The sequence below is a fragment of the Trichoplusia ni genome, chromosome 12, assembly GCF_003590095.1.
Source record: "Trichoplusia ni isolate ovarian cell line Hi5 chromosome 12, tn1, whole genome shotgun sequence".
Taxonomy (NCBI): Eukaryota; Metazoa; Arthropoda; class Insecta; order Lepidoptera; family Noctuidae; genus Trichoplusia; species Trichoplusia ni.
In genome coordinates this window covers 5,802,941-5,875,029 of record NC_039489.1, presented here as the reverse complement: position 1 = coordinate 5,875,029, position 72,089 = coordinate 5,802,941, and the positions used below count along the sequence as shown (strand labels likewise).

Here is a 72,089-nt window from a genome sequence, read left to right as displayed (position 1 = left end):
TTTGACAATAGACTAGTAATATATACCAGACTGAAATTGGCTCAAGTCCAAGCCTACACCACTAGGCCACACACGTAAGAGATGAAAACTTTTTTTAAGTAGAGCAATTTGCTCGCAATATCTTGGAAGCAATTAAAGTTTCGTGCCGGCCGATAGATGGCGCTGTGACTTGACAGAAGAAGTGAGTAATTAAAATGATGTACAGTGTTGATGACGCTCATGCTCTATTTTAAGTATATGTTTTTAAATCTTCTTTTTGTTTTAAAAGGGAATTTTTAAGAGGTGATGCAGCCATCTTCGTCAAAGTTCACAAAGCTGGTGACATTTACTTCACGTAAATAAAACACCTAGCGCACTGATAGATTTACTCACCGTATTACAGAACTTTTGACAAACTCATAATAAAATAATTAACAGATACAAAAACAAACAACAACGCCCTTTGGTTGACACATTCATTTATTTATTTTAATTAGTACGGTTGACAAAACCAGTTTACGCACAAATAGATTACGCTTGCACAAAAAGCATTAATTTCACCACAGTTTGTAACAGAACAATGTTATCATATGAATAAAAATAAGCAATAACAATTGAAAATAATACAAACCAAAAATGTAAAAGAAACAATCTAAAATAATCTCATTGAACGGACTCTGTGTGATTAAGGCACAAGCTAATTATCAACGCCCAGTCGTGTGGAAATAGAGCACATTCCGTGTTGAGATGAGGGCAATGAATGTCCTCAAGACACGGGGAATGGGAGACAAACCACGGGCAACTGTTCGACAGGGAGACGTAACTAATAGCCTTAGTGTTTACTTACCAAAAATTCTTGCACTACGCGAGGGTCGAAAGTACAATAAGTTGTGCAAAGATAACATAATAAAAATTATTAATAAACGTGGTAACTGTCATGCCTATGACTGCATTGACATCAGAGTGATTAAGGTCGCCACGATAAACTCACTGAGCTCGCTGGTTCGATGCACGCAGGACAAGCATTTGTGTGATTCACGAACGCTTGTCCTGAGTCTGGGTGTGTATTTGTGACTTGAATGTTTGTGAAAACCACGATACAAGGATTATCTTTTTAAATCCTGATGTCGTATTTGTCCATCAATACGATTTAGGCTTATAAAAAGCTACAGCAAAACAACTAACTTCACTCAGCGAATGCCTAATAAAATAAATCTGAAGGGATGAAATAAGTCACGGATTCCGAAATATAAGTGGACAATACTCGGTCCATCTTTTGTACCGTAAAAAGGACGAATCAATGAATCGTATATATCAACAAATAAAATGGTTCTATCGCAAAGAGTGCTTGACTGTAAGACTCTTATCACACGTCTTATTTTCCTCGATTCAATTTTCGGTAACTAGTTGGAAACTGTGGCTTTTTGGTTATAAAATGTTTTTTTTATGAATAGGGTTATTTAATGAAATAAAATTACAGAAAGAACAAGAAAAAAATACGTGAGGTTTTCTTGAGAAATTTATTTAATTATCACACTAATCTACCATTACAGGTTATTTAACCTAATGCGGTAGCTAGGACTAAACAAAGGTCTAAGTATTTATGTGAACTATGGTTTCAAAGATTGAATTACAAATACCCAATTTTGCCAATAAAGAAGAGACCGTAAATATTTGAAAATAATAACAAAAATATATGCAAGGGTCATGATGCCTTCATAATAAATGCAAAAAGTATCACACATAAAATAAAAGCTCGATAAAAAAGAAGAATATTAAAATTCATGAAACTAATCAAGCGAAAAATAAACAAAGTAACGAGAAACAGTACTCTTTATAAAATGATTTAAAATCAAAACTCAATTATTAATATATCTTGCATTTTCGGAACACATTTTCATCAAAAATAATTATTTTAATATTTCATTAATAGGATCGTGGTTTGTGAGGAAAATGGCGGACATTTCCAGGGACAAAATGAAACCGTTTTAATACTTGTTAAATTGCAAGCTTAATCCCCTAGGCATTGAATGATATATCATTTAAAAAGGCAGACGGTTAATTTGTTCTGTGGTTTTTAACACCATGGTTCAAAAGTTTTGTCTTTTATTTATCATATTTGTTTTTTAACTACACGTGCTTAGCATATTGCTTTTTTATTATTTAATTCTTACATTTTCTTTTAAATACTAACATTAACATGTTTTATTTGATGCTTATTCATATCATCACACCTTTAGAGTACTTAAATTTGTAGCGAATTTTCTTTTCATTATGTGTAATAATAAAATAGTCGCAAATTTTGAAGGAAAACAAGTGTAAGTATGCTTTTTTACTACATCTAGTAGGATCTACATTCAATTAACAATCACCTTACACAATCATTAGTAGACTCAGTGTTAAAAGACTCTATCATTTCTCCAATTGACTCTCCACTCCACTTAGCTCCGCAAAACTCAGCATCAGTGGAAATTCCCTTTAGTTACGGGTCTTTATCCCAATAAGGCAGGGAAAGGAAACCCCATAAATCGCCTTGGCAAGTCATAACCGGACCGAGGAAATGGGAAACCAAAACTAATTGTTTATTATGAAATAAGGAAAATAGTTACTTATAACAAGAAAATATCTTCGGGGTACATATTAGGCAAGAAGATGTCCTAAAAATAGATTCACAATATAATACTGAAGGGAATTTCGTATTAAGTTTTAAGGTTTTAGATTTTATGGAGACCAGAGAAGTAGACAAAGAAATACATATATAAATTATGACACACTTATCAGCAAAAGCAGATCGAAATGAGAAATTCAATACTAATGAAGGGAGTTCGCGTGAATAATGTGTGGCGTTGAGTGATTCAAAAGTATGTGAACCGACATACCACCTAGCCCAGTATCTACAACCGAAAAGAGCTGTTCTGATGCGAAGTCCGTTATTTAGAACAGATTTTTATAGAATAAATCATAGAGATTATAGATAGATTTTACTAAAATAAGCTTATTTTTAATTTAGGAGGTCCTTACTGTGTCGCATTTAGTAACAAAGACTATTTTACACTAAATACAACTTTAAAATTCATTATATTTTCATCATAAGACCGCTAAGTCTAACATACAAAAAGAAATAAAACAGACAAACAATCAATAACAAAAAAACGTAATATCCGTTCAAAGTTAATAGTTTTATTAAAAACTAACATGTCAGAAAACTTTGGAATCAATAACAACGAAAAAAAAAACAATTTCTGTTCCTCCTTCCTTGAAACCGGTTTCAAATTCATTGGTGTACTGAAATCGTCAGTTAAACAAATACCAACATATCATGTGAAGGCTTTTCTATTTTCCCACGGAACTCTAAAGATTAAGTTCGAAACAGTGCACTTCATAGGACATTTACCCCGCACAGTGGTCGTCTGTTTATAGCGAGGGCTATTTATATGGAAAGGAATGTTGCTTGATCCCTGGCCTAGATTACTTTCTTGCTTTTTATGAAGCAACAAGATACCTAACAAGTAATAATAGCAAGCAGGATAATATTAAAGACTATACAATCAGCGTCACACGAAATATAGATAACGGAAATTAACAAAAAGTCCAACAAAAGTCCTATTTAAATCGGTACAGCCTTTTCGAAGATCGTGTCTTTTCGACCTTCAAAAAAATTTCATTGGCTTTATTTCATCTGTCCTTAGTTCTAACATACCAATGGCTGGCATAGGATTTAAGATTGTTTCTCACTTCGTCAAGTTAACACGGATATTATTTTAATTTAAATATTTTTCTATTTCTTCGATCGTCAGATCTATTATCACTAGCATGTAAACCAATATACTATCTAACTTCATATAATTTGACGACAAATTAAAATGAACGGTAAAACAATTTCATCTCATACAAATTTTGACGTCAAACTCTACGCGGAAAGGTGTATTAATCGTTTACAGTATTGACCCAAATTCAAAATGATGTTAACGCGGTAATATTCTGCTGATCCCATTACTGTTGTACCGTGGAAGCATTATATCGTTAGAGCATGATTGATTCTGCCTTCCGTATACGGGAAATAGTGTGAGAAAACATATGAGCCTATATCTTTGAGCTATATAGAGGAATAAAGGTTGTGTGGAGATAAATAATACGAATAATGGGAAATTCTAGCTAAGTTTATCTTGCAGGATAACATTTACAATGTAAAGGACAAATACCACTGAATCACTTGAGCTTGGTCAAAACGATTGATAGTCTTGGAATCCAGAAGGAAATTCAATAAATAAAGCAAAATCGAGAAGAAAATTAGTTTTCTTCTAGTAGAACTTCAAACCAAGGGTAGGGTCGACTGTAAGCGAAGGCTACGCAGTATATTCCATTTCCATACATATTCACTTTTTCGTTCACACGTAGCCGACAATTTGCTACGACGTAGCGTTCGTAGTCGTCATTTTTAGCCGCTGACGAAAATTCCGTAGTTTCATATTCACACTTGGGCTAAAAGTGAGGCCGTTAAAAATTGGCAATGCGTTACATTTAACCGCTGCCTAATGTCCTGTATAAAGGAATTCCTTACGGAGAAGAAACGGGTCTTGATTCCCACGCTTGCTATAGCCGAATGGCTATTATGTAAAAAAAAAATATTGTTTCTCAGAAATTGCCACTATAACAAAAATTTGTTTTTTTTTAATGTCGTCTCGGTACTTTTAAATTCTACGAAGTATTAAAATTGCATAATTTTATGGAATTTCCAGTAACTATAGAAGTAAAATTCGCTATACATATGCACATATTCACAACTGTGGCAATGTTACTCACAATACATTTTTTCAAGAATCAATATGTATTTACTGTCGTGTTCAATCGTATTGTAAACGAAATAGAAATTATTTATCTGAATTCTTAAATATGGATAGCACTGTCGTATTAAAACTACTTTTTTTACAATTTATTTAACATTGTTTAACGTTATTCAAATTCGTTGTCCAGCGGTTAGATGCCTGACCGCTAGACTGGAGGATGTGGTTTCGAATCCCACCTAGTACAAAATGTTTGTGTAATGATTATCCGTTCTGTGTCTGGGATTAATGTATGTTTTTTAAATATTTAATTTGTATATTCAACAGTTTTCTAGTACTCGTATTACAAGCTTGACGTAATTTAAGGCGCTGTGTGAAAGTTTTAGATAAGTGTATTTTTTAACATATATTTTTTTCGTTTTAATAATTCCACCCATTATTGTGCAGTTTGATACAAACAAACTTGAATAAGTTTCAACAAACGTGTTTAACCATCTCAAGATCACACTTTAAAATCACGACGTTTGCAGTTTCCAATTTATAATTATTAAACCTCTCAATATATTTCTCGAAGCTAAACTACCGCTATTTCCCTCGCAATTTCCAAGTATGTTTCTTGCTAATCTTCGTTTACTGGCACTTCGAAGGCGCTTCCAAGAATTCTTATGTAGGGAATACCGTCAGATCATGATCATGGAATTATCAGACCTTGGATTCCTGCAAATTCGGTTACCTGATTACACAATGTGGCTAAACAGACCACAATCGTATTTGAAATACTGTTGCGTTTAGTGGGAGACAAACTATTTCGAGAAATTCGAATAATTGTTAAAATTGGGTACAATACAAAATAGAGTAGACTAGAAACAATCTAATCAGTCCGTCGAGTAAAATAATAAAACAGTGTTGAATTTTTTATCGAATCAATAAAAAGACGAAGATATAACGCAAGTGGTGAAAAATATGGAAGTGGGGTAATACCGTCACTTGACGGTAAAAAGTGTACATAATGATAGATGATAATTAACAGTGAGATTACACCTCACTGTAGGAACTTTTTTTTGTTAACGCGACAAAATAAAACAGACTTGTCTGATACATAGATATGGGAGACTATTTCTTTGTCAAATACCCAATTGTTACCAAACGATCACAATTAGTTCAGAAAACCATTCGTCCTTGAAGAAAAAAGGTTTCTTTCTTTGAAAAAGTAGTTTTTTCATGTACAAATAAATACTATGCTTAACATACAACTAGGCTTCGCAAAACACGTAAGATAAAATAGAAACATAAGTGAAATAGTAATAACAAGAATTCTCGGCTTATTTAATACGTGGGTTGTGTCGGAGGAACTAAATTGGAACTACTTTCTGCCTTGTCTGATAGAGATACGTTGAGGGCGTTATTAAACAAAAGTCAAACTGCTTTCATTTGACGAGTCAAATGCACATGACTTGATATTATAAGCCTCCTAAAAAGACGTACCTGACAGGGTCGCTACTGTTCTCAATTGAAACCTATCACACCCTATTCGTTAACATGTATGGTGTATACTGTGAAAGAAATGAAGCGTAGTCTATTTTTTTTAACTAACGGCTGATTTATGTCTGCAGATCGGGTATAGCCAACTAGTTAATCTTATTTCGAAGGAATTTCTCAGTAACAGTTTCTTTTTTCCCACGTTTTTATACACTCACTTGCTTGTTTGTATGTTGATTTGTTTGTCGTTCCGGCTGGATTTTTTCTGATAAGCTAGGAAGCTGAAATTTTCAGGTTAACTTCAAACCCTATGACAATGCAATTTAGACATTTAGAAACGACTGGATCTATTTTGAAAAAAATTAATGGTTTGGATTGGTTTTTTAAACCTTTATCATTATACATTTGATACGTCCAAAACCGCATCAACATACAACGCCGTACTCATTGAACGTAATACAATTAATTTAATGCAGTCCCGCTTAATCAGGTGGCTTGTATCGAAATGGTTAGCCAGCAGAATTTCCGTGGGGCAAACATATCGGTCGAATTAACCGGTATCCAACCAAAAGTACGCGTTCAACGTAAAGCGACACATCAACGCCCTCTGTTGGTGATACTGCGTAATTCGATTAGCGTTTTTTCGCTACACTTTTAGGTGTGAAATTCTGTAACACTGTTTTACTAGGTATAAAAAGTTCGCTGATATTTTGGTGTGGGATATTTTTATCGTAGAGTATTTTTTCCTTTATATAGGTAAGGTTTTGCAACGCATTCCTAGCCACTTATGAATGGAGTCCAAAACAGTTGGTGTCGCGACCTCGCCCGCCGTGTCAGCTCATGATGAAAGACTCTTATTGAGTCCGAAACTAGTCAAACAACCCTGATAAATACGCAAAAATAGGCCGTTAGTAATTATGAATCCGCCTCACGAAATTTATAATATTAACGACTGTCTAAACAAACATAATTTGAGAATATTGAGAGGAGTATAAAGTTAAGTCCATTTAAAAATCAAGACTGATAATACGATATTTGTCATTGGACTTTAGTCTTCAACGAAGCAATACCGTACAAACCTCTAAGTTTGTCTGGAAGTATTCGCTTCGAGTCTAAAACAACTTAGTCTGTAGAAAAGCTATTTCACCATGTACTGATATGCGCTGCTATAAATTATAGCGATCCAATGTATTAAAATGACAAGTCACGTCACTTGTCAAAAGGAATTACATTCAAATACATTTGAAGTTCTCTATTTGAATGTGAAGTTATAGACCGGGATAACTAGTCCATTTTTTTTTGTAATTAATTATTATCAAGATTATTTTATGTGAGTGACATTATTTTAACGAGGTGCCCAATTTCTGTTTGTAACTCTAGATGGTGGTAGCAAAGAGATATAGCAAGGAAAAAAAACATTTGATTACTATGACAAAAACTTGAATCATTCAAACCGATAATTACGGAAATTTGATCTAGAACTACTACGCAAAGCCTTAACATAATTAACAAAGATGAACCATAACACAAATAGTTCCTAGTTTATATAATCATACAATATAATTAATAATTCGTGATTAAAGAGCAATGACGTGACGAAATTAAGTGAATTGCAATATTGTGCGTACAGGACAGTGACGTAAGCACATCATTGCTTGTTAAATCAAATTCGGAATGTCATGGTGACCTAGAAACGTCACTGAGAAGTTTGCGAATTATTTCTTATTAGATTTAAAGGAGTTTCGATGTGTTCGGTGTAGATTAAACGAAATACTGGCTGGATTTTAATAATAATAAGTTTATTTAAAAAAAAAAGAAGGAGTATTTATAAGTTTGATGTGTCGCTGTGTATTTTTGCCCTCGCTAAAGTTGCTCGTGAATCGATATACCAATTTTGATATTGTTTTTCATTTAAAAGGTGAATTAGTGTGTGGGAGTGTTCTTTTAGGTGTTTTACGGAGATCGGACCAAAATATTTTGTCATGACTATTAGAATAAAGAATACTGTAAAAAGGGAATTTTATTGATTTGTTATAAATAATTTCTTTCGAAAAGCAAACGTATTTTTTTATCATATCTCACTGAAGTGGCATCCAGACTATACGCAATTGACACAATTCGGAACCTTGATTGAATTTGACAGATGACAGATTAAAAAAGCGACTTATTTTAAAACTAAACCCAAGTATTTTTTTTCTTTCTGTCTATGTTTTTGCTTTCATAATAGTAAAATATCAAAAGGAAAAAGATGTTCACACTGAAGAATTATTTTTACTATCTATTTAACTTCACTGCGGATAAATCTACGAATACTAGTTTTTGTAATATGTAAGTATAGAGTCACTTCGCACTAGTCAAAAAAATTTAATTCATTGCTGAATATAAGTAATTCACTATTTGTCTTTTCTAGAAGAAATTTTGTCGCAAATAGAATTTAAGGCAATCATTACCTAAAAAACTGTTTACTCACGCATATTTATCGGAATAGACCGACATTTTTAATTCGAGTAGCAACCATTTCGCCGCGTATGCTCATGATTGTGTGAGTCCGAAACTTATCAGACTATCACGATAAATACGCATAAGTACACTGTATCAAATAATCACAAAAATAATATCAAAAAATGTTTACCACCTAAGCCTACACTGTGGAATGCAATAAAGAATTGAGTATTGAGTATCACTTCACAATAGTTTTTAATATTATGTTAATTTAAGGAGGACGTATATTGTGTTTTGCTAAAAAACGTTCCAAGTTGGGAATAGAAGCGAAATGCTAGAAACAGACTTAATTCGTAACGGGTCGTTTTTCATGGGTTGTATTACAAGATTAGGGCGTACAATTATGGAAAGTCTTCGAAATTGAAGTTAATAAATTATTTACTACTATTATAGTATTAGTTTAGATATCTGATATCGTTATCTTCTGCTTCATCAAATTATAATTGAAGGCGGTGTTTGATTGTAAACTAGAGAAGCTCTAAAGAACTAACTGTCTACGGTAATACAAATTATTGAAAATAGTTGTAATTACTTATTTTAACGGAACACATTTTAGTACTTTGAACAACAACCTGTGACCTTTTGATAATATAAAATATTTTTTTATTATTGAAATGTAAAAATTTCATTTTAGCACAAATAATACTTAGTTTATTAAGAAACTGGCTGTTCACCGCGGATTTATAAGAGTGTTATAAAAAAATTGTTATGTTATGTGTCATCGCACTTAAGTGGTAACTGTCTAATAAAATATGATTTTTCTATTGTTTTTACAGATCTATGCAGTTAGTCTTATCACAAGCTTCGCTTTCTGTGTGACTTTTAAAGTGAACATAAAGTCTCCTTTTTTCTGTTTTTCTTGACAGAAAAAAGGACCCTTATTTTCTAAATGATACTTAATAAAAATGAAATTGTAGAAGCATTGTATCACTTCCCGATAATCTTCGTTATGCGCCGCAAAGGTGGTCCAGACTTAGTGGAGATAATTAACCACTAATACACGGTTATTATATTATAAAAAACTTAGACGGTTCTGCATAAGGATACTACTATACATAGAACTTGTCTGTAATATGTTGTCACGTTTTAGAAAAAAAGGTTTTCTTAATAAATATTACGCTTACAATACATTTTTCAGTTCATTTTATACAGATGTCTTTTTATGTTTTAAAGTTATATTTTGTTAGTTACGCAAATGTTATACATTGCCAGTATTTATTATTAAGTCGTGTTGTTCTAGTTGAGTACTCGAAAAAAATACAGAGTTGAGTACGTAATTTTTTTACAGAAATTTAAGAACAAAACAATCTCGATTAAAAGGAATGGAAATATTCTATTTCCATTTAGTTTTCTAAAGCGACTTCACACGTTTCAACAAGCAGTCGTAAGAATAAAGACACGTTTTACTCTGATTAATATTTTTTGTACGGAACCCCGAGACCTCCCCCAGAGGCTTTCACTCCATTTAAATCTGATGGAATTCAAACGGTTGCATTTCTGATTCCTTGTTTTAAATTTTTGAATAGATTTGCGTTCTGATTTCGAATTAGATGTTCTTTTTTAATTTTTTCTTGTAACTGCCTGTTTTTTTTTGTGACGCGTTCGTATTTTAAATTGTTTTTTTTCTGTTTGTTTGTGATTAGTTGTAGTTTTAAATATATTTTTCGTGTATGTAGTTTGGTTATGAAGTTAAATAAAAAAATATATTTATTTATTCATTAATTTTACGAGAATTGTTTTCATAAAATTTAATTACTACACCTAAAATATCAAATTGCTATTGTATCTAATATAATATTAAGTTATTTTATGAGAACCTTACAATGTTAATATCCTATAATCCTTTTAGTTTTACCTATTTCCGACATTAAATAATCATGTAAAGGAAGCAAAGTATTCCGAAATGCTCCACTCAATTTACATAAAAGCCGTTATCTTCAAAGTAAGTGTAAACAGTACTCAGAAATTTGAAGGAAGTCAGGTACAACTGAAGTACAAAAGTAACATCAAGGAACAAATTAAGAACTTACCACTCAACACATTATCCGACACCGAAATGCCTCAAATACAAAACAAAAATCTTAACCAAACTTTTTATTCACAAAAAGCACTCAAAATTACACGAAAAAGTTTCTATACTTTTTCACATTAAACGTCAACTACTTAAAAAAAAATCACTTTAATAAACACATCTGTCACACAACACGTCACTCGATATTCGAATCACTAACGTATACGGACTGTCCTCGCTACGAAAGTGCTACGGCGCGCTACGTCGTGCCGCTACGGGCGCGTGTCTACCACTGTGCGTAGATGATGGCGCGCCCCCTATCGGGGGTTTCCGAAACTTACCACGAGCGGTTGGTAGAGCGATTTATTGAACAAGTGGAGTTTTAGTAAAAAAGTTTTTACTTCATTGGTACTGCAACCCTTCGGGGAAATGGACACCAAATTATCGTGTCAGTTAAAGGGAAGGCGGGGTTCTTCGACTATAACGTATGTGTCGTCATTTTCGTGAACATGCTTTGCTTGAGTTTTTGGGCGGATAGCATCAGTCGGGAAGACAATTATACGAGAAAGTTTTGGACAATACATACATGGAGCGTGTTGGTAGATTCACTCTAAGAGCTGATGAAAAAAATACTGGAAATAAAATTTTATAGCATTAGTAAAATTTTGAATTCTGTTTTTTCAAAACTTCAACTATTTCGCGATTCCAGTAAATGACTATAGATAAAATTAAAAACTTAATCCTCATACAGAATCGGTAATTATAACATGACTGAAAATTGTCAAAACACGTCATATAAAAACATGTACGTACCAGTTACAAAAGTACCAAAAAAATCCAACAAGAAGGTTTTATACCAATAAATAATTCAGCACTTACGAAGTGAACTCGATCGCCTGATTCGGATATTTGTATTCTGATATCAAAGGGTTGCTATGCGGACAGCTTCGGAGCATGGAATGTGAGATATGATTTTAAAGTGCCTTTTATAACAAATATTTGGCGCAAGTAAAGCGGTTTCACGCCAGAGATATATTATTACTGGAAATGGTTTTTTTTTAACATGCTAGACATTGCCCTGAACTTATCTATACTAGATGTGCGACAGAGAAATCAAAACCAGATTTAGTCAATTCTTTCGCACATACATGACGCAACGGTTTACGGGTTTATCGGGATTGTCCGACTAGTTTCGGACCCAATCGGAGTCCGCAATCATGAACCGCCGCTACAATTAAAGAAAAAGTTATAAAAAATAAATGAAATCTAAAAAAAATAGATAGAAAGGAAAAAGGTGGACATAATAATAGCTTATTTAGATAAAAAAAATAACGAGCGTTTATATATGTGAAATTAGTGTTGTCCCCTGCCGAAATCAAACCTCTTAGTGGTTACGCACCATAGACAGTAAAGGTATAATAATATACGCTCAAAGTTTAAAACGAATAGGGATGATGAAAATTTTTTTTTGCAGTGTCCATTGTAGATTTTTGTATAATAATGGATACGTATTTTTTAATTTGTCCCGCAAACGTAAATTGACCAAATTACAGTGAATGAAACTTACGCGTGACGTCACGATTGAGTATAAATTCGTAAATATCGTTACGTCACAAGTCCCCTATCCTAAACTTTAAAGCAGTTAATCTTTGTCAATTCTCGTTTTTATGAAATAGGAAAAAATACGTGTCTCATACTTTTCAATTATCTAACTGAGGGACTAATGAGATTTATTCTTTTTATAGCCAGTCATCATCCCTATTGTCATGATCTCAGAAAACTTAAAAATCCCCGATACACAGAACTAGTCCAAACACTCCTGCCTACCCCTTCAACAATACAATCATGAATATATTCAAACATATTCGATTGTAAAGTACTCCGGAAAGATATCAGAGTTATTTGACGTCAGTACATTATTCACGTTTATGGCGGACATTAATCTCACTGCAAAGTTTTGGGGAAAACATCTTGAGAGTCAACGTGCTTCCACACAGTTAGGAAGATACTCTGGATGTTATAGATAGCTGATATGTATATATATATATATATATAATATGTAGGATAAGAAATGAATAAAGAAATGATATTCATTTCGCTTGAGAACTAATTTATACCGACCAACTCTATGTACCTACATTTTACGCAAATAAAGAATTATTATTATTATATAAATAGCCGAGTGGATAGATCACTACACAAAACCCATCGTAGTTCAAGAGATATAGATTGGTGATAGACATACGGACAGACAGCGGGGATTTCGTAATAGGATTCCCTGTTTTACCTTTTGAGTACGAAACCTTAAATTTACGTCACATTTGCTAAAGTACTTAACTTAAAAACCATTTAACTAAAGGTTAACAGTCTTGTTGGGTAATTGTTGAAATGCGACTGAAAACCAGTGTAAAAGTGCAATAACGGTCTCCTTCGTTTTTCCTTCTTTCTATTTATTTTGTTTTATATTTTTTCGTCAAAAAAGTCACGTCGAGATACTTTTAAGTAACTAACCAAACGAAACAATAGGTGTTTTAGTCTACTTAATACCTATTTGTTATAAAATAAACCTAATTCTATCAAAACCTATCGAGTTATGTTGAGAAGAAACACATAAAAACATCCAAGATTTCTTGTTAATTTTCACACACGTGTGGTTTGTAACTAAACTGGTCAAGTATCCAAGAATAACGAGGTGTCGTGTACGAGAACTAATTTGTTACTGCCATAATAGTTCCACTTTCAGAGAGAGATAGAGCCATACTAGCATATAGCGCCATCTCTTTCTCGCCACGTGACTAATTCAACAGAAACACTACGGTATACGCCACATTTTCCGTACCGTTTATTCAATCAGCATGTAACACTAACCTATTTCGATTGTTAACAGGAAAAAAATAAACGAAACGTCAACTCGATTACAATTTAATCGAGAACATTCTTAAACCGCTTCTTTACACAATACATTTCCGCGTAACTCTATTACGGAGAAGTAAAAGAACATCATTTATTATAGGGCATTGTGTGAAGAATCGATTTGAATCGAATCGAATCGGAGAATTGAGAGATAATCGTTATTTTGTTGTGTCCCTGTAGGTTCCGCTGTCTGTTGTAGTATACTGCAGTGTTACTGTGACTAGCAATGCGTGGATTTGCAATAAACGGCCGGTTGATTGATTTCTTGTACGTGTTCTGGGCTTTTCTTACTGTCCTTTAAACAGCTTTTATTTATTTATTTACACGTTTTTATGCGAGAACAGTGTTTGTCAGATAATTGTAGGTTAATACAGACATAGTAAGAAGTGCATTGGCAAATTGTGACTGAATTTGGTGGGATTACAATCATAGCAAATTTAATGATTATGAAAATAATGATATTATATACTCATATCCGTTTTTATCAAGATTGCCCGACTTGATTCAGACGAAGTCCTTTACTAGGCGTAGATATATAACTCAGTTACGTTTACGCTTATTAAATGTATAAACGAAATTTCCTTAGAAACAAATCTCTTGTTATTTCTCTAAAAAAATTATTAGTTCCTTAACACACGATTTTTTTTTAACAGAAGAATTTTAGCAGTAAGGAATTTAATCCTTGTGTCGCGGGGGGTTTCACAACCATTTAAATCAAACGAAACACTCAGACTAAGAACATAAATCATGATATCACACAATTGATTTATTAAGTAATACTAATTTCACGAATAATTAACACAAACGCAATTGAGCTAACAAATTGATTAACGAAATAACCTCGTTTTAGTCTACACATGATTCAGCTATTAAGTTAATTTCTATTAAAGACTAGCTGTTGCCCGCGACTTCGTCCACGTGGTTAGAATTTTCCCCGTGTTTTCCACATTTTCCATTATATCTTCGCTCCTATTAGTCGCAGCGTGATGTTAAATAGCCTATAGCTTTCCTTGATAAATGGTCTATTCAACAAAAAAGAATTTTTCAAATCGAACCAGTAGTTCCCGAGATGCGCGTTCAAACAAGCAATCAAACAAACAAACTCTTCAGCTTTATATATTAGTATAGATTATCAGATCAACTATTCTTATTGCTTGGATTTCGTAAGTATTCTTAATACATTAATAAAAGAATAAAAACATATTAGGCAATGGGTGTCGCTGGATTCGAAAACAAAAACACCTAAGTTAATCGTAGTAGATCCAAAAAACTAGCGTGATAATACTTATCAGGAAAGTATCAATTACGTAACACTTACAATTATTAACGAGGTGTTGCAGTTAAACACCGTTTTTCGTTATTTATAATGAGGGTTTCACATGCATTGTGTTTCGTTGGCACTCGTGCTAAGGACTAAGTTGTTTTTAGTTTGAGTCAATTAAAAAAAAACTATAGTGTTTCACCGCGAAAAGTGGGGAGGAAAGTTAAGTAATATTATAGTTCTTAGTTAAAAATTTACTTTAGTAATAAGACAAGTAGATAAGAGTGCCTCTGCTGAACAAAGGTATAGAGAGATTGAGCATTGATCTCTACTTAAAAGCGTTTAAGCGGTTAAAAAACGTGACTGGCTTGTTGGTCGAGTCGAGTTCGATTCCCACTCTAGCTGGAAAAATGTTTAAGTGGTGAGCATAATGAATTGTTTTGTGTGAGGAAGTATTTTTTTATTATACGTATGTTTTAAGAAATAAATATATATGATAATCAGATGTCTAGTACCCATGGGTAATACAAGTTTCGCTTAGTTTGCGACAAGATGGCGTTGTATGAAAGTTGTGTAATGGTGTTATTAAATAAATAATTATCTTAATTAATTCAAAAAGTCTCCAAATAAATACTTTGTTAAACAATTTTACAACCAGGTAAACTGCACATGAAAATACTTTTATTGTGAATACATTATTTTATTATTAAAATGATAAAGGACGGCAATTGCGGTGTTAAGCTGTGTTCACACGAACTCGGATTGGAATAATGTCATTTTGAGGTTATTTCGATTTTTTTCTTTTGAACTACGTATAATAAAGGAAGCCATAATACTGTTGTTATTTATATAATAGATATAATCATTTTGACATCAAAATTCATTATAATATTTAACAAAATATTAACGTTTAACATTCGATATTTTAGTGTAAATTTTATCGGACAGCTATTTTTATAATAGCATATTTAATGACGACCATTCATTAGCCTAGCCTTTTCCCAACATGTTGGGGTCGGCTACCAGTCTAACCAGTTTCAGCTAAGTACCAGTGTTTTACAAGGAGTGACTGCCTATCTGACCTTCTCAACCCAGTTACCTGGGCGACACGATACCCCTTGGTTAGACTGGTTGTCAGACTTTTCAAGCTTCTGACTACCTGTAACGACTGTCAAAGACGAAGAATAACAGCCGGGGCCCACAATTTAACGTTTCTTCCGAAACACGGAGGAACTCCTTATGACAAAGATGGTCACCCAACCGCGTTAAGCATAGCTTAACCTGTGATCGTTTCACTTCTGCGGTTATAGCTTAGCTTAGCTTATAATATATATATCCTTACTTTTTGTAGGAGTCAAAGATTTTCTTGTGCCAGTCAGATTCTTCCTATTAACTTAGATCAACTTGTGCAGTTATAACTTATAAATAAATAAATAAATAAATGCGGACAACATCACATACATTGTTCTGAACCCAAAGTAAGTTGCTAAAGCACTTGTGTTATGGAATTCAGATACAACGAAGGTACCACAAACACCCAGACCCGAGGCAATGTAGAAATGTGAATTTTTACATTGACCCAACCGGGGATCGAACCCGGGACCTCAGAGCTAGCGACACCTTGAGACCGGTGCGTACGCCACTCGACCACGGAGGTCGTCAAGACTTAGAGAAGGTCTTCAAAAACTTATTTGTACCGTGACGCTCTTGAGATTTGACCATTTTCTAAGACACCCCCCACCAACCCAGCCCCAAAAATATTTTCCAATTGTAATAATACAAACCTAAATAGTAAAATGTTATTAGAAAAACATATTGTTTTATTGAACATTCAATTCATGCTTTCAAATAACATCGTTTGGAGCAACAGAAATAGTTCGAAATACTAATACTAATACTAATGGTCAACAATATAATTCTGCATTCAAAATCAGAGGCCAAGTTTATCATAAAATGGGCTCATTGCTACCCATGCCAAACGAACCACATATTTTTTTATGCACAATGAATTGTTTAAAATATTCAAATCACACATGCACAAATTACAAAGCAATAATCACGCTTTTATAATTGCCATTAATCCTGATAAAACACCAGCTGGAGGACATATTGATGCACCTGTTGTTAAAGACGTTGCTGGAATCATGGTTGGCGATCATACAGGTACGTACACGAGAAATTGTGATTCGTAGAAGAAAAACATATTGTTTTATTGAAAATAAGTACAAAATCAAAATAGAAGGACAAAAAGAGATGTTTGACTAATGTGAAGGATGTACTTGCTTTTCTGAGCACAGCTGTTTTTACTTAGAGTATAAAAGTACTGAAAATCAAATTTTCCCATTTCTAGTTCTGACACACAGATAGTTTACGAATTCTGACCGTAATATTTACTACGTATATAGTCGGTGACCGAGAACTGAACTCCGATCAATGAAGTCCCAGGCCGGTGTCTGGCCGCTCATACAAATGTCATTCATTACAACTGATGGCTAGACGGTCGACGTCTGAATACTAGAACAAAGCTTATGACCAAGTATTTATGTATTTCTAACCTAGAAATATTGGAAGTTTAGGAAATATGATGTTTTGTAAGATAAGATATAGACTTTGTTTTTTTTTTGGTTGTAAGGGTAAAGTTTTCAAACTATACTATCTATATACTAATATATAAAGCTGAAGAGTTTGTTTGTTTGTTAGTTTGAACGCGCTAATCTCAAAAAGTACTGGTTCAAATTGAAAAAATCTTTTTGTGTTGAATACACCATTCATCAAGGAAGGTTATAGGCTATATACCATCATGCTGCAACTAATAGGAGCGAAGATATAATGGAAAATGTGAAAGAAATAGGGCAGATATAGATCATAACTTATATCTTCTAACCACGTGGACGAAGTCGCGGGCAACAGCTAGTAAATAATAAAATTCGAACAGTATTCGATCAGCATACATTTTAATTCTAAAATCGCTAACATATAGTGGTGCTATCCATGTGGAAACTTTACAACATTATCGTCTTTATTTATATTCAGTAAATTGAAACTTTGAAAGAGCCATATTCCTTGAAAGTATCAAATATCGTGTTAAAGATATCAAATTGACCAAGACATTCTGTATACAGTCCCACTACAGATAAATTCCAAATTTTTTGTTGTCAATCGATGTTATTTACAGACTCTTAATAGTTTAAATGACGGTGTATTTTATTTGTTCCTTTTTATCTGTTTTAAGGTTAGTATAAGACCTCAGCAGCGTTTTTTCTGGCACTTTTTTTGTTGCCCATTAACATTTCAGTTATTACAAAGTAACTGTAAATTGAATGGACAATTAATTGTTGTTAAATTAAAATATTAAGCGTTACTGATAAGACATTTAACATTCCAAAGAATAAGCTCAGTTTTTCAGCCTTCTAGACTTATGTTTGTAAAACCCTCCACATCATCATCTCAGCCTATCGCCGTCCACTGCTGAACGAAGGCGTCCCCCAAAGAGCGCCAACCACCCCGGTCCTGAGCAGCCCGCATCCATATACAAGGATTAAATTACTGAGTATGGTAGACGTTTTTAAACAAAACAAAATTAATATTCTTGTTCATCCAATTACATATCCCCCAAAAAAATATATCCCGCAAATATGAAACCGCCTTTATACGTCGAAACTCCCAAAACGGAAATCTATAGAAAACATTGATTTACAATTGTAAATTATTAAGCAAAAATGTTCGGTGATAATATAAATATGAATATACCGCATTTAAAACTAACGAGTGTTATGATAATTTCATTGTCAGTACCCCGTTGAAAGCAATCATGAAATGCATTTGTGAATTGATTATTAAACACGGAGATGTATACTGTAAAATTGGAATTATTACTCAGAGAACGGTGTCTATTTGTCCGTCCCTCTGTCACTCGTATGTATCTCATGAACCGTGATGGATAAATAGTTTTCGCAGATTGTTTGCTGTTATAACAACATAGAGTTAAAAGACAAGGTTACGGTAAAGTTAAGTTAAGCAACGTTTTTTATTAGTAAGTAGTATTTTTTGGATAACAGTTAAGGTTGCCCACTCGCTCTCGTTCTATTATTGTTCCATTACCTTCTTACTCATAGTATGAACCCCTGAGTTTGTTTCGACATTTCTTCTCAGGGTAGTCAGATAGGAAATGTCGGCTCCAGCGTTCTTATAAAAAGACATGTAAAAGTGATGAAATATCCTATTTGCAGAATAAATGATTTCATTTCATTTCATATTTCATACGGTCTCACGGTCTATCTGTATGTAAGTTCTTACCAATACTTTATTTCTTTAGATTTTTATCTGCATAGATACAGGCCATAAAGTTATAAGAGAAAGCATATAAAAAGCTCTCGAGCTAAAATTGATGTAGTTGTGAGGTTAAAAAACATTAAAAAGAAAACTGGCGAATTGAGAACTCCCTCCTTTTTGTAGCCGTAGAAAACCGATTTAAAATAAACACATCATATCGCAATAATATGTAAACATTTAAACTATATATTTAACCACTAGCTGTTGCCCGCGACTTCGTCCCCGTGGGTAGAAGATATAAGTTATGATTTATACCTGCCCTGTTTTTTTCACATTTTCCATTGTATCTTCGCTCCTATTGGTCGCAGCGTGATGGTTTATAGCCTAAAACCTTCCTCGATGAATGGTCTATTCAACACAAAAATATTTTTTCAATTTGGACCAGTAGTTCCTGAGATTAGCGCGTTCAAACAAACAAACTCTTCAGCTTTATATATTAGTATATAGATTTTATATTTTGTATATCTTCCGCTAGTAATAGCCAATTTTCTTCAATCATCATTATAACATTCGATTCAAATTAAAGTACCAAATAAACAAATGTCTTAGATAATGTTTCCATACGGAACTCATGAAATGTATCTCACGAATTAAATATAACTATTAATCATTACGTTATTACTGATAACTATAGGTTACGTCAAATAAACGTTGTTTTCATAGTTGCACTTCATTTAACGTGAATAGCAAAATAGAACCTCCATAATTCAAAATCGATTTATTTAATACCGAGCTGCGAACTAACGCCCACAACTAGTGTTTCTTGTTTGTTTGTTTGTCGTTCCGGTTGGATTATTGCAAATCAATTTTGAGGCTCTTCCCGATAAGCTAGCAGGCAGAAATTTTCAAGGTAGCTTCAAATCTCCGATTCCAATGCAATTTACAACTATAAAAAAGGCTGGCCCGAATATGATACAACTTGAATGGAGTGACACTTTAAAACATTTTTTAAATCTATTAATATTTTTGAATTCAAATTTAGGCTGCGTTGACACCAGAGAAGTGCGATGGAAACGTGTCGAGCAAAGATATCCGCTGAGCATTTCCAAATGCTGAGCTGTGCTGACCGAGGCGAGGTATATGAAGCTATTCTATTGGTTCTTTACAAACACTTCCCTCACTAGGCATCTTCACACATCTCTAGTGGAAACGCAATCTGTATCGGTTCTCAAATCCCTCCTGAAACGGGACCATCGAAGCAAACCAAGATCGTGTCAGGTTCCATAGGTCCAACTCGATCTCAATGCGATTGATTGTCAACTGTTTATATACCTTATTGTTCCATTGATGAGGGTCACTATCGTGCAGGAGTACACAGAAGAAGGTGATTACTAGGTTTTCCTTTAAAAAAATATCATTACTCCTCTCACTGCATTCTAAGACTGTGTCCGCTGATGAGTCTAGACGAACCTGAGAAACAACAAAATGGGAAGGCGGTAAGGAATCAATCCTTGTGTTGCGGGTCTTTTCACGACTATACAAATCACGTGCACACAGACACCCAGACTCAGAACAAGCAATCGTGGAGCACACAAATGTTTGTCCTACGCGGGGATCGAACGCGAGATCAAACGTCCAGCCATCTGCATACCAATCCGGCAATTAACCCTCCGAACCAATTAATTAAACGCCCAATTTAATATTATCAAATACGGACACTAGTATCTACTGATTGCTCAAACGAATTAAAACGGCAATAGTTCATTAAATTCAGTATCGTTTACATAAATATAAAAATGATTTTCAATTCCCTAATTTAAAATTCATTGGAATATTTGGATGAGTACCTTTATATTTTTATTTGTATTCGTTTAGCTATAACTGCACAAGTGAGTCGATCAAAGGTTAAACTACGCTTGACGCGGTTGATCCATAGATGGGTGACCATCTTTGTCATAACGCTGGCACGTTTCATTGTGGGTCCCGGCCGTTATTCATACATCTTTCAGTCGTTTCAAAGAAGCTGGAAAGTCTGACAGCCAGTCTAATTAAGGGGTATCGTGTTGCCCAGGTAACTGGGTTGAGGAGGTCAGATTGGCAGTCGCTCCTTGTAAAACACTGGTACTTAGCTGAATCCGGTTACACTGGTAGCCGACCCCAACATAGTTGGGAAAAGGTTAGGCCGATGATGATTAGTTTTCTCAATTTTGTTCAATTCCATTAACTATTTGCCCATAATTTTAAACATTTTTTTTTTCAGATATTTTGCCTTTACTTCCAAAGCATTTCCTCTTAAACCTCAATATGTTACAAAGTTTAACTTAATCTAACACCGGAAAGTGTTCTAGTGAAACTAATTATAAGTTTGTAAAATATTATAATGAGGCAGCATTAAGATAAGTTAGATATCTAATTATGGTTTGAAGTAGAAATCTAATCTTTACAACATCAGGGAGCTTGCCATCATCTCTTTATAGCTTAACGTAATTTTGATGCAGTTCTAGAAGAGTGACAGCGTGACTTTTCGGCGTAAAACGTAGTGTCACTACGCCAACTGCTTTGAATGCACTGATAGCCGACTGGTCGACGTCACCATACCAAATACGCTGTGCTAAACTTTTCGCGGGCTCGGTCCCCGGGTAGGGCAAGCATTTGAGTTGAAAATCATCGGCTTCCAGACACACCGGATTTAACCAGAAGTACCCTTGTTTTACAAGGAGCGACTGCTTTGACCTCCTCCTTTTTTTTGTTAAGTCGAGGGAATCCTCATGGACACCCACTCCCTCGGGGAAGGATATGGGTATTGTCAGACTCTTGCTGACTTAAAATGAACCGCCCCGCTACGTCATCCGCGATTTGTGTCGGTGAATGGCAATACGTTGCAATCCTTACTAGAAAGTTTTATTTTAATAATCTTATGGGGATTACAAGACATTCTTTAATTTTTATTTGTAGACCTAAGTGCCTATTTTTATTTGATGCTTTTATAATAAATCCAGGAACAATGATGATGGCTCTGACGTAACGTGGTTTTCCTATCAAAAAAACAGTAACATTTAATCACAAATACCTAAATCACCGCAACATATCACATGAAGCGACAAATCGATTCCATTTTAGTATTAATCGATTACGTTTAGTCGATTTCCTGGATACCGAGTGCTACCAACATTACCACGAAGCAATTAAGCTATGAAACTGTTGATCACTGCAGACCATAAATTATTACACATCATAAACCCTTTCGCTGTGGTTCATTCAATTAATGAACATTGAATGTACTTATGTACCTATACGAGGTACAATCGGTAACAACAGTCGTTTAATACAATTCGATTGAAAAAGGGGTTATTTTCAATGACGTGGGAAATTGTGTTTTGTTTATTTAATCTATACTTCATTTATTATAGCATTAGACAGAAGTTAAAAAGGGTTCTTTTTAAGGCACACTTTGAACAAAAATACAACAAACATATTAAAGTTGTGACTTACGCCGAATTTATTACACATCTATATATATATCCGTTCGTACAAAATCATTGTAATTATTTCAATACTTAACCTTATGAAATTAAGTGACTTTCATTTAAATATATTAATTCAGCCATATTAAAATTCCAGTGTCAATGCTAAAAACTTAAAAGAATCAGCGATGCACAATACCCGGAACGTTTTTCCCTTCAGTATAATCCTACCAAATCTAAGAGGTTACCTAATCCTTTCATAAGTTGTGACAGAAGGGATTTTCTCATTTTGTCGGTTTCTGTCATTTGAAGTTATATGTCACAAAAGTATCTATCTGTGTCATTCACTTGTGAATACTCCATCCTGTTCGTTGTTATTGCCAAGTTTTTGTGATTTTGTTGTTATTTTTTACTGTTAAGTTATTGTTTTCTTATCGTTACTAGTGTTGTTATTGGGTTGTTGTTTTGTTTTATAATTTAACATAGAAATAAAATGTTTCGCTCTCCTGCTTCTACGAGCCATTTTTTTCTAATCTTATAATAAATGAAGTATAGGTATATTGTTAAGCTTACTTTGATACCTATTTAGCACAAAGTTTTTTGTGTTGTTTTTTAAGATGGAAGCCATTTGATTAGGTACTTTAAAAAGGTAAACAATCTTGGTCTTTTGATCAAACTCTTAAAAAATAAATAAAAAACTTATGTACTTCACGGGTACATTTCATTTAAAAACCTCAACGACTGAAGTATACGTAGACAATATGCTATGAAATTAGAAAACTTGACATGTTACTACTAGAATGACATTCCACCCCGACAAGTGACGTCACTTGGCTTGTCAGTTCCATACATTTCATAGGAAATGTATCTTGTCTATAATGGCATACTATGGTAACTGACTTATGTCACCGACTGTACGAAATGCGTGTTGCAATTGTCTGATTCCGAATATTTTTGGGTGTTAATGACATTTACGAGCAACCAAATTTCGGTATTGTTTTAATATTCCGCTGCCGAATTTCGGTTGTAAATCAACTTTTAATGTGGACAGTTTATTGATGCATATTTTTTTGTTATTTTTGAGGTGTCCTACATGTTTTTGAGGTTTATTTTGTGGGTTTTAAATATGTTACTTGATAATACGGTGTTCCTTCAAAAAAAAAGCATGTAACAGAAAATGCATTTTTAACGACTCTTGCTCCAAATAATTTTTAATAATTTAATTTTGTGTGATTCACGAATGCTTGTTCTGAGTCTGGGTGTCTTTGTGCATTTGAATTGTTAACATTCAAGTCACATGCACAAATACAATTAGTTTGACGTCATGACACATATTGTGCATGTTATTTGTTATAAGTGAATTGTTTTCGTTGTGCTCTGCATTATAAATCTATTATTAAATTAATTCTAATAGATGTCCACTATGTCCAGTCAGGACGCAAGACATAAACAACCGTATTGATATTTTTGACAAAAAAAAACTAAAGATTAAAATATATAGTTAGCACCTAAAAAACATCTTCTAAAAAGGTCAGCCTATGAACTTGTATTGAATATTATGAGGTTCTCTATAAATACTTGCCAGAACAAATAATAAAATATGTGTTTTAGGGTTACCCGAAACCTTCACAAGAGGGTGCAAAAAGGGTTACGGGTTTGTTACACAAAAGGGGATGTTATTATAAGGTCGTATATTTTTCGCCATATGTAAGTTTCGTGCAGCAATTTTGTTTATACTTAAATCTAGTCGAACAAGAAAGACCAGATGCCTAGTAACCACCAGGGCTAATGAAAATTGAGAAAAAGAGTCTTTTTAATTTGTAGAATAACTTTCGTGAGGTGGTGATATAATTTAATTTAAATACGGCTAGATCATGTCGCGAAATCGCCGCCGTGTTAACTCATTCTTAAGATTAATGATTCTGGCTGGGTCCCGATAAATACGCGTGAATAAACCAATATTTTTTTTATTTTTTTTTAAATCTTATTTTATTTAGGGGCCTTTAGTTACAATTATGACCATGCCAGCCCCATCGTAACCTAAACATTTACTTATTCTAGCTTATCTTATTAATCATCTTATAAACTAAATTATTAAATACATAGTTAGGACAACCACGATTTCTGATATTTTTTCATCTAGCCATCTGTGTCCTTTCTAAGCCGCGCATGGCGACGCCGCGGCGCCGGGACCGTCCACCCACTGGCTCCCATTGCGTGGTAAGTTTCACCCAGATGTCACTGTCCATGCTGGTGACGTACAAATGCCTGCTGCCTCTCGAGTCTCGATGGTAGTAAGACTATTGCAATATTGGAACAGAGACATTGCTGTTCACCGTGCATTATAAGTAAAATTAAATTCAGATGTGCTTGTTGGACTACCGCCACGTCTTAAAGTAATATTGCTACGGTTATGGACTTCGCCAAGCACAAGGGGCACACGACCACAGCTATCATTTAAAAAATCTATAAAAGATAAATATAATGAATAATATACAAAGGTATATTGTTCTTGTTTTATAATTTTCAGTACGCTATTTTATCGTCCTTGGATTTTAGTTCTTTTTTTAACATACACTTTATATGTACAATAATACAGACAAAAGAGGTCACGCTATTATTCAATAAATAAACGACTGATTTATTTCAGTATTTCAATATTGTATTTCATTTATAAATTAACTTTTGAAACAAAAGACACTGAAATTGCAACCTACTTAACTACCTAAACAAATAGAATATAAATACAAAATAATCCTCAACAAAACCTGTATATTTTCTTTGTTCTAACTAAGTACATGAATAACAAAACCGCTTAATAAAATAATAAACATAAAACCCCATCGAAGCTACCTAAGGGAAGGGCCCAATAAATTCCCCGTAAGCCAAAAAAGGTTAGCGATAGGTATATAGAACCTTCGCAATTCGTATGCTCTTATCCTGCGAGATAACGGTGATATAAGGTAAAGGGAACCACTTTGGGTTGCCAACAACCCTTACCAGTATTTATAAGTTTATTCTACGTTTTTTGTGGGAAATAAGTCATTAAAGTTTTTTAAAGGTTATGGCTTAAGCATTGATTTTTTAAACGTTAATTTATTATGCACAATATCCGCTATATTGTATTTATAGCGATTATCACTACATAGTATTAAACTAAGTTGTTATTTCTGTCGCTCCATCCCTTTGAATGCTTCAATCTTTAAAACTACTAATTGATGCGTTTTCTTTAATAGATAACGTGATGCAAGAGTTTGGTTGATAATAAAACCTTAACCTTTTTGAAAACTTGCTCCATAGTTTATAGGAAATCGACCAGTCTATGCTTTTACATTCTTCTTCGATGGCGGATCGCTTAGCACAAGCATTTATGTGTGTCTTTGAGCCTATGACTTTTTTGTGAAAACCCCGCGATGCAAAGATTATACCTATTCTTTAGTGAGTGAGTTCGTCGTTACTCTATTACATTGTACATTCAGAAAGATACATAAATTACAATAAGATTATACATCACCCTAATTAAGCTCTTAACACCACCTTCAAAATTTACGATTCATTATACAAGTATTTTAATTATGTACTCACAACCCTAAAAACAAGGGGGCCAATATTCAGATATGAAAAACATGTCTCAAGTTATTTCAAAATATCAACGACGATAAACAAACAAATATTTATCAGAAGGTTGGCAGCCCTATTTCAGCTGGAATACAAGTAACAACTGAAGGACGAACTAGCCCTTTCAGATTCTTTCGAGTGGAAAAAAAACAATTTACTCGCTTGTATACCTCTTCTTGATAGAATTTGCATAGGAAACCTACATACCTACGTCTTGAAAACTATTTTAAAACGTAGATATCTATTGTTTTTATTTGGTTTGGTACAGCGTGCATTATTAGAACTCGCTTATGTATGAAATACTACTTTTGTTCGTAAAAAGAAACAACTTTCTGAAAGCGTTCAACATCTATTACAAAATAGTGGTCAGGTGCGATCTAGACTCACGACAATAAGGGTTCCGTATCTAATAGTCGGTTGGGTGACATCCTACTACTATTATAAAGGCGATAGTTTGTAAGTATGGATGTATGGATGTTTGTTACTCTTTCACGTAAAAACTACTGAATGGATTTGAATGAAACTTTACCACAATATAGCTTATACATCAGAATGTGAGATGTCAGATGTGGACGAAGTCGCAGGCAACAGCTAGTAGGTAAATATGTGTATTTGACGTCGGTTACCCACTAATTTATTTATCTCCCGATTAAAGTAATGACCTTAACAATAGTTACTTAAACTAGGTCAGCGTAGGTTGTTATTGCGGCAACAGAAAATCATCGTCTATGAAAAAGTGAACCTTCATTTTGTACCATTTGGGTATGTAGCAGAAAAAAAAACTAGTTGACAATAATTGACTGGCGGTTTTCAAAAAATGTTGATAGACTACCACAGAATTGGCTTTTCAAAAGTGACCGGGTCTGTGAATACTCTTTATAGAAAAACACCGTTCCAAACAAAAAAGAAAGAATCAGAACACAAACCGATTGTTATTACGAAAATTCTTAAAAAACTCAACAAATAAAAGTCTCGGTCCCCATCAATATTAAAGTTCAACACAATTTATTAAATCGACCGAATACAGTTACTGTTTATCTTAATGATTTGTTGCGCAATGCTTCTGCGATTAAAGTCGGCTGAAAAATAAATCGATTGAGCAATTAAATTGAGACGCGCTGAATTTTGCTACACTATTTTTTTCAGGCACCGTTTTTTTGTGACCGTTGTTATTATGCTAGATTATAATGATAGAGTTCTTATTTCTGTTATACTTGTAGTAAATTGTGGTTACTTTAATAGTAAATTCATTACCTAATGCCATTAAAATTACCTGCAGTACATACAAAATACGTAACTATTTCATTTTTTTAACTATCAAACTGGTCGGCAAAAGCCTCTATATGTAGTGTAAAATAAAAATTGATTACTAATATTTCCATCTATAAATATTGTGAAACACTATTATCATTCACACTCACCAAACCCCTTTTTACTGAATTTCCATGAATTCTCCTATTGTTCCGATCAACATATCTGTGAAAAAATGAACATAGTTATAACTCTAAATTACTAATGGTTTTTAACAAAAGCTAAACGCACAAATACTCGTACACTTCAGCATTAGTTATCACATCATCGGAAAATTGTTGCAATATTTCAGTATCGAGTTGTTGTAACAAGTTGCTAACCTGTCAACGGCAGGCGCTGAACAAACTATATTTTATACATTTAATAATTACTTACAAAGGTTTACTGAAGTATATCTAATATCAACTAAACATTGACAATTATGATAAGTAAGTAGGTAAAATCGCTATCTGAAATAATGTAGTTTTATTTTTGTTAGATTTACCACCACGGAATATTTAAATTTCAATTTTATGCTCTACTAACTGTTCTCATAAAGCTTAATCCAATGCAACTACTATTCGATAGCCATTCTTTCCTCTTAGTTTGCACCTTAGTGCAACATCAAATTCAAAATCGGCAGGCGTTAAACGTTAAATTACAGAAAAATTCACTCTACTAGCACGATTCCAAAACGTCATTCTTTAAAAATTATACGTTATGTTAGAAATAAAAATTGCGTCTGTAATATGAATATTTTCACTCTACGACGCTACTGTGAACACTGCACCCTAATCCGAACATTATTAATTGCATTAGCTCAGCTTTTACGCCGAGCCACCGTTTTCAGTTTAAGTAGTAATAGTTCGGAAAAGCGTCTGCAGTTTATATACGAAGAACGGATGTGGAACTCATGTGTTTGGCTAATGTATTCCATATGTGTAAGTTTATATTCGGAAATTTAGTTGTGGAGATTAGGTATTATATTTGTGTTCAAATTCGTACACTTAGGTCGTCTTAGGTACATTTCGACAGAAGTAATGTTAGGGACTCATACTCATACCTAACATTAAATCGACTTTGTACAATTCTTGTTCTTTCGAAATTATAGTAAAATGGGTTAAATAGGACTGTGTTACCTTCAGTCTTTTTGCTTTTGAAAAAAGCCTTTTTATAATTATGTAACCCCTGACGCAAAAAGAGTGGTTTTATATGTTTGTCTTTCTCTCTCTGGAATAATGACTCACGAACGGATTGACCGATTCTAATTTTTTCCTTTTTTTTATATTTGCAAGTGTCCTGATTCTTAAAAATTGTGGGGAATGGTAACCAAATGTCTGAAAATATTAATATTGATGACTTTATGACTCTTTTTATCACCATGTGGAAAATCGTTTTTTTTTTATGTTTCACCATTTCAAAGCCAATTCTTATATCCATTATCTGCTATTCAGTTCTAAATATTCATCAAGAAACAGACACGTTTAAAATAATTAATTCCTGTTCACACAAATATTTTCCCCACAGACCTACCATCTCTTAAAGTAAGCCAGCTGCAGTTGTGTAAGCAAGACAACACACATCGTTGTAGAGCGGCGTTTCGCTTACACGCCGACAAAACTTTCCCTAAAGATTGGTTGTTGGACAATTCAACACGTTTTCATAGCACAAACGTTTCTGAGAAGACAGTAGTTGATCAAATGTGGCATTAAAGGATATATATAACCTCCTTAGTATTTGGGTACTTGTAGTACAGATACACACTGACTTGAATTTAGAGAAAAGGTAAATACCGGGAAATAGGTACCTATAGGTATTATTTTGCGTGGATTATTGAACTTAGTGAAATAAATAGAGAGATAAAATAAGTAGTTTTAAAGACATTCAAAATAAAACGTTCCCCTTAAATGATTTAACTCATTTACGCATCAATATGCGTTATTTTTTGTCTCAAACCTAGTTTTATCAACGACATTGACTCAATTCAACGTGTTTACAAAAGTATTATCAGAATCATGAGATATAATTACATCAGTGCATTTTTACAAATAACTTTATTTTGTGTAATAATTTCGTGCAGCGATTTATACCTCGGCCATAATTTCAAAGCTAGGATGACTTATAAAGAAGTAAAAAAACATGGATTGTTTTTTTTTAAACGCAAGGAGGTTGTGAATCTTGTTTATCCAGAAGGGACCAATATAACGGGTATTGCGTGCATTGACCTTGATCCCGATAAACGAGGAATAGTGTCTATCACTGAAGGAGGTTTATACTCTAGTTATGTTAGAATCAATTTGGAAAGCGAGAGAAGTGTCGGACTCAGATACGTTATTGAAGTGTATCAGTAAAACTGTCCAAACCTAGTGAACATTTGATTTCCTTCTTATCTTATAAGTCTTAGTAAGCTACGCATGCAGTTAGTTCCAGATGATAATTCGCATAGTGACTAATGGTACGTTACGATATTAGATCTTCTAAATTGATTAATCTCCCTATCTACTAGAAGATAAGGAGGTACCTTGAACTGATTTTACTTTTTCTTGGCAGGTACACAGAATTTCTTATCAATAAAATAAAAATATTTCATTTTTGATTCCTATTTGTATTGCTCAAATGCTCATGTTGCCTTAATTAACTACATAGTTTAGCTTGTGTAATGAGCTTACACTTGCTATACTTTTACGTTCATTTATTACTTAAGTTTTATCAAACGCATATGGATTAAGTAAGGCACAACCAAGGAACTTATAAACAAATGTCTATTATTATGTAAGGATCGGCGATTTTTTTATCCTTATGACGGAACGCAAGATTCTATAAGAGATTCGATTGGTTCGAGCTTAGAGAAATCAACCAATCACAGTACAACAGCCATTTTCCTTTATCTGTCAAAAGCAAATGTCAAACAATTCCGAAACAAATCTCAGGATATTCGCGACGATTCCAACAAAAGTGTAAAAAAATATAAATTAATTTCACTTTAAAATGTCGGAAAATGGGCACGATGCGTAAGAAAACTCAAGTGTCTTTCGTGATTAGGGACGAGGAGGAAAGGCGGCATAAAAATGGTGTTAGTTCGTTGCAACTGGATCCAATACAGGGCCGATTGTATTCGGCCGGTAGGGATGGGATTATACGAGTGTGGAGTACCGCGACCGGTGTGCAGGACCGGTACATCCAGAGCATGGAGCACCACACCGACTGGGTGAACGATATCGTGTTGTGTTGCGGCGGCAAGAACTTAATTAGCGCGTCATCCGACACTACTGTGAAAGTGTGGAACGCGCCGAAAGGGTTCTGTATGTCTACTCTACGGACTCATAAGGACTATGTACGTACTCTAGCGTACGCTAAGGATAAGGAACAGGTTGCAAGTGCAGGCTTGGATAGAGCTATCTTTCTCTGGGATGTCAATACTTTGACTGCTTTGACTGCCAGTAACAACACTGTTACTACATCGAGTTTAGTTGGTAACAAGGAGTCTATATACAGTCTGGCTATGAATCCACCTGGCACTATCCTTGTTAGCGGTTCAACAGAAAAAGTCTTGCGAGTTTGGGATCCGAGAAACTGTTCACGGCTCATGAAATTAAAAGGACATGCAGATAATGTTAAGGCATTAGTTGTAAGCAGAGACGGCACTCAGTGTGTGTCAGGCAGCTCAGATGGAACTATCAAACTATGGTCACTATCACAGCAGAGGTGTGTCTCAACTATAAGGGTCCATTCTGAAGCAGTTTGGGCTTTGTTAGCTACCGAAAACTTTAGTCACATTATTTCTGGAGGACGAGATAGGCTAGTCATTATCACGGAACTACGTAACCCTGATAACTTTATAGTGGTATGTGAAGAAACAGCACCAATACTTAAACTTTGCTTCACCGCAGACCAAACAGGAGTTTGGGTGTCCACATCAGAGTCCGATATACGTTGCTGGAAACTGCCTCCACTAAACTCCTTAGAAATGTATAACCAAAACAATTATAATACGAATAATGTGTACCAAACACAACCCCTGCACAACATTCCTGGAGGCCCCGCTATCAAACACTACACAGTATTGAATGACAAAAGACATGTGGTAACAAAAGATACCGCAAACAACGTAGCTTTATACGACGTCTTAAAAGCTTCTAAATTAGAAGATTTAGGTGAAGTTGATTATGAAGAAGAAGTAAAGAAACGATTTAAGATGGTCTACGTACCTAATTGGTTCAATGTAGATTTAAAGACTGGAATGTTGACAATACATTTGGGGCAAGACGAAACTGACTGTTTAAGCGCTTGGGTAAGCGCAAAAGAAGCTGGTTTGACTACAGAGAATGATCAGAAGGTTAACTTTGGTGCGTTGTTGCTGCAAGCGCTGTTGGATCATTGGAATCATCCGAATAGGGTGAATGAAGCAGGGCAAAGAGTGATTGGGAACAGTTACTTCAGTGTGCCGTTGCATACGCCTCTTATTTTCAGCGAAGTCGGTGGAAGAACACTCTATAGATTACAGGTAGGATGAAACTTATAATTTAAAAACCCAAACAGTAAAAAGTTATCCTACAACTTTTCAATGGCTCTACTAATTTTTATAAAACTCTCTAAGAATACTAATATTTTTACCTTAAATACAAAACCAACTTTAATCCTTAAAATCACTCAATTCGTTTGCGAGCTATGATGCCACAAACAGATAGACAGACACATCAATCATAACTTATAACACTTCTCTTTTTGCTTTCTGGTTCAAAAAACAGTAATTCACATTTAAACAAGCATGCACACACCTTCGTTACATATTAGCCATTTTAATAATTCATATATTCAGTTTCCTTGGTTAGAACATTCCTTGGTTATAATGCTAATTTTCTAATTGGATAATACACGATACTAGTCTTATATCGGGTTGTGTTTGACACAAATGCTGTGTATTTTGGAATATATTTATATTCTGTTAATAAACCGAGCCGATAATGCGTAACTAAGGTTCTAGTTTTAAGCCCTGTTAAAAGGATATTCATCTTAACTCACTACGCACATAATTGTGTACAACGTGTCGCAGGTTCGATCCCCGTGTGATCCAGAAATGCTTGTCGAAATCTAAGTAGGTAGATTTAGATTTAAAGTGTTTAAAAAATATATTAGTAAACCACGAACAAACACGAGGATTTAAATGCCTAGCGAATAGTGCGGAAGTATTTATTCAAAATGGTGTGTTTCGGATCTCTCGAACAAATCTAAATAAAACTTAATTACATTTTTTGTAAAATAGAAATTAATAACTAATAAAAAATAATTTTGTAAATACGTATAAAAATGTCTGGGAAGAGTATTTATTAATAAAATCTTTTTACCCACGCGTTCCTTTGCGAAATGGTTTACCCGCCCATAAAAAGTTATCACTTCAAAAAAAAATTGACTACTATTCAAATGCCAACTATACGTTTGCTTCTTATACGTCTTCCAACCTGATCATTACCAACACAATCATGCTAACTGTTCCAGGTTGGTGATGCTGGCGGTGAGACGGAAGGCAACCTCCTCGTGGAGACCGTACCGTCGTGGGTGGTAGACGTTGCTATCGAGATGGCAGCACCGAAGCTTAATAAACTGCCCTTCTATTTACTGCCCCACTCCAGCTGCCAAAGTAAACAGGATCGACAGAAAAAGGTATACATATGATTGTAAAGTTTTTCAAGTAAGCGTTAATAATAGATCTTGATACACGGCTACCACAGAATCACATAATGTAGTGAGGAATCATAGGTGAGAAGAAGTCAGTCGTAACAAAGTGCTGAACGTGTTTCGGAGGGTATCACACTATGTTGCTATTTTTTTTAAATGAAAGGCAGCATACTAGTCTGAAGTTTGTTTGAAAGATTCTTTTACAGAGCCAATGCTATTGTGTATGTACTTTACTGGATAATTTAAGAGCCTACCACCACGATTTGAATATAATTATGGTTGTGGAAGCCTGAAAGCGCAACTCACGGCAAGAGCGACATCTTTTTTCCACACCCTCAAACATATTAATTTAAGAAGATAGGCTCTCGAGATGACTTACCCACGAACTAATGACTCAGCATCACCAATCCTTCAATCATTTTAATCTATACTAAAAAAATCAACAGGACCGCCTCGTAGCCAACGACTTCATCCAATGCCGTAAAGTAGCCGAGCACGTTGTTGAGAAGATAGTCGGCGGCGGCGATGTGAACGGAGCCAGTGCAGGCAGCGGCCGCGCCAGCGCCAACGAGGACAGCGGGAACGACGCGCCCGAGGAGAGGGTCGAGTTGCTGTGCTGTGATCAGGTGATTGAGTCAACTAGACTAGTCGAAATGCTTGGATGAATGGTTTTCTTTCTAAATTGGTGCGTAATAGTATCAAAAAGGCTTAGACAAAAAGAGTATATAATAAGGAAGAGTGATGTATAAGTTAAGACTGCAGTAAATTTATAAAAATGCTTTTGGTATTATGCTGATGGCTTTATAAATGTAAAATTTTAACTAAATTGATCCAAGTTTTTAAAGACTAAGAAATAACAGACAATAATATTCTCCAGATGATTCATAATTATTTATTTAATAATGGTTTACTTATGTGTTTTTATCGGGATTGCCTGATTAGCTTCGGACTCGACCGGAATCATGAGCCAAAGCGGTCTCGCCGCCCCGCCATTTTTTTTGTGAAATATGAAAACGCCATATTGTTATAGTTTATTTATTGAAAACGATTTTGAGTTCCCCGCAAAACTTAAAAACAATAAGGCGCGGTAGCAATTTCTGGAAAGAGTAGTAAATAATGTAAAAGTAAGTATATGTTTTACCTCTAATAAATCAACATTAATTTTCCCAGGTGCTTGACCCCAACATGGACCTACGGACGGTCCGCCACTTCATCTGGAAGTCCAACGTCGAGTTCACACTACACTATAGGGTCCTAAAACAATGAAACAAACCTAACCTCTACCGGACACAGTTCAGGAAGTACTGTACTTTCCATTGCTTGTATAGATTGTGAAAAAAAAAACAGTGTTCAGTGTTCAAAATTTGACAGTTGAAGTGTCAGTTGTTAAGAAGAAAGAAATTGGATTTATCGGGTAAATAATATATGGCTTCGCTTTAATGTTCAATCTAATTGATAAGACCCTTTTTGGTTGGTTAAAATTGTTATAAGTAATGCAAATATGATAAAGCGACATTTTTTATTATACTTGATACTTATTGGACTACTAACGTGACTTCAGTCACGTCATAAAAATAGTATTTTTAATTAAAAGAAAATATAATTTAACTGTTCACTGTAATTATCTTGTATTATGATTGAAATAGATTGGAACATAAGGAAATCATAGTTGATGTGTAATAAAAACCTTTTTCGTACACAAATAGATTCGAAACCGAGATACTCAGACTAGGATTAAAAGCCTTCAAAACTATATTTATCATAGCTACAGTATTTATATCAACAAAAGCACCTGCACAACGTTTAAACCAGACATTAAAAGGGATTACGAATGGGTATTAAAAGTAAAAAACCCTATTTATTCTTTCAATAAAAAATAATCGACACGTATTTTTGCCTTCTGAGCAATAAAAATTTCAACTTCTACATTTTCTATATATTTGTGTAGTTACCGACACGGATCTTGAGCGCTCGGCGGAAAAAGGGCCAATCAATTGTGCGTACTCGTCGTGCATGCAATTGCAGCAAAGAACAAATTTCAACTTTGACGGGCCTGTGGGTCTAGTGGTTAGTGACCCTGACTGCTATACCGGAGGTCGTGGGTTCGATTTCCACCCGGGACAAATGTTTATGTGATGAGCACGATCATTTGTTCTGTGTCTGGGTGTAATTTATCTATATTATGTATGTATTTAGAAATATATAAGTATGTTTATCAGTTGTCTAGTACTCATAATACAAGCTCTGCTTAGTTTGAGACTAGATGGCGTTTAAAAAAGAAACTCATCCCTCATGTCGGCTATGACGCGATGCGCTGCGGGACACTCACTGCACTTGAGTCCGCGCCGCGCCTCTTCATACCGCTAAAGGGACACAAATAATCAGTTCTGCGTTCTGCAAGGTCAGCGCTCAAGAACCGTGCCGGTAACTATAGATTTGAACAGATTTAAACATTTATAATAGAAATGATACTTAATTAACTAATATTAAAAATTCGCCACTAAATAAACTAATTTAGTCAACATCCCTATTGTTTTGATTCAATTAGAATCAAAACAATAGGGATGTTGACTAAATTATAGACTTGTATGGAGTTTTACTTCTATTCTTGTACTGTATACTTCGTTGTGCGAGCGAGATGGCGCTATGCACAGTGCATAGCGCTGTCCCGCTTCCACGATGGTAATACTGCCTTAAGATATGGTAAGTTAATTGTTTCTGTTTGGTGTTCATGTGTGCACTCAATAATGTATCTATCTGTGATTTCTATACAAAATGAGTTTTATTTTTCATTTTGATAATATACAGTATGTATTTAAAATCTGTCCTATGAATTAAAGGGTTGAAGTATAGCGAAAAATTATAAGTACATACTTGTAACTGTCGCGTATTTGTCCTTCAAGGATGGGACAGTGTTTTAATACATAGTATATATTGTTCTTTTTCTGTCGAGTTATCTAATGTATCTAGCCCGTTTTATATTTAGTGCCCAGAAATTACTTCCCCTAAATCTGCCCAAATAATTAACTATTCAAATTGTATTTATAAATAAAATTGTATGTCTATACATGTATAATAATAATTGAATTCGAAATACTGTCAAAACAAAACAATATTTAGGCATTGGAATAAGGCTCTAGCCTAAGAATAATTCTTTAAAATGAATAGCACTTAACAATACTTAATACTGCCATAAAATTGTATCAATTATTTTAAGGGTGCTTGTGAGCTGTTTTTAATATATTAGGGCTTTTGGTTACAGAGTAATAAATATATGGAGTTGTTTCAATCAGTAGTATATATTTTTTACTTCATATCTAAATTACTTATGGGAATATATCAGTGAGAAATTAGTTTTATTGTCTGATTAACATCATAAGATTGTTCTAGTGTATTAAATATAAATAATTGTATGATGCAAATTACATAATACCTTTATTACAACTGAAAAACTAATATTGACTGCTCCATTCGTTTATTATTCTGTTACTAAAAGACTGCTTAAAATTGACTGTTAATAAAGAATAATGGACATCGAATTAATACGAAAAGCGAAATACTTGAACATAAGTTTTAATTGAAAATAATCTTTGAATTGAATTTGACTATCGCTAGGTTCGACAGATGAACTCTTAATGTAACGCTGTTGTAGTTGCAGAACGAGGCGACGTAGAGGGTCGTATAGCTACGCAGAAAGACGTAGAGCTACGCAAAAATTCGTAGAGCTACGTTCATCGGCGTCTCGCTTTCACAATTGGGTAATTGGCTGAACAAATCCAAGAAGTCAGATAGATTTCCTAGAAATATCAGATACGTATTTTTGAAACGTGTAAACACAACTAGCCTTTGACGTCACTTGTCAGTACACTTTTTACCGACAAGTGACGTTAGTTTAGTAGCCCCCACTTCCAAAAGTTTCGCCATCTTAAATGCGTCCCATATTCGTTTTCTTAATATTCATTTAATAAATAATGCGTATCCAATATTTTTAAGAAGTCTACCTGACGGGCTAATTTGTTTTTTAATCGAATTCCCAATTGCAACAGTCTTACATACTTTATGAAGATGTGGAAGGCATTGGGTCACTTGATAAATTCAGAATCAATATCCATTTAATTTGTAGATAAGTTTCACAATTGACTGTTTTGATATACATCTTCACTAAGCTGTCATCAAGAACGACGCTTAGTAAAGTGTCGCATGTAGGTCTCATGCTGTCTTTGTATCTCTCAAATTGAATGCAAAGACTAATAAACATTTAAAACATCACTTAGCTAAGAGTTATTCTTGTGTAAAGCTGATTGACGATATGCCGTTTTATTCTACAACTTCTCTATATATTCTATTTTAAAGTAATCGAAACAGGTAAAAAAGAATGTATGTATTTTATAAAATACCAACTCATATAAAATGAATAAACGACATATTTCAGTATTGTATTAGATTTTCGAATCTTTATTGTTGTTTGAAATTGCTTTTTACTAGAAGAGACAAAAGGTTGACCAAGACTGAACTATCTTGGTAAATCTTTTTGCCTTTTACAAATAAAAGTTTTTTCCTAGTTTTGATTCCTTCTTAGATAGCGTAAACATTATGAGAGTAATAGTTTAACAAGATATCACGCCAGAGTTTTTTTATGTTACTTGTGTATATCTATCATTTCATAATCAAATGGTTTGGCTTGTAAGATGTTTGTGTTGGTGTAAAAAAAATATTTATTTTCAAAACATTTTCTTCTGTGACCAATGTATCTATTCCTCTTCTTGTTTCCATTCTGGCATTATTTAATCAACACGAACCAATATAAGTTACACCAATGTCTTAAAATAAAACTCTGTATGTAGTTCTAGGTCACAAAACGATAGATAGTCGAAAATTAAGTTTATTCTGTAGTTTTGTTCCAGTCATTTAGTGAATTAGTTTATGTGGGTATAATCACTGAACCAGGGTCCTCAAAAAGTTTGCAAGGAAAAAGTATTGATATGAGCTTCTGAGGTGTGTATGAAGGCTGATCGGCGTTGGTCACGTTGTAGGCGCGAATTCTGTGAATGCGTATATCTTCTTTAACGAAAAATAGGTTGTGGAGATGAAAGTATTTTTGTTTTCACGTTTCGAATTGCCCTTGGATTTGCTCTGAATCTGCGCTAGCATACATTTACCCTAAAGGTAAATGAAAATCGGTTGTGTAACAATCTTAGGCCAAGCTTATATTCAGGGCCCTGGTTTAATGTATTTTAATATCCTTTAAAGATTGAAAACATTTATTCTGTGTTATAATTTTCTCCTATCCTGCAATGGTTTACGTGGACACTCCAGTTAGTATTAAGTCACTTGAACGAACATTTAAAATGGGAAAGTTTGTAGATCCTGAAGTCTACTGTAATGTGACATGCTTGTAATTATATTATTTGAAATAAAGTTGTTAATTTGATTAGCATGTTTAATTGTTTGAATTTTATTTATTTGACTACATAATTAATTCAAATGTTCAAAGCACATTTGTTTAGTCTCAAGTTTTTATCGCGGTAAGTTTAACGCGTCTGGGAAATCGTAGTGTAGGACGTCCTCAGGCACGGTGGAGTCATGATGTGCGCTAGATGGCTTTCGAGTTGGATGCGAACAGCCGATGAAAGATCTCGATGGCGTGCAATGAGCCGAATATAGGCTGATAATGATGAAGAGTTGTTGTTTTTAATGCCTATCATACAGTAAGATAACTTTCATAAATCCTATGATGTCCTATTAATGAGGTCTACTTAACACCATATTTTACCAAATAGACTAAAACAGTAATTAATGAGTATGGCACTTCATAAATGAGCAATATTTTAATCAAGAATAGTCCATACCCTGTGCTTACAATAAAAAGCTACGCTAAGCTTTACCGGAACTTTAGAAACGCTAGTTTTACAATATTTCCGAACGAAATCCAACATTTCATTCTGCTCAACAGCTGTCTTGACCCAACTTGTCAAATAATCAAAATAACCTACAAACTCGATGAAAACCTAAAAATATTTACAAGAAAGAAAAATGATGAGTGGGAGACTTATATTGCGGTCTTTATACTGCAATTTGACAACCAAAACTCCTTTCAAATGTGGCTTGCAGCGTTCAAATAGGTTAAGTTTCAGTGTTATACAAGTTTTTCATAACAACTTTAGTACGAAGGCCGATGTTGAAAATGTTGAGAAGAAGCACTGTAATATCGGGACTATAGGTCACGTAGACCATGGGAAGACGACCTTGACGGCTGCTATCACGAAGGTGTTGTCTAAAGACGGGTTAGCCTCGTATGTGTCTTACGATGAGATTGACCGAGCGCCCGAGGAAAAATCAAGAGGTATCGTTATGTCATGTTTGTTTTGGTCGGAGCTAATATTATTATTTGTATACCTGTAGAATTCTATAACGATCCCCACTGACCGGTTTATGATAACTTGTCTGTTCTGGTCGAGGTTATGAGACTTATCAGTTATGAAGGATTTAAGTAGAGTAAACAAATAAATATATAACTGCATTGTCAAAAACATTTTTCGGAACTTCATTTAACTTTCGAAAAGCCTAATATACAATATGCTCAAAATACATGGTTTTATTATTAGCAGTATCTGTGTTCTTACATTAAATATGCTTTGAGTTATTAACAAAAACATTTTCAGTGTTTTGATTGTTTATGTTTTTATGAGAAATATATGTAAATGGTACTACATTCATTTATCAACTACCATTAGATATAAGTCAATTATATTGCTTATTAATACTAATCAAATATACAACATTTTCCAGGTATAACAATAAACGCAGCGCACATTGGCTACAGTACAAAGCTCCGTCATTATGCACACACAGACTGCCCTGGCCACGCAGACTACGTCCGGAACATGATATCAGGAGCTTCACAAATGGATGCCGCAGTTCTGGTAGTAGCGGCTAACGATGGACCGATGCCACAAACAAGGGAACACTTGCTATTAGCTAAGCAAGTTGGCATACAGTATATATTGGTGTTCATTAATAAGGCTGATTTAGTTGACAATGAGGTTGGTAATAATAAATTGGTTGAAACTGATGATTTTCTTTCAAATATTTTAAGATTTGTGATGACAATATTATTAATTAACACTGTACAAACTATTTAGCTTAGATAAGTTTACACAGACTTTGTGTTTTTTTTATATTTTTGCTTGCTTAATTTAAATTTGATTGCATGTTGAAGTTAGTGAAACTACCCCTACACAAGGATTGATTCCTTAGTGTGGTTGTGTTTAAAAGATCATTGCATATGGTATTACAAACAGTTAGCAGTAACACAGACACAAAAACGCTTATTAATTTTGAGGCTTGTACCATGTCTTTACAAAGTATCTTTCCACATACAACATCCTATTAATTTCCTCAATATTTTTTATTCATTTCAGTTACTGGAACTAGTTGAGATTGAGATGAGAGAACTGTTATCAGACTTTGGCTTTGATGGTAATACAGTGCCTGTGATCTGTGGATCAGCATTGAAGGCGCTGAATGGTGACCAATCTGAATTTGGTAAGATTTACTTACTTCCATTTAGTAGACTTTTAATCACATTTGATTTTCAAAATATGATTATGGTAAAACTGGATGAATAGAGGCTGTTTTGGGGTGGATAGAACCAGTGTTTTTACTAAAATTTGGACGTTTAACAAGACAAAATATAAAGATTATACGAAAATTCTCAAGCATTTCATTAAATAATTGTTTAAGCATTTTTGTGTAAGAAAATATTCATGAAACCCCCAAAAAAATAATAACTTCTATTTACCCCTTGAAACTCTATTCACCCGGGTTTACGGTACATCATTCTGGTACATGCATACCAATAATAACCTCTTAAAACAGAACTTGCAACTTATTATTATATTTTTAAATCCTTCATGTACATTATGGAATGCAATAAATCATGGAGTATTATAAACACGAAAGATTGTTAGTTACGTCGACGTTTGTTAATCTTTCGCGCAAAACTATAGAACTGATGAAATTTGGTAGACAGATAGGTTATAAGCTGGATTAACGCAGGATAGCTGCTATCCCGATTCTATTTCCTCGTGGGGTCATTTTCGATTAGTATCATGCTGGCAACAGTTCAGCTAGTATGTCATAATTGAAACAAAATACTTTCGTTCCAGGTGTCCCATCAATACACAAGCTCCTATCCACAATGGATGAATACGTGCCCCCTATAGTCCGCGACTTAAAGTCGCCATTTTTGATGCCCATAGACAATGCGTTCACTGTCCCTGGAAGGGGAACTGTAGTGGTTGGTACAATTAAAAGGGGGATCATGAAGAAAAATGACGATGCCGAGCTATTGGGATTCGGGAATAATGTTAAGACAACTATTTCTGATGTGCAGATATTCAAAGAGAGTGTGCCCGAGGTATGTTATTCATTCAGTAGATACATATACATGTAAAGTACTTTGAAAATCAGTTTGATTTAAATTCCACTCTTAGCTGAGATATTCTTTTTATAATACAATATTCTAAAATCAGTCATAGTTTAAACAGCTCTTATATGTATGGTTGTAAATTAATAAGTTGTTTAAGAAGCCAATGACGACCTCCGTGGTCGAGTGGCGTACGCACCGGTTTCAAGGTGTCGCTAGCTCTGAGGTCCCGGGTTCGATCCCCGGTCGGGTCAATGTAAAAATTTATATTTGAACATTGTCTCGGGTCTGGGTGTTTGTGGTACCTTCGTTGTATCTGAATTCCATAACACAAGTGCTTTAGCAACTTATTTTGGGTTCAGAACAATGTGATGTTGTCCGCATTTATTATTTTTATTTTATTTTTTAATGGACTAAAAGCGTTGGTCCACCAGTACAATTTTGATGTTTACAAAAAAAAAAACAGAGTTTGTATCACCTATTTTTATAAAACGAAAACTTTAGAGGCGTTATTAAAAGTATGAACAAGATTTGTTTAAATACATTGTATAATGCAAATTATTTCATTAAAATGTTTGTAACTAAAAGCTCTTTCATAATATTTTAGGCCTTAGCCGGTGACAATGTAGGCGTCTTGCTGCGCGGTATGAAGATGAAATCAGTTGAAACCGGCATGTTGTTGACGGCAGCTAAAAGTTGCTGCCTCAGTAATCATTATAAAGCTAAGATTTATTTCTTGACGAGGAACGAAGGTGGGAGGCGAAAACCTGTGTTCTCGAAGTATTCACAGCAAATGTTTAGTGGGACGTGGAATATTGCGTGTAGGATCGATTTGGGTAAGTAGAGAAAGAAGAAGTTGTAAAAAATATATAGCTAGCTGAAAATGTTGTTGAAATACTAACTCTTTGGTTTTATTTTAAAAAAACGGGATAATTCTTAAAAAGTTAAAGAATTTAATGTGACCGATATTAAAAGCTTATCAAAACCGTAGACGTCTACGTAAAAAATATTAACAATGCAATGTGCCCCACAAATAGAAGTTGGTGCTCTTTTTTATTTATTTCTATGCGGAAACACCAATTGGACATTATTGCCAGCCCATTTGATATTTTGGTAAGGCTACCTTAGCTAGAATATTAAAAAACCATAAGCTTTTCATAAGACATTATTTACTTAGCTTGTATATACTCCTTAAGACCTAAGACCTCTTAGCATTATGTTTTGAACTGAATTAAACTAAATCCTTTTTTCTTTGCCAGACCCATCAATGCACATGATGATGCCTGGAGATCACGGCGAGGTCTACCTCACGCTACTCGAAGATATGGTAATGACACATGGACAGCCTTTCACAATAAGAGAGAACAACGTTACCGTGGCAACCGGAATCATAACAGATATACTTACTTCTATAACTGTACCTAAAGGGAAGTTGGGAAAAGTTGACTTGAAGTTAGACGATTAGGTTATTGTGGATAAATCTTAATAAATTGTATTATAGTGTTACATTGTTTTTTATTTATTTGTTTATGTTCAATTGCTACATTTACAAGTCGATGTTGGCACAGTAACGTAAAATAAAGTCAGCTAGACTTTATTTTACGCAGTTTAAAAAATATGTTATGTACACTATTGAATTTAAATAATAATATTGGCCATCCATGTTCTATAAAGCAGGGGTGAATGGCCCCTGGTATATAGTCCCATTTCATATTAAAAAGGCCTCTGCATATTGGATGTGTCCCCTTTCACGCCTTATAAAGGACCAGATCTAGTCCCATGAAGGAATCCCGTTAGTTAGGTCACAGACTGGCCTTAGTCTCCAACTGAAAATTACTAAATAAGGATTAAAAAATAAAACTGCACAAAACATTTTATTCATTATATATTTTTTGTCAGAAGGTAATTAATACAGTGCCAAAACAGTAACAAAACATTAGTAAGAAAAAATCAAGAATGCATCTAGCATCAACTACTCAATATTCAGATACGGATAAACAATATCCCTTACGGCTCATAGGAGGACAACATTTAACACTTATATTTTCACAACATTTGAACAAGACAGTTGGCATAGTAAGACTATTATTTATTTTTAATAATATATAAATTGTGAACTAGATTAATAACACCGATACGCCTAATGGATATTTTATTTTCTCTACATTATTATTAAGTGGGTAGTCGTGTGTTTATTATCACTATTTCACTAATTAAGGCTAAACAATTATAAGTTAAGGAGTTTTCAATAGTTATATTCAATAAAATTCGATTAATCAATTCATAAGTGCAGTTACATTTCAACATGGAATATTTGCCGCCTAACGTGGGGCCAAGTTATTTTCATCTAGCATAACTTGTGCATTTTATTTCTGCAAACATTCCTTACAATACATAAATCAGCTGTAACGAATTAAAAAACTCTGTCAAATTCATTCATTCAATCAAAACTCGGATATTCTATGTAAAGATATGCTTTGGTTAATAATACGAAAATTCTTTTCACTCATTTTCCTTTCATTTGTCTCTTTCCCTCTCACAGTAAACTCGTAGGTCTATCTCACTCCGATCGTTAACGTACGTGTACACACGACTACCCACATTACAATACTGCACAAGAGCAGATCTTGCGACAAACGCCGCGCCTTAAAAACCTGCCCTAAAATCAGTCTGTCGCTTGATCAACATGCCGCGTTTATCTAACATTTAATCACAAAATTACTGTATACACGGTTCTAACATGAAGAAAGACAAGAGGACATCTTCAAAATATTTATTTAAACCATCTATGTAAAATGTTAATACCGTCAGCAAGTGATGTGAGCTACACTTATTATATCCTTGGTCCAATGCGAGCTAAACTTGGCATCTTATGTAATACAATAGCTTCGTTTACAAACTTTTTTTTTGAAAAATTAGTATTACCCGCCTTTCGATAATGCGCGTCTCTAATACACTAGTAATAAGAAGCCGCCATTTTATAAAAAATAAAATTATATTTTTAAAACATTCGTTAATTCAAGTGAATTCGAATGGTTTTCACAAGCGAGTTTATTATAAAAATTAGCCAATCATAAAATAGTTTACAATTTCTCAGGACATTTATTTTAAGATTACAATAATTGGACATCAAATATATTAATTACGTGGATACAAAATTTACCATGGGAAAAAAATATGCAATACTTAAAGAGTCATACTCGATCATTCCTGTTACTTCCTCAGCTTTTTTCCATGATAAATTCTTACAAAATTCAACGTTTAGTGCATTCTTCTATAAGTCAAAGCTAACATTTGGATAAACATACATTGATTTTTCGTTCCCTTAAAAGCTATTTGAGTAACATTCAAAATGTGCTTACAAATACTACTGACGATTACCTTGAGAGACGGTGGAAGATTCACGATATATATATATTTAAAATTGGACTGTGTCATGTGTTCGGTTGTATTCCACGGTAACTCGGGCACATTGAGGTGACGCCGCGAAGGGAGACGTGCATTATCAAAGTATACATTATTAGCACACCACATAACGACTTTCATCGCATTACCAATACCACGGAATTAAGTTTTAATAAGCTCATAAAATTCGATATTCACCACAGACAGTAATATTTTGTAATCATTTATATATATATTAAGTATCTTAAAAAACACCTAGTTTTTCATACGGACAGATCCAAAGTTATACATGAGATAAGGACTAGCGACCATCAATCTATTTTTTTTTTATAATAATAATAGTGTTTGCGCCTACAAAGCTTTGCTAAAAACAACAAAAAATATAACAAGAAACAATGATAATAAAAACAGAATGCAGTTAATAATGGGCACGTTCAACTCTGGCAGTGTTTGGAGAAATGCTTATTAAAAATAGTTGCATTGAATCGGCGAGCTCCCGTTGAAGGGTGGGGCTCGCCTAAGCTCCTTTTGGTATTACTAACAATTATTGTTATGGCAAATCATTTGACAATCGACATTCACTGTATTTCGGACTAAATGTAGTGAGATTTCCAACATTGAACAAATAATTACATATAAACATCCCATTACATTTGTCTTGTTTAACTGAATAAAACACTGTCACTTAAAACTTAAATTATAATAAAATATACTTATTGGTGTCGACAAGTAGTGTTTAGCACCACGATTACAAACTATACTGTTACGTATGCCCTAACAAATCCGAGTGGCGCTTCAATTCCTCAAGAATAAAAAGGAAAGAGAAAATAATAATCAACTTTTCCCCCGTGCTCAAAAACCTGCGTTTAATACTTGTGTACGCACACCAGTTACCTAAAATATGTAAAAAATTAATTCACCAACACTTATCAACTAGAAAAATATTTTAGAAATTCTCACTTACATTTAAGAGGAACTGGCAAAATAAATCCTGTATTTTCCCGTTTAATATTTTTTTTTTATATTATCTTTTTATCATTATTCAAATCACAATTGAATACAAAAAAACCAGATTTGGTCCTCAAGTATAAAATTCATGATGCCATTCCTATAAATTGGACAGAACTATTCACGGTACGCGTATTGACGAGTAGCAAAAATATTAGTAGACTATGCACACTAAACAATGGCTCAAAATATCAAATCCACTAAATACCCAATAGAAAAAAAAAACAATCTGCCTACGTGTTACGGCAAAACCTCGTATAAGCAATGTTAAAACTTAAGAACCTAGTAGAGTAAGATTAAAATGGTGGTTGACCGCACGCGTCGCTCGCGACTGGCTCAAACATATCACAATAAACTACCTTATAGGACTAACCACCGTTATTGTCCACACTCATTCAACTATCAAATACTATCATTTGCAACTAATATTAAAAAAAAAACTAAACATCCCATATAGCTTCACAAACCACGGAACTACGGATCCACAGTATCAAAAAGTGATTAAAACTCCATTAATAAGAAATGTTTAACGTTATAATTAGAGTATTTTGTGCACACGATGCGTTGCCCTCGGGAGCGGGCTTGGCGACTATAACGTCCGTACAAACTATCCGTCACCTACGAAGGACCGACACGTCGATTATTATGCTAAATAGTTACACTTTCTTCTAACGAGGACACTTTATACGGTTATATTAAAAACATGTAACTATTAGATTCGTACTATAAGCTTAGGACCGTATCCTCCTATATCTATCTTCACCTAAAGGCAAAGGCTCATATCAATTTCGTTCACTACACATCTAGCATCATTTAAAATAGATAAAAAACCAACTACAATACACAATTTTTGCAGGAATAACTATCTAAACAGTGAGTTATGTTTTTACTATCAACTTTTTTCTTGTTCAGTATTTTTTTTTATAAATATTCATCCGTAAATTATTATCAAATTCGATAAAGCTCTAAGATTGATCCACATTCACATAAAACTCGGAGACACCGAGAGACACTGAAGCATTAGAACGCCAAACCTTTAAGTCTGACTACAACCAAATATCCTCAACCAAATAAATATGTATGAAACCCGTCCGCTCATAAATGCGACAAACATTAACCATCGCATGAATGTGACGCGGCCTAATTCGAGGAACATTATGTTAAAAACTAAATATAAAACATGGGAATTATAAAGGTAACGACAGAGTCGAAACGTAACCGCGAAGCTAAAGAATTAAATAATAAGAGAACCATTATCCAGTCTTGCTAATGGTGCGTTACCATGACTACACATTCCTAACAAAATAAAAAAAATATCTAGCTGAATTCACTAGCGTGATGTGTCACGTTTTTGTACATTCAGGATTTTAGGAGCAAACCTTTTTGTGTGAGGGATATCTTTGAGTACCTTAAACTAGAAACACTTAGACTGAGACACAGCTGTAAACACCGACAGCTTTAAAAATCTACCTTCAATTTGATAACAGCGAGTTGTTTCACATACATAGGTCATTGTAAATGTAACAAATTCTTTCAGTACAAATACAATGCTCAATGTACGACGGATACTCATCAAATCACCACCTACCTGTCAATTTCTAACTTATACAATAGGAATCAAGGATATGTTTAGGCCATATAAAATGCAGGAAATGTCATAAATGCTAAAAACAATTTCCCCAACATTAAAAGGACTTGAGCAAGTTAAAAATCGATCAACAAACAATCCAAGTGTTTCTATGTACACCGTCTTGCGTATCACATTGTCTTTCCCTAACAAAATGCAATCTAACATCGTATAAACTTCACATATCACTTCTCAATAAAGGCAATATGTACGCAACGTGTGTCAGGTGTAATACAACATCGATATAGTACGAAAATATTTGCGAACATGTCTATCCACTAAAATCTCAATTCATCTAAACATTGACTAATAATAAACAAAACAAAATAAAAAATAACAATCGCTATTATGATTATTCATGCATTAACTACCTACAAAATCTAGCGTTTGTAAGGTATCTTAGGTTTAATAGTGCGTTTGCTAGGCCGTTCTGGGGACAGATGTTTAAACAGCAAATGTCTTAAAACAGGGTTTAAGTGCAATGTTTAAATCTGTTACCGTTAATACTTTTCTTTTGCTTACAAGTTTTTGAATGTTGGAATTTATTTTCAATGAAAAAAGATTTCCTTTTGATAATAGAAATGAGGTGTAAGCATTTAAGGAGAATTCACATGGCAACAGACATCAATTACACGTTGCAAGTCTTAAAATACTATCATGATTTCAGATCATACTAAAAAAATTGGGAATTTTCGTCCAAATTTCGTCACAACTCTACAATTTGAGCATGACTTAAAAGCTATTACAGCGAAAATTCATTTGATTTTGACTATCCCCAAACAGCCTAACAGAATGCTCAAAATTTACGTATACTTAATTAAAATTATTTGAAGCGACAGTTCTGACAGCGTATGTGCAACCCGCTATTTATATTCAGGCATTTTATCATTCGTCGAGCTTGCATTAGCACCTTTTTGTATACTCCACAGCCAAACACAACTAGCGGGCCACAATTGGCATTTGCAGGACGAATTGTTGATAAAATTTAGGATTTCCACATCACGGAACCATTTTTCTTATCATAATTCCATAAGCGTTCTTTCTTGGCTTTAAATTAAGTACTGAAGAGATTTGGTATTTTTTTTTCAAATTTTCACTTTAAGGACTAAGTAAGGACATTATTATTTTTTAATTATAATTAGGTTATATCACACAATATTCTTAAAGATATGCTGTTATAAGCGTTGGTCATTGAAATTCAAAAATCATATTTTATATGTTATCATTTTTTTTTATAATTAATAGCGTACAACATTTACCCTTAGAGGAGGATTAAAATAGGAAGAGTAGAAACGAAAATAAAAATGACGTAAGGCATGTAGGTATGGGTTGTGGTTTAAAAATGCATTAGGGAAGCTTATGCTATGAAAATTCCAATATAATATGGACGGAAGGAAACGTTATTGAGCTAAAACAAATTCGGGCTTCGTTGGCAAGCCGGTCGCGTCTTTGGGGCATTGTGATGTCACAGCCATCAAACGTTAAAGCTGATACACAAACCGCTTATCAATGTTTGCTAATAGGCCAATATCAAAGCATTCGTTTCCTATAATAATTTGAGGTATCCGAGTTGAAATGCAAATTGGCGAGGAAATGACCTTAAAAATTCCTTAATACAAAAAATATTCGCTGAAAATCCAATCTAGCCTTTTTTAATTCATATATTTAGAAATGCAATTCTATTCATTTTTTTCATATCCAATGAACATGCAACCAAGTTTTAGAATATGAATTAATTACGTATACAAGTCAATATTTGGTTGTACTTATTTTTATTCTATGTTACAATACCCCAATGGCAACAACGAAATTTTAAGAGAAGCTAGTTGTGGTACTTAAAGGTTCCCCATTCTTAAGAATTTTCTAGAAGTATCTAGAAAGCAAGCAACTCATAGCCTTGTCGTGGACTATATAAATAATAATATGTAAATAAATTCATCTGAGTCCAATGAAACTTAAACAAATAAAGTGTCGGCTACAGTGAATATGCGAAGCGAAGCGATAGATTCACGACAATAATTCGTATTTTAGAATATTTGTAAGGCGATATTGCACTTAATAACTTTAATAAATTATATCTTTATATTTGTATCTTCTACAAATGATAAGCTATCGTTCAGTCTATAGGAATATTAAAATCGAAGCAAACACTTCATTCGTTTTTTATTATTAGGCATCTACTTTATAATGCTGCCTCTAAAAATATTTATATATCTATTAATAAATTATAAATTTCTCAACAACAAAGCCCATTTCATTCAATAATATAATTTACTATATATTTTTATAGCGTCGCGTATTAAAAGCATCGCATTTCAGTGTAGCCAAGACCTAACGAATTCGTCTAACAAATAATAAACTTTTTAAACAGCAATGACACTTAGTACCTTTACTTTGCGCACGAAAATAGAATAAGTATATAAAATTTTTCTACATTGCAAGACAGTGATTGAGGTAAATAGTTACTATATGGCAACATCGGAAAACAGTGAAGTAAAAAATCTTTTTCTCAGTATTAAATATAGTCAGCTTTCATTAGGAAATAATTTTCTACCTACTAATTCACTATAAAACTAAACATTTTTTTTAATATATTGTGCTAAATATTTTTCTTTAAGAACAAGAATATCTTTGACTACATGCTATACGCTAGGTGCGAATTGATTGTACTAATATCTGTTTTAATATATCAATATTGGAAGCATATACGTGGGGTTGGTAAGACTAACACTTTATCTAAATCACTTGGGTAAAGCATCATGAGGTTGACCGCAACCATTATTCGGGGTAGTCACGACTACGTTATATAATCACAAGGATATGTTAAACAGAGCTCGAATAACCTGAAAACACCTTGTCTCTGTTTAATTAATTTATTATTCACTTTTATAAATATTTTTCTATATAATTTCCTAACACCGATCCAACCCCATCGCTTTACGAACAGCACTACGAGTGCATTTAAAAATAAATAAAGCTTATTGCACACGGAAATGCATCACGAGTAAGGTATAACTAAAAAAAAAACTATGAAAAAATCAACGGTCATTCGAGTAACTTTTCGAATGCTTGTACAAAACTGCATAGGGCTTAAAATGCATGCACATTTTATATAGAAAGGCACTACAATCAACGAATACTAATAAAAAATCTATAGCCATTTGTAATTGATTAAATAAATCTTTCGTGTAACTACCGGTTTCTGATAAAATAGACACGAAGATAGAGATGCTTAACAAAACTATTACTGATTGAATAACCATCTTATCTTTCTAATACTTATATTACAAGTATTTAAGACACCGAATCTCCCTACAAGAACATTAAACGCACAGAAACCGGTATTACTAAACTTTAAACATATAATGTGAAAAATATTTTTTTTAAATAACTAATATTTGTTCTTACATACTAACGAACTAAAGATGGAAGATTTATATTACCCTATCGTTTTGGTTACGACCAGTTTGTGCACTGTACGATATACTGGAAAACCCTTTACTGGGACATACGTAGCTATTGATTCTCATGCAAAAAAAAATACTAATGAAAATATATACTAACATATAGTCCAATTCAATTTTGGCCGAACATTTACTACACACAAGTGAATTCCTAACAACGTTATGGACCGTAGCAGTAATAGGTTGACAATGCTACAGTACAAATTAAAGTTTGTAAAGAATTGACGAAAACCTAGCCGATCCGACTTTGAAGCATCCAACCTTACATAATAGGGCGAGGTCATCAATTTATAAAAAATAATACATATCATTTACATTGTTAAGCAATCATTTAAATACCAAGCAGTGATCGATACATATTATTTTTCAATCGATTCTTCTCAACCCTTAATCGATTCAGTACGTTCCATCATTCGAATAAGCACTAACTATCAACTATACAAATTCATTCGAATTTAAATTCATTGTTTTTCTTTTTTTTCTCTCAATTAAATAAATAAAAAGTGGTACTCTTATACTCTAATAGTTCATAACTTCATTTCATATACTTTTTTGTTATACGAACGTGATATATTAAAATAGTGTCAACTAGTAATAACGTAGAAACATCACATTTTTAAAGGGTTCTTACGAAGTCGGTGTGAGCGAACAGCTTTCAATCCATTCATAAAAATACTTTGTTTAATGTGTGACTAGAAACTGGTTTAAGTGTAATAAAGTACCTAGAGTTGGCATGGAAACCCTTTTGCATTTTAATATTGCATTCTTCCAATCAAAATTTGAATAAATACGTAACATTGGACATGAATTAGTTAGTCATCTCTCACACACGATAAAACATCTATACTATGCATCTAACACTGAATTCAAAAAGCGATCTACCCTCATTTCCTAGCTGACTTCACTTTTCAAACTCCACATTATCATACGTTCTGCTCACACCGAATATTTTGGCAAGTAACACCGCAGCGGCCGATAACTCCCCTTTTATAATACTTTAAACATTCAGCTAAGCACGATGAATAAATAACACAAATCTTGATACTGGCAATTATCTAACCTACACACAGATTTATATGTATTTTTTTTTTATTATAATCATATAATAATCGTGGTCTCTGTTATACCTGTGTTAAGTCTTAGTTTGAGTGCACTTTTTAAAATTGCGTACGCTTCGAACCATCAAATGGGACAATCAGAGATATAGTTAAACGTTTAAAGCGTGGTATGAAAAAGAGGTTTTATATAAAGGAATTATCAAGTTCTATGAAAGTACAAAAGCTTTTAAATCTGTATTCTAAAGGTTACATTAAACATACCATTTTAAATTCATCAGCGTACATAAATGCATAACTTGAATTCAATATTAAAAAGTGTCACTCGTTCCCTACAATATTCGTTTGTTGATATGATATTTTTATGATTGCAACGATCTTTCGCAAAGTATCGCTCACTTGATAATTAAAGTATGAAATATTATAGTGAGTAGATAAAAATTTCTTCTAAACAGATCCATTGACCTTAATTTGGTGTCTGGTCAAACATTTAAAACGCAGTATAACATGTATCTTATATTATTGTACTTTAACTATAAAACATTAAATGCTATTTGTTTATTAGCAAGCTTATATTAGACAAATTTTACCATTTAAAGCCACCTTTCATTCCCTGAATCTATAAAGAGAGCTAAATCCACGACTATGTCACCTAACACCGAACTATTAAAAACACCGAGTAAATATATATTTAAGTAGGTATATTTTTTATATTTCATACTTTAATTATGCAAGTTTAAAATCATTATTTCGTCTCATGATAAAATGCTTTATGCTGAGGCTTCGTTGGCTAAAGAGTTGCGTTAAAATAGTATTAAAACCTCAATACAAACGACGTAGAAAACTTCTTGGAACTCTTTGCCTAAAATCCTACCACCAGCTCTTAATGTAAGACATTCTATTGTGGGAATGAGACGATATACTAAAGGCTGTCTCTTTTCAACTTTAATTCAGTCATACTTTAAGAGATGGTGTTAGACCCTCTGAACAAGAGTTAACCAATACATGTTATACACTGAGTAATCAAGAAAATAGCATACGTGTTTATCCACAGAATATTTAAATAGAAAATAGTTATATAAACCAGTATTTCATTATAAAGATTTGTATTAATTCGAGCTAAGCGTGTTTACATCATACCCAACTGAACATGTATTGATCAACTTTTGACAAACATTAAAAAAACGTGAACTCATAGATGTAATTAAGGGCTCTTCATGTACTACACTGTACACACTATTAAACATTATCATTTTTCAATTTGACTGAAAACCATAACCGAGAATCCAATTAGGTGCAATTTAATTTTAAGAACGAATCTTTATGACTTGCTCAAATTGAGAATACCAAACGTTTTTCCTTATAATAAATTAAGTATTATTTATTATGGCAATTTAACAAGGAGTTTAATCCAAGTAGTTTGAATACTTATTCTTATTAAAAAGATTATTGCACCTGCTTATTATTGAGATAATTATTACATCTATAGAGGTTCACGTTTTTATACGTTGAGGCGGTAATTCAAATTATATTGTCTTTATCACACCTTGGGCGAATATTTTTTCAGACATTTTGAACCTTATTTGTAGAAGTAACAATTTTCTGTAATACTTAATTTTCTCGGGTCAAAATTTATGCAACATTCTCATTCATAATTCATCAGGACTTTTATGGCAAACAATAAGTGTATTAATCCGTTATTAATCATTGTTATTTTACTAATAATCACAATTAAAAATAATCAAAATCAATGGTCATATTTGTATTTCGTATACATAAAGTCAAAATCTATACATTCAGGTCATCATTATAGGAAAAATTCATTCGAATCAACAATAAAGTAACAAAAAGCTTAAGAACTTTTTTTCAACAAACTTTTTCTATCGTAGATAAATTCACGTCTAGGATCAGATTTGAAAGCTCGGTAACGAATTAGCTACCTTATAATCCTACAAATAAGGTCCAAATCACAAAACACATCTTAATTAATAGGTCCAGTAGCGAGATAATGGTATGGGTGTCGGTTATGCATGAACCTGTTATCGTACCTCTGGTTCTTCTGGTAGAAGTCGTTCCGTTGGTTCACCTTCCTGTAGTTCTGCGTGCGACGTTGATTCTTGTCTTTCTCAGTCAGTTTGTTGGCTACCGTTTTGGGAGGTTCGTTTTTGGTTTCGCTCTTTGTTTGAGGTTCGGAGGTTGTTGCGGGTGGGTTTTCCTGGTAATGAAAGTTGGGATATGTTATACGTAGTCGAACTTATTTATATGAATTATCAATTCTCTGAACGGGAAAAAAGTTGCTTCGTTCACTTTGTGTGTCTTCGTCTTTTTTGTGACGTTTTCCACTACTTGCTGCATCAATTTAATACAAAATAGATATGGTATGGAAACCAATAACTAGTATCATTTATTATTTTGCGTACATCCATGCTGTGTATTAATCCTATACATATTAATTTCGGCAGAATATAGACAAATGTAACTTTTTACCTCTATTAGATCACGTGTAAGAAGCTAACTTAAACGTTATATTAAAGTAATAATAAATACCTCTTTAGTCTCAGTAGTCTCAGCTTTAACCTCGGCCGGGGGACTGGCTGAAGCATTATTTTGAGGTGACGGCGGCTTCGTGACCGGCGGAGATGGTGAGCTCTGAGAGGCCGTGTCACTCTATAAACATACAAATTGTGACGTTCAACTTGATACGGTGATATCTTTGCCATGCGTGTGCTAAAACTTGAACTTGATACTCTCTGTTCCTCTTCACTTAAAATTGAGTGTGCATTACGTTATAACTGAGGTACAATAGAGTGGCAGTAATTACTACTGAATAGTGAGTATATTAAGGCTTGGAAATCCCGATGTTCATAAGACTTTTTGTCATCAATTTTTACTTAGTTTGATATAAATTCCGCGTTTCAGGAGGCATGTTAATATGAGGGTGTTGCTATTATTTATACATCTTTGACTATCGTTAGGGGGGGATAGAAAATCTGAAAATCTGACAGACCAAGGTACCCCTTTTTACCCGTTTTCCAGATAACTGGGTTGAGGAGGTCAGGGCTTCAATTCCGCTATTTACAACTGCCTATGATTGTTTAGAAAAATGTGTCTCCAGTTGTCTCTCCTTGTAAAATACTGGTACCGTTTAGTCGTTTTTGGGAGAAAGGCTAGGATGGATTTATGGAGTTTCTTGCTAGTTCTTCTCCATAAGAGTGACACTTGGGAACCGCGCAACTAGAGCCATCACCTTAACGTTTTGAACGTGCCTGGAAAACGGCCTACTTGAAATAAAAGCTTTTGATTTTGATGATGACGATGATGTAGTAAGGTCATACATACGGCGACATCGCTGGCGGCGGGCGGCGTGTGCGCGGGCGCCAGCGCCACCGTCAGCGTCAGGTCGCACCACATGGCGCAGCGCGCGCGCCGGGCGCATATGCTCAGCTGCTTCACCGCGTCCGCCAGCTGCAGGATGGCTGCAGGGAGAGATAGCTCGTTCATACTGGGTTTATATACAGTAGATTTATAGAACGATAAGACGTGGAAATCGGTACTACGTTCAGATACTTAAAAGAGCAACTTCTGAAATCTATTGCCGGTATGGTGGACATAGAAATGTCATTTTAGAACGGTCCACCTAGAGTCGGAGTCTAGAGTCAGTTGGAAAACGGTCTATTTGGAATATAAATTAAAGTGTGACTTTTGTTTAAGACTCTCTCGCACAGTAATCGATGTTCGACTCGCCAAACCCTGTATCTAGTGTCCGCGCGTATGCTGGTCAGGTTCCGAGTAACGCATGAGGTAAGTTAAGGGGTATTACACTCAATATGGTAAATCACCGTTTGTGTTATGTTGTTGGTGTTGTTACTGCCCCGACCTGACGTCTCTCAGGAAGAAAAGTTAGAAAAAAGACTAAGGCTGCCTACACACTTGCCTTTGGACAGCGTAGGCGTTCGATGAACGTATACGCAGTGCAGACGCCGCGACAACATGGCGCGTGCGTCGTGTTGTCGTAACGTGTCCTCTGCAGTTAATTAAACGATGCACAAATGCGGAGTAAGTGTAAGTGATAATTTGTGCTTTATTGTAAACACAAAAAATGATTAAAATTACTTACATTCGAATAGCGAAACTTTTTATTTATGCATGCATATTTGATGATTCTTTACAAAATACAAAGTAATATACAAAATCAGGCTTTGTGTATCGGCTGAAGAAAGACTTGTCATGGCAGCCGAGGAGAGGTCGGATGCGAAAAAGCTTGTACATGACATCGCAGTAACGCGGCGCATACGTCGCGCACTAGCACGGCGTACTGACTGTTTCAAAAGAGAAGCGGCGACGCCGTCTGCGCTGCGCATACGTTCATCGGACGCCTACACTTGACAAATGCTAGTGTCCTAATCCTGATGGACACCCGCCCTCTCGGGGGAGGGAATAGGTAGCGTCAGACTCTTTCTGACTAAGCCTTACCGCCGCCGCGCCGAGTGACATCAGCCGCGTTGCCGACACGTGGTGCTGCTTAGCATTGCTGCACCGTGCGGGCCGCGGTGATCCGGCCGGCCGCTGAGTGGGGCCGGCGGCTCTGTGTAGGCAGCCTAACACGCAGTCTTTCGCTCAGTCCTTTTTTTTTAAGGCTGAGGAATCCTCATGGACCTACTCCCTCGGGGGAGGAAATGAGTAGTGTCAGACTTACACTGACTAAACCTAATCGCCGGGTGACGTCAGTTGGGTTTTGTTCCTCTCTCGGGGGAGGAAGCGGGTAGTGTCAGACTCTTACTGACTAAACCTGAACCGGCGTGCTACATCATCGGCGTTGTTGTGTCGTGTATCCCCAGTGCAGTACTCACGGTCGTGGCGCGCGCGCGCGTGCGGCGCGTGCCGCGCGCGGTGCGGCGGCGGGTGCGGCGCCAGCTCGCGGCGGCGCGCCGCCTGCACGCCGCCCACGGCGCTGCGCCACGACAACATCGCGCTCTCCACCTCGCTGTGCGGCGCGCTGCAACAATACCAGGTTCAACTATTAAGCGCGCTCTACACTCGCGGCGCGGCGCGAAAGGCCGCGAAAGCAGCGAATTTTTTTTTCTTGTTTTTAAATATTAACAGTTGAAACAGGCAAAACAGTTGTACATGGATTCGAGCGCACGCTTCGCACCGTTTACCGTTTGGGCGCGAATCGCGGCGTGAATTCACAGCAAGAACCGCGTCATAAACCAATCGATCTTTATATCGATTGATTTACGACACCGAGTGACGATAGTAAAATCCCTTGTGAAAACACCTCGATTATAAATATAAAGAAATATTGGAAATCAATTGAGCTACGAATGTATAACATAATTTAGTAATTTGTAAACAGGATTACGCTGCACCGTACAACAAAGCATCGTGATTTCACCATTTTTACACACTAAATAAAAATAAAGCAAACAATTCAGAAGTTAATTAACTCACATCTCAGCCAAATTCTTGACATCATCCCTCCAGCTAGCAGGGTCAAAGGTCGCGGGGTCGACGCCCTCCTTCTCCTTTTCAGCCACATCCTGACCTCGCTTGAGGACAGTGATCTTGTTCTCTTCAAGTTTATTTGGCTTCTTGTTCTGCGCTACGCAGACGCTCGCTCGTAGAGTCTCCATTTTACCCATCAGGGTTAATACCTGTTGACAAAAACGTAAAGTCTTTAACTGGACATCAATTGGCCAATACATACTTAAAGTTACCCTGAGGAAAAGAGTACATGTACCAGACATGGATCAAAAATTGGGGACCACACAAATACTTGAAGGAAAATAAATCTGTCACATGTGAGTCGTTCAACAAATAACTAAAAAGGTGCATCTGATCGCTTTATGGGACTAGCCCGCCATTGAAAGTCCAATATCTAAAATGAAACCAACGAAAGTCACCAAAACACAACTTAGTTCGGGGTGCCGAAAGGGAAACTATAATAGCTATGGCAAAAACGTCTGAAAGCACAGAAATTTAGTCTGCAACAAGGTCTTCTTAGTAAACAACACCAGATGTCGGCTGCAAACTATCTAAGAAGCTGATGTTGAGTTCGTCCTAAAATAGACCATACTCCCAAAGAATATGATGCAGTTTGCTAATATTGTTTGCTGTTTATGAACCGACAAGTTTAAATAAAACCTCACCTTAGTATGCTCTCTCAGCATATCCACAGTGAGCCTGTCAACCCTAGTAGGGCAGGGCGGCAGTCGCGGTACCGGGATGGAGTTGGACGAGGACACAGCCCTGCCCGGGTAAGCCAGGGCTAACCTGGCCTCGGTACGCTTACGTTCGCGTTCCAACTGACGCCATTGTTCGTAACAGGCGTCGAGGCGAGCGTGGAGTATGCCTGATGATGTTGCCGCACTGGAACGCAAGTGTTAGGTGAGGTACAGAGAAAAATAGGGTATGAAGTACGTGAGAGAAAACCATGTTAGTATTATGTGATAAGGGGGAAAACGAGTATTAAGTAACAGAAAGGGAAGGAACTCAACTTTTGTCGATTATTGTACAAACTCTACATTAAAAACTAAGTACTGAACTTTTTGTTAATATGATTTCATGAAACCAGAATAAGACGAAATGTTTCAACAAAAGATTTTCATATACTTAGTTTTTCTTGTTTTGGGATAGATGTATAGATATTTTTTTGACCTTACATCTCATGACTAACATGACTCTGATTAGGTCCGAAACTAGTCGGGTTCATAGTCATACTTATGAATCCGCCTCACGAAATTTATAATAATCCTTACCTCATATTCCGCATAGCGTAAAATGGCGCCAAAAGAGGTAGATCAAGCATTGGTGATGGCAACACAGGCGGTGGGACTGGCGGGCTGGGGCCAAGCAGTGCACCCAGACCTAAAAACGTTAAAAAGTTAAGGCAACTTGTATATGATGTCATAACGTTACATAGTATCAACGTACCCCCGTAATGCGAAACTGATTTTCAAAATTTATTAAAACATCTTTTATCAAGTATCTTATCATCATTTTCAGTGCAAGATCACTCAGACCCCTCTTTTTTCGAATGCGTATTTGAATTTAAATTTTTACTCACGAGTGCTTTACTTTTGAAAAAAAAATTATCAAGGTTATTCATTGAATATGCAATTTTAACAAAAATATTCAACGTGGTTTGTATATTGCGTACAGAACAAGCTAATTCGAAGGTTTTGATACATCTCCGTTTCAGATAGCAATAAAATCTCGATTATTAGCTGGCAACATTGTCCTTTTGTAGCCATTAACAAAATATTAATATTTGAGACACTTACCTAGGTTAAAAGGATTATTTTCGTGTAAGAACGACACGTCGACATTCAGCGGGTTAGGCGGTGGTCGATTTCGCATCAGTAACGTCATCTGCCGAGCCAATTCCTGGTTCTGCCTCAACAAAGCTGCCTGTTGCATGTTCTCTCTACCGATATTCTCAAAATTGGTCCTCTCATTCATATTCCCATTCCCTTGAAAGTTGTCCCTAGGCATCATTTGGTTCAAATCACGTCTTTGCATAAAATCGTTCTGGTTATACCCGTTAGGTTTGTAATTAATCGAATTTGCTCCAGAAACGGGCGTCGATTGATTCGAAAAATCAAAATTCTGGCTCATTGGGCTTCGATCGTTCATCTGTGCCATCATATCGAAGAAATTATTCTCTGCAAAGTTTTTATTCGGTGGCATTTGCTGAAAGTTTCTGTTGTAGAACACTTTGTTCCTCTCTTCCTGCATTTTGTTAAAGTCTTCGTTGGGGTAATGGCCATTTAAATCCATTGGCATCTTGAAATCTATGTTATTAATACCGTTTTCTTCACGACTCCTATCGGAAGACATGTTCAATTGATTCAAATATGACAATATTTCCGTCTCGGAATTCTCCTTCATATAATTCTCGTATTTGTTCGGGAACCTTTGTGCGTTATTGAATTGAGCGTCATAATTTGAATTGTAATTCATGTCGAGATTTAAACTGTTCGGTCTGTTGAAGTTGTTCACAGAGAACATGTTCGTTTCGGGCAACGAATTTCTTTGGTTCGGTTCGAAAAAGTTGTAGTTGAATTTTTCGTCGTATTTATTCGGTGTTGTGAATTGAGCACCGCCTATTTCCTGTGCGGCTAGTCTGAGTAGATTTAATTGTTCTGGGGACACAGTGTCTGTGGTATCTGGTACTGGGTCGATCCCAAGCAACGCACTCACATCATTCTCGTTATAATTGACGAAACCGTTGGTGTTACCAAACCCGTTTTGCATGTTATAGTTGAAACCGTTTTGGTCATTTTGGTTGAAGTTGTACAGTCCGTTGCTTTGATACGAGTTGTATGACGGTGGTATGAATGAATTAGCTGAATCATTTTTAGGATACTGGCTGTTCGTCTGTAAGCCGTTTAGAGTTTTTTCCGGTGGTTGTAAAGAGCTGAAAAAGGAAGCAGCATTTAGATAAAGACACTACATATCGATCTATAATAAATTTGGCATTCAAAACTGCTAAATTCTTTAACGAATTATAGAACTTTTCGACATGGACACTACATTAAAACCTGCTTTACTATAATGCACTTTATAACGCCACTAACACTTTGTCAGCGTATAAAATTGACGTTAATACACTTTGATGATAAGGTTGATTTTCCTAAATGGCGAGTGACGTCGTAAAATGTACAATTGCGTTGCAACAAGTTAACATGTCATGTCAACTAAAAATAACGCAAATAATCGGTGCTATCAATCAGCATAACACTTTTATTATGATAAAGCTTAAACACGAAGGCCCTATTATACTTTTAAAGTGACTTTTCGACGTAATTTGATTACACAACCTTTCCTATGTAATATATCACAGTTTAATACACGAACAGTACGTATCAATTCTACTTTTTAAGCGATTACGTCACAAATTATGTCAAGCGTAACAACAGTACAGTAGTAATTCAACTGTTTTGCCTAATTTGAAGTTTGATAATGAAAATTTAAAGGTCACGTCGCCCTTAAAACGTTCTCCGACTAAAGAGATCGTTACGTAAATATTTTGGCATTGTGTACTTTGTTGGAACACGTAAACGAGACAGATTTTATCATTTTCATTGAAATGAAGCTGTGCTGAACTAAATATTACGTGGGTACTAAACATCGTAGAAAAGTTTTCGTTAGCTTTAGTGAAGCAAGTTTTACCTAATTGTATTTATATACTAGCTGTTCCGAAGGGTTACGGCAAAATTACTCAATCGACTTGATTATAGCCACAATTTGTAGTACTTCTTCCAAAGCAAGAACAATCAACGATTCTAATTAACTTACAATCCCTCCCGATAATAGTCATAATACAAAAAGATTTTTAAATTTCAGTACCTTACTACCGCGTTTACACGTATACAGTACAATACAATTTAGACTTCAATATTAACCATTATAAATCACACTCCATTTATTTACAAGGTACTATCAATTGAATCAGTCCTCAGTGGCAATCAATATTCCACGGTTTACACACTAGAATACATCTCTATTTAAGGAGGTGAAGCCTTGAGGAATCAATGTTCAGGCTTTACTTGCATTGAGGTGAAGCGAGACAGTGTAACGTTGCGTCCCGCTGAAACTATCGATCATAGGACTCAGAATAGTTGCATCGGGTCGCCGTACAGCGCCATCTATCTGTGCTTTCATGATGTTTGAATTACGTGGTTGTTTGTTGAGGTAATATGTATAGAGGTTTTTGTTATAAAGTTATATGAATGTTCTAAGCAACAATTTGAAATTTATTTTGTTATGATACATGTGTGTATGTTTATCCGAATTTATAACGAGAGCTTTTTGTTTATATACTTCCGAAAAGCTGTTTATTACTTAATGGCATCTTAGATACGACTCAAGAGGTTTTAGGTGTTTTGTATTGGCAATCACATGGCATGGCAAGTCACAATTCTTGTAAGTTTTATTTAGTTTGTTTTTTATTTTTTATTAAAATATTTAGAAAATATAAAAAGAACTGTTATTTCAGTACGAGAAAGTTTGCCTTGAAGCCAAACGAGAGTCTGTATTTTCGAACGCCGTAGCACAGATTCGCTTACGAAACCAAACAAGGCATATCCTACACTAGCCAAATATATTTTTAGCTTTAATTAAATATAGGGTTTTTAATCAAAATTCACTCGAACTCAACTGTATATTCGGAGTGAAGTTCTGAACGTTAAGTGGACCATTTCCCGAGCTATTGTTAGGGCATCAAGTTGCATAAACGAATATATTGTATGTTCATTACTGAGCGCAGAATTTGTTCATTATAACTCTTGCTATGGCGAAGGGGTGATGAATACACTCCTAACGTATTTTGCAAGAAGTTAATTTAATTTGAAAAAGATTAAAGCGTATTGAGAAGAGAATAATGATACAACATTTAGATATACTAAGATACCCTTATCTATAACTTAACTAGTTGTTGTTAACCGGAGATATTTTTCATGTTTCTTTTTATTTTTCTAGGCTTTTCCGGAGTCAACCCATTAAATAATAACCTTTGTAACAGTATTGGCTTCAATGATATTTGTTCAGTGGTTTTGCCCTAATATATTAAACACGTAACATGTGATTTTAAAGCACTTTATATTTGAAGTCTGGTCTGTACACCAAAACCTAAGTTATTTTCGCTCTTAACGTAATAAAAAGAAAAACATTAAGCACTACTAACCTGCTCCCTTCTGAAGGTCCGGTCTCATCAAGGATTTTTGTGATGAGATCACGGACGATCGAATTTTCTTCCATAATGCGTTCCGACTGCGAACAAAAGATAACAATGTTAATATTTAAAGGTTTGGTCAGAGTTGGAGTTAAAATCGTGACATCGAACAAGATTTACAATCGTGTATCATGAAACTTTTTCACTTTTTTTATAAGTCCTTCTATTCTATTAGTAATGGACAGATAGAGGGCTCGAAGAGGAAATCCACGAAGAAGCCAAAGAACCAACTGAAGAAAAAGGTAGAAGTGCATATAAGCAAGTGGAAGGCATAGCACAGGATAGAGAAAGAAAACGCTATACCGCCAAGTGCAGAGCACATACAATTGTGATTGATTAAAGAACACGTGTCCAACGAAATCGTTGACGATTTCGTTGTCATTCCAAAAACAAACAGTAATATCTCTTTCCTCTTTTCGTACCGAAAGCAACACAATTATTCCTCTTCCGTGTTTCATTCAAGAACATTCATTCATTAACATCGACAGACGTGTTTACACAAAGTAACTTATTACAAAAACGCCTAAAGCCATCCTTCAACTCACAGCGACAAAAATGAATCGCAAAAATCGATAGACCGTTGCATTCCGTCGCTTCATACATTTAATAAAACGGGAACGACGCCACACAAACTCCTCTCATGGAATTTTCCAATATTGACGTATTGCCGCCTAAGTTATGCTAGTTCAATTTTAAAGCAAAATTTCGTTTACATAATAACCCTTTTGACAGCCCTACTATCGGAAAACAAGCTTCAGTGAATTTTAATCATAAAACTTGACACAATTTATATTCGTATTCATGATTCAACGGATTTTAAACGATTTATTTAATTTACTTGTTATTTGTGATGTTTCGAACCAAAAAGTTAATTATAATTAAGTACATAATTTACAATTATTTCATAGGCATACAAATGATGACCATTTAACTGAAACATGTTGGGATAGGACAGAAACTGTCGGGTTGTAAGGGATTTCGGAAGATGGCAATACTTTTTCTGGTACTCCGTGAAAAGTAAATAATCAAGAGCCCGATGTTATTTTTTGGGGCCAAGCCTAAGCCTAAGACCTAAACCTAAGACTCCAATATACCAGGTTCTACGATTAAGCTTACGAATACCATCGAAACAGTTTATCTCGGTATGCCCTAGGGAAAACAATTTCCTCTCTTCGAACCCGCAACGAAATAAATCAGAAATAGAAAAAAGTGTTATAATACTATGCATTTAATAGGAAATCCAGATAATGCTATTAGAAGGCAAAGAAGAAGCGCGCTGTGGTTAAAATCCGTCAAAAAAGTCCATAAAAAACCATACTTTCCCAGGGAAAAGGATGTACGTGACGTTTTTCATGTAAAAAAAGGGAATTATCTCCCTAAACCTTTTTTTGCCTCTACCTCCAAAAGCTTTTTCAGGGATAGTCCTACACTGTTGTTACATAAAACATTGTATTGTGAAACTCCAAATTCAACTGAATTCTTTGTTCCTATATTTCCTGGAAATAACAGACCCTATCGTCGAGTACTTTCTAGTAGTATCGGTGACAAAGTAACAAAGATTCACAACACAGGATGTAATACATATTCTATATCTGTACGGATCTACATTTGACAAATGGGTTAAATGTTTTCATTTGAATAACTTTATTACATTTCAAAAAGATCGATATCAATGTAAATAGGGATCATCGGGAAGGTGGAAGCTATATTTTGTTTTCTTCTAACAAAGGCCATGACATATTTTTGAATTTATTATTCAATGCCCTAATGCAAAATATATCTTTGGCAATTGGTATTCTTGATTCATTCTGTAACTTTTGTGAAGGCTAGAAGACGAGACGGTGTTACACAGCGCATAGTCTCTCTTTCACTCGATAGCTTAGCTTTCAATAGACAAGCATAATATACAAATATTTCGAGATATATACATATTATAGTAACAATACGTCGGTATAGACTCAAATCAAAAGGTCAAAAGAAAGCAGAACGAAACTATTACATTACAATACGAAAAAACACATATTGGAAGTCCTCGGGGAAATAAGATAATCTATCAACGAAACCTACCCTGCTGAGCTGATATTTCAAGCTTCAAACGTTACAAAATAAACATTCTACAGCGTGTTTCATTTGTGTGTTTTACGTAAAAACAAGCCGTGTTTTAATATCTGTCGCGTCAGTATGAGTTATTTACTATTTCCATGAAACAAAACTGTTGTAACTGCACTGGGCGCGGCATTAGGTAACGGTATTTTATCATGAAATATTAAAAGGGTGAATAACGGAACACATTTGTAAGGTGATTTTATAAAGGTTTACAATTTGATGCATGTTGTTTTCATATATATATATTACATGACAGTAATAATCATATTTTTTTTTTGTTGGTATTTCAGGAGCGCTATTTTCATTTTGAAAACGAGACCGCGCTTTACAATGTGTATAGGGCCATCTTGCTTCCAAAGTGGCGACAGTCTCTCTTAGTAAGTGGGCAAAGCATTTTAGTGCAATTTGATATCAACAATACAAAATTTACGCTCTCTATAAAGCTGTTCAATAACGGTTTAATTTAGGAATTGTTGTGTAACAAATGTAAAGTAACTACAACAAACATATAAACATTGTCGCAATGACGTCATACACAGGTAACACACAGTTAAACAGCGTGACATTGTCTACAATAAACAATTTATTAAGATTAAATAACTACATAATAATATGTAGAATGTATGTAGTTACTAAATTGACATATTATGTTAGTCATGTGAATCAAAGTCAACAGGGTACAATCACGTAAGTAAATATTTATGAATATGATATTTTTTTTTTAGTTTGAACCAAATATAAGACTTAAGTTGCTCAAAGCAAAAGTATTTCCCCCCAGACTAAATACAAGGATAGGAATAAGGCCAGGAATCAGAGTACTTGAGAAGACAATTCAAAGGAATCACAACAATTTTTTTGGCAGAGCTCCTACGGCTACCTTCTTGTCCTAGCACAGATCAGCTTAATGAGAATATTACAGGATAAAATTCTTCTAGCAAGATTTGGTTATCAACCAACAGACAGGCTTATGAAAATGGTCAAAGATTAACACACAAACATATTCCTTTCATTTATAAAATACACTCTTATAATGTAAACAAGCCCTGATTATTTGTTTATGTTCTTACATTATCAAACAATTTGACTGATAATCATAATCAGTGCCAATTACAAAACAATAACATTCCAATCACACCTATTTTTTTTTATTAAAAAATAATATTTGCTCAGCTTTATCTACCAAATGTGTATCAACAAATATAAATATTATGAATGAAAATGACTAAAACCATTTCTCATTTCTGTAATAATATCTGACCGCTACAGATCGAAAATGATTGCACAGGTACTAAAAGCAGAATGAAGACTATGCTTCGTTTATCCATTTATAAATTCTCTGTGTATTAAATTTCGTCCAAATCTTGTCATCTAAGACATCCAAATCATGTGATATGTACTAAACAAATGTTCACGTATTCAAATTGAGTAAGATTTTATTTTACCTACAGGACCTACCATGAAGGAATTTGTCTTAAACACCGTTAAGAGGGAATATTGCATAGAACTTGACAATACAAATCATATGACATCATATCAAACTAATTATAGTTCACTTACTTAAATCTTCGCAAAGCCAAATAAAATTTTAAATAGAAAATGAGTAAGATAGTAATGACATCATACAAACAAGAAAAGTTTTTATGTAAATATATATTGAAATGTAAACAAACAAGTACTTTGCTATTGCATCATATCATCAGTTATTGATGTACAAATTTAGATTATATTTTAAATACATATAACATAACTTTTTAAAAGAGTAACCTATGGAGTTACATCCTGTTTTTTCTCTAAGGGAATGTAATTTTGAAAAAGGAAAACCAAGAGCCATTTGATCTGTAACTATTATTTCTCTTAAGTGCCATTCTTAGGCCTACTAGAAATAAAAACATTTTTGATTGGAATTAAATAATTTATCACAAATACTTGTTGAATATTTGGTAGTAAGTGGTTAACAGTGCTTAACTGATTAAAAATAATGATAATAAGCTGTTGATTGAAAATTTAAACCCTTCAGAAGTTTGAGAGATGAGTTTACACCAGATCTTACATCAGATGCTTTTTTGTGCAGAAATTACTTCTGACCTCCAAAAGCTATGGTGAAATAAAAGAAGGCATGATTGCTGATGATGACATCATGAGATAAACTCTAAAAACACGACACTAACTTTAATGTAGTTCATCCTTAGTTAGATTTATAATCTACTACCTAATTTCATTCTTTTAAAGCTTTTTTTTTCTAATTGGATATTGAAGGCTTGAGATATGTTAAAGCTATTTTTAGGAAATGGAATAAGTTTCAGCCTAGCCTTTTCTCACAAAGTATTGGGGTCAGCTGTCACTCTTCACTGGACTCAGCTGAACTCTGGTATTTTAGAGTGTATCTGTCTACAACTGTTAGAATCATGTATGGGTCAAATAAAGTTTAAACTGTAGTTTTTAATGTTATAAGTAGATTGCCAATCCATGGTTGATAAAAATCTGACGGTTATTGTTGCAATTTAAATAATAAAGAATTCACTTTATACCTAGCCAAAAAGTCTGTCTGCTTTTTTTTGTTTTTGTAAGTTAATGTGACCTAGTTAGATGAAAATTAAGTGGAATATTTAACCTTTCGTATTAAGGTTTAATCACAATCCATTGCAATAATTTTTGTATTATGAGATTAAATTAAAATGATATGAATTTAATTTTGCTGTACTTTTTTCAGCTTTTTTTTTGTAAAATGAAAATATTTAAAAAAATATCTATGCTACATATAAACCAAGCTTAATACATATGAGTTTATGTCACCAACAACATTAAAAATCATCTGATGTTCAGATTGTGAAAAAAACAAAAAAAAAACATGTACATTATGGATTCAAAAGGTCAAAAGAGCATTGCATTCGTAAAAAATAAAATGTTTAAATGACAAATTAAATGTTGTGTACATTTTAATACACAATCTATGGAATTGTTTCATCAAGGACATTCTGATTGTTTTCTTATTAGAATTGATGACTTACAAATACATTATGCCTCACATTTCAATATTACAATAGGTACATAATCAATCAAGAAGTATTATGTGCAGATAGTCAACTTGTAAATATGAATAAACAAAACATATAGTCGCGTTTACATAAAATTCAAGACTAGAAAGTGGGTAGGTGTAAGCATATTGACCATATAAGTAGCACTCCATACAAAAATTCTCTCATAACATTTAGATGTCGTCATTAAAATAGTATATTTATAATATGTTACCTTGTTATTTTGTCCTCTAACGTACAAACTACATAATTCTAAAAATATTATGTGCATTCCCCGATGTCATTACCTACACTTCATGAAAAAAATATCGTAACACGACACATAAAATATCACCACTAATGTTCACGTAAACCATATTTAGCACTTAGAACAGTCCACAATGGAAAAATAATGCACTTTTAACAAATATTGCGTGTAATATCACCCGGATTTCAGATTGACAGTCCAAGACATTTACAACACCCATTGAAAAATGGCACTATACGAAAACACTCACTTACCTGATCAGTTTCATTTTCCACGGTTTTGTACGCATTACCTATGTGACATAAATCACTGAAGGCCATTTAAATTATAAAATTATTTCTTGCCACGATACACATGAGCTTACTTCGGTGCTAAGCCATTTTTTCCATTGACCTACATGTGTATAAAATTATACGTGCTTACTCGCAAGCGGTGTTGCTGTCACGAAACAGCAATTTTGTCGGAAAATAATGTTTGTTTCGTTAAATGTTAAGTTAAAAATCATGTTTGGAGTATAACTTACGTGATTAATCGTCACTTTTTAGAAAACAATTTAATTTTCTCAAGTAAGGTTTTTTTTTATTTTGTGAATTTCCCGCCCTTTCAAATAATTATGACTTTTTTATTTTTTATTCTTGTGAAATCAAACTTCACGTACATACATTGTGATGTAACATAATGAGTAGAAATAAATCTATAGTTTGCAAAATGATTAAGATTTTTTTATAACGAACTATTAAGTAAAAAAATGTGAAAATAAAGATTTCTTAAATACTTTTGAAAATTATCTTAAAAATATGAAATGGTAACACTGTAAAGATAACAACGCAATCAAGGTAAACCAAAACAGTGATTAACTTATTTTAAATGATTTTACGCGTAACGATTTATGTTTATAATTTTATTGTTTACTACTCACATAAAAAAAAACTCACAGAAAATTAATATACATTTCAGTGAATTTTACTAAGCCAACTGTCTAAAAACGCCATCTGGCAGTTATGCGCTAACCATTACACAGCCAGTAAGAGGAACTACTAATGCTGTATTACATAGATGGCGTTGTTACCTGAGCTTTACCTTAATTGCACGACAATAGATGGCATTGCACGTTAAAATGTTAACCAAGAGTTGGCTTTAAACTTTGTTTTTATCGTTTACAGTTCGAAACAAAAATAATTCAGTTATCTAACAAGGTACTCTAACAAACGGCACTGTATATCATATTCTATAGCCTAAATAACTCTGTATCAATCGAGTAATCACGTAAGTGAATTACATGCGAGTAAGCTGAATCGGAGTGTGACAAATCCCTTTGTGATCAGTATACGTGCAATTGCATTAGTTCATTTGTCTGTCTGTGAACATTGGTCAACACGATGTAATGCACTTTGTACCTATACGGTTGCTGCATCCCAATTTGGAGAATTCCAGGATAATTTTATACAGGGATAAAGATGTTTAATTGAATTGTGAATATCAAATGAAGGAATTAACTTTATTCCGATAGATTGATTTCTGGTTGTATTAATATTTTAATATGATTACGTTATCAATATAGAAAACAGATAGGTTTAAAATTAGCAAACACCAATTAGAAGAATATGCTAAGGTGGATTTATAAGGCATCTATTAAGACATCAAATATCGGGTAAGTTGTAAATACCAGTAGGTGGCCAATGAACCATATCACGTAGCCACAGGCCACTGTAAAAAAGACACTGTGTTCAAGGTTCTTTTTGTTACCTAAGGTACCTTAAGGTACCTATTGTTGTTATAGCGGCAACAGAAATATTTACATCTTGGATGATTTCAACTATCGCACTTTCACCATTATTCACTGTACTATCACTGTTCCTGAGATATAGCCTCCCAACAGTGGTGCCCATATACCCTAGTAATGGGGTGAAAAAACGTTCCTAAAACATGACACAGTTAATTCGTTTTTTATTTTGGTATTTGTATCATTTAATTTACTGTTCGGATTTTTTTTTTCAATACTAAAACTAGATTAGATTAGAATATTCTTTATTGCGCACCATGGAATTGCAGCAGTGATTCATAATATACACAGCCGAAGTTACTTCTTATAACATCAGGTCATCAGCTACCGGTTAAAATTGGTCCAGACTTAATACAGATTAACCGTAACAAACACACAGGTCAGACACAGACAAAATGCTGACTGACAGCTGTTTCAAAAACGGTTAGATACTTCAAATAGAGTAAACAGACATTCCAAATCTATACACGGTGATATTTTAGTCGTCTTACAAAAGGAGCACAGTTCATGTATCCGACGTAAAATACCCCTAGGCGCGATTATTATTTTTTTATCATCAACTAAGATAATAAGTACGAAGAAAAATTAAACAAGAGAAATCTGAAAATACTCTTAAAAATGATCAAAACGCTGCCGCCCGCGCCTCTCACTATTGTTACAAGGCTCGGACCGCGCTCGCAACAGAGCTGTGTTTCTAAAAAACTAAGAATTGCATTTTAAAATTATTCAAATCTCATAAATACCTATTTTTTTATCATGAACGTGTCCTAGTCATTGGATACACGAACTGGGCTGCTTTTGTAAGACGACTAAAAAATCACGGTGTATACTACATACCACTGTGTAGTATAAGTGTATCTAATTATATTGTGTGCGATAGGTTTACCGCTCCAATGTAATGCGGTAACTCATTCCCATATCTGTAACAAAATGACTTGAAGGCTCTATAGATCTTTTTATATGTCCAGTAAATCCTATCCCCGAAAATACCCAACACACCATGAGACAGCACGTCAAGCCAACATCTCCACAATACCCGTCAGAGTTCTGCCGTTGACATGGCCCCCGCCGTGCCGCCATCCCGCGTTCATTATCCAATTTATCCACGCTCAAAACGCGATGATTAAAATAAACACTGGAAATGACATTGATTGTCAAGGTATGGTTATTGTTGCTTATTGTTTGTTAATTTGTGTATTTGTTTTGGAGTTTTGTGTGAATTTTAATGGATATTGTTTTAGTTTTATAAAGTTTATAGATTTTGGAGAATAAATCGGGTGCGTGCTTGTTGGAGAGTAGGTTGTTTGTCATTTGTTTTGAGTTTTAGATACTTGAAGAGTTGTATACATAGTGGTTTCTTGAAGAAACTACTTTTACAGGTATCGCAAGTATCGCGAAACGTTTTTAGTGTAGTACGTGTAGTGCATCTAAAATAATAATTAAAGTAAACATTTTTATTCATCGGGATCGCCAGATAGGTTTCGGTCAACACCATCGAGTCGGCTCCTGATTGAAAATTATGAATTGAAAAAATTGATATGAAAAACACAAACAAACAATGATATGAAAAAATTAATTATGAATCCAGCTCATAAAAGTTATTCTTATTAAACTTAACAAAGGTTTGTAACTTGTTATTGCTTCACCTGCTAGAAGAAAAACAAGGCGACGAATCTTAAACGTCGATGATAAAGCAGCCCCATGTTGGGCGCCATTATAATCCTTAGTACCTACACAAGTAGCAACTGGGAGTGTAACTACAGAAGAGCGTAACAAATAAGATCTTTTGAATGATCTACATTTGATATTTTGTCAAGGTGGCCGTGACTGGCAGCATTCTACATGGCGTAGAGTGACATCTCTTTTCGAATTATTACTTTGAGAGTGGTTAGATAAATTGACTTTCCAGCGTAAAATCTGTTCTTCATTCGGCTTTATAGTTTCCGA

At 34.3% G+C, this 72,089-nt stretch overlaps 3 protein-coding genes across 4 annotated transcripts; 2 read left to right on the top strand and 1 right to left on the bottom strand.

Moving 5' to 3' along the window:
* The first annotated feature begins 30,450 nt into the window (after window positions 1-30,450).
* Window positions 30,451-35,399, top strand: LOC113499345 (WD repeat-containing protein 48 homolog). Its single transcript, XM_026879792.1, has 4 exons — window positions 30,451-32,077; window positions 33,070-33,234; window positions 33,696-33,875; window positions 34,420-35,399. Exons 1-4 carry the CDS (start codon window positions 30,572-30,574, stop codon window positions 34,513-34,515), a joined length of 1,947 nt encoding a protein of 648 aa, XP_026735593.1. The 5' UTR covers window positions 30,451-30,571; the 3' UTR covers window positions 34,516-35,399.
* Window positions 35,400-39,212: 3,813 nt separating this feature from the next.
* LOC113499162 (elongation factor Tu-like) lies at window positions 39,213-43,183 on the top strand. Its single transcript, XM_026879512.1, has 6 exons — window positions 39,213-39,592; window positions 40,039-40,292; window positions 40,671-40,794; window positions 41,418-41,668; window positions 42,285-42,513; window positions 42,937-43,183. Exons 1-6 carry the CDS (start codon window positions 39,283-39,285, stop codon window positions 43,140-43,142), a joined length of 1,374 nt encoding a protein of 457 aa, XP_026735313.1. The 5' UTR covers window positions 39,213-39,282; the 3' UTR covers window positions 43,143-43,183.
* Window positions 43,184-43,545: 362 nt separating this feature from the next.
* Window positions 43,546-68,847, bottom strand: LOC113499161 (probable cyclin-dependent serine/threonine-protein kinase DDB_G0292550). Of its 2 annotated transcripts, none has more exons than XM_026879510.1 (10): window positions 68,614-68,847; window positions 62,924-63,009; window positions 59,520-60,655; window positions 58,995-59,103; window positions 58,386-58,605; window positions 57,688-57,890; window positions 57,087-57,232; window positions 55,576-55,712; window positions 54,784-54,903; window positions 43,546-54,451 (listed from the first exon to the last, which is right to left on the bottom strand). In XM_026879510.1, the coding sequence occupies exons 1-10, from the start codon at window positions 68,677-68,679 to the stop codon at window positions 54,218-54,220; spliced, it is 2,457 nt and encodes an 818-aa protein (XP_026735311.1). In that variant the 5' UTR covers window positions 68,680-68,847; the 3' UTR covers window positions 43,546-54,217. The 2 variants fall into 2 exon arrangements, with proteins under 2 accessions (XP_026735311.1, XP_026735312.1); XM_026879511.1 differs by lacking the exon at window positions 68,614-68,847 and adding an exon at window positions 68,327-68,567.
* Window positions 68,848-72,089: the final 3,242 nt, after the last annotated feature.

Bases quoted from the DNA above. Each gene is read 5' to 3' on its own strand.
- LOC113499345 (XM_026879792.1), top strand. From the start codon at position 30,572: ATGGGCACGATGCGTAAGAAAACTCAAGTGTCTTTCGTGATTAGGGAC. The intron at 32,078-33,069 runs GTAGGATGAAAC...TAACTGTTCCAG, and splicing joins GAACACTCTATAGATTACAG to GTTGGTGATGCTGGCGGTGA. The intron at 33,876-34,419 runs GTGATTGAGTCA...TAATTTTCCCAG, and splicing joins AGTTGCTGTGCTGTGATCAG to GTGCTTGACCCCAACATGGA.
- LOC113499162 (XM_026879512.1), top strand. From the start codon at position 39,283: ATGATGAGTGGGAGACTTATATTGCGGTCTTTATACTGCAATTTGACA. The intron at 40,795-41,417 runs GTAAGATTTACT...CTTTCGTTCCAG, and splicing joins TGGTGACCAATCTGAATTTG to GTGTCCCATCAATACACAAG. The intron at 42,514-42,936 runs GTAAGTAGAGAA...TTTCTTTGCCAG, and splicing joins TGCGTGTAGGATCGATTTGG to ACCCATCAATGCACATGATG.
- LOC113499161 (XM_026879510.1), bottom strand. From the start codon at position 68,679: ATGGCCTTCAGTGATTTATGTCACATAGGTAATGCGTACAAAACCGTG. The intron at 57,891-58,385 runs GTGAGGTTTTAT...TTTTGTCAACAG, and splicing joins TGCTGAGAGAGCATACTAAG to GTATTAACCCTGATGGGTAA. The intron at 54,904-55,575 runs GTATGTATGACC...GTATGTTTATAG, and splicing joins CCGCCGCCAGCGATGTCGCC to AGTGACACGGCCTCTCAGAG.